The sequence below is a fragment of the Nuphar pumila genome, chromosome 10 (assembly GCF_984573655.1).
Source record: "Nuphar pumila chromosome 10, dmNupPumi1.hap1.1, whole genome shotgun sequence".
NCBI classification, from domain to species: Eukaryota; Viridiplantae; Streptophyta; class Magnoliopsida; order Nymphaeales; family Nymphaeaceae; genus Nuphar; species Nuphar pumila.
This window is the reverse complement of record NC_143258.1, coordinates 102,445,693-102,513,097: the sequence shown is the minus strand read 5'-3', so window position 1 is coordinate 102,513,097 and position 67,405 is coordinate 102,445,693. Positions and strand designations below refer to the sequence as shown.

General features: G+C 36.3%; 2 protein-coding genes across 2 annotated transcripts in view; both read left to right on the top strand.

The window, feature by feature from the left end:
• Positions 1-28,756: 28,756 nt before the first annotated feature.
• Positions 28,757-31,158, top strand: LOC149827669 (FCS-Like Zinc finger 8-like). The gene is made up of 3 exons (XM_090018205.1): positions 28,757-29,041; positions 29,143-29,894; positions 30,437-31,158. Exons 2-3 carry the CDS (start codon positions 29,164-29,166, stop codon positions 30,576-30,578), a joined length of 873 nt encoding a protein of 290 aa, XP_089874331.1. The 5' UTR covers positions 28,757-29,041; positions 29,143-29,163; the 3' UTR covers positions 30,579-31,158.
• A 26,724-nt stretch (positions 31,159-57,882) lies between these two features.
• The window catches only part of LOC149827668 (Major facilitator superfamily protein), a 14,097-nt gene continuing 4,574 nt past the window's right edge, over positions 57,883-67,405 (top strand). The window contains exons 1-6 of the mRNA XM_090019546.1: positions 57,883-58,200; positions 59,547-59,809; positions 62,991-63,055; positions 63,133-63,295; positions 65,793-65,941; positions 66,129-66,383. Coding sequence (XP_089875672.1) covers positions 57,921-58,200; positions 59,547-59,809; positions 62,991-63,055; positions 63,133-63,295; positions 65,793-65,941; positions 66,129-66,383 — 1,175 coding nt within the window. The 5' untranslated portion in view covers positions 57,883-57,920. The remainder of the gene's footprint in view (positions 58,201-59,546; positions 59,810-62,990; positions 63,056-63,132; positions 63,296-65,792; positions 65,942-66,128; positions 66,384-67,405) is intronic.

Below are 67,405 nucleotides of genomic sequence, written 5' to 3'. Positions count from 1 at the left end.
AGGACCAATCCTATTTGGATCCAATCCAAACCCTTGAGAGGGGTCTACTAGGGATGCCCCACCTTAAATAGATTCTAGAACTATTTTTTACCAAAATATATAGAATGATTATTTTTAATATGCATTCCAAAAATATAAAAATATGTCGAATATTTCATCAAATGTGCAAGTGTGTGCTGATGTGGAACTGAACCACCAAGAGTCTAAATTTAAACTAGACCTATATGTATTGTCAATGAAAGGGGTGGATATCGTTTTAAGTATGTGTTGGCTTCGTGGTCTTGGAAAGGTTGTGTGAAACTTTAAAAAAATGGAAATGCATTTCAAAAAGGGGAGAAAACCTATATGCTTGAAGGCGATTGGGCCACATAAGAAAGATGAAGTTTACTCCAGAGTCCTTAAAACTCTTTAGATCCACTCATGTTGCCCTCTTATGCATGACAAAGACAAAACCAATTGCTTTCAAGGAAACCATGAAACAAGTTTCTCCCGATATGTGTGTTGCTTGGCCAATTTGAGAATGTATTTCAAGAGCCTACTTCTCTTCCTCCACCAAGGTCTCAAGAACACCATATTACCTTAATTCTGGGTGCTTGACCTGTTAGTCTCAGGTTCTATAGGTATGCACATTCCCAAAAAGATGAAGTTAAGCATATAATTCAAGAAATATTGGAAAGTGGTATGATTCGGTCAATCTCCAGCCCATACTCTATTTTTGGTACATAAAAAGGACAATACATGAAGATTTTATGTAGATTATAGAGCATTAAATGTTGTGACCATGAAGGATAAACATCATATCTCGATTATAGATGAGTTGCTCAATGAATTGCATGGAGTTCACTTCTTTACAAAGATTGATTTGCATGACGGTTATCACCAAATCCGAATTGATGAAACTGATATTTTCAAAACAACATTATGGACCCATGATAGTCAATATGAGTTTCTAATAATGACTTTTGGCTTGACCAATGCCCTAGCCACACTCTAACGGGTAATGAATAAGTATTTAGACCAATACTCTACCAAATTGTCTAGGCATTTTTTTTATGACATTTTGGTTTATAGTCAAAATTCAGAAGATCATATGGAGCATGCGAGAACAATTTTAGGCATCTTAAAAGAGCATAAACTCTTTGCCAAAAAAAACAAGTGCAACTTTGGGAAACCAAGGATGTCTTACCTTGAGCACATCGTAGACCAATGTGGAATTAGTGTAGTTCTAGATAAGATAGATGCTATGGTCTCTTCGCTCAAGCCCAACACAATTATGACCCTTAGAGGGTTTATAGGAGATATCAGATATTATCGAAGGTTTGTTAGAAATTATGATATCATTGCAACTCCTATGACAACTATATTGAAGAACTTTTTTATTTGGTCCAAAGAAGCAAAATTGACCTTTGAAAAGCTCAAGCAAGCTATGTGTGAGGCTTCTGTCTTTTCCTTATCAGATTTCTTCAAGGTCTTCATCATGGAGACTGGCATATGCAACATAAAAATATGAGCCATTTTAATGCAAGATGGGCATCCCTTGGATTTTTTGAGCAAGAGTAATTCGAATTGTTCTAAGGCACTCTCAACTTATGAGAAGGACATGCTTGCTATTATGCTGGCTCTCAAAAAGTTGAGACTGTATTTGCTTGTAAGATTGTGGTCCACACAGACCATAAGAGTCTTAGGTACTACATGGATAAATGAATTTTTATCCCGGTCCAACCAAAAATGGGTTGCAAAGATGATAAAATATGACTTTGAACTCCAACACAATAAGAGACCCTGATAATCGTATTGTTGAAGCTCTTTCTCAGTGACTCAAAGATGTCAAATTAAATATTCTCTTTGTTGTAACATGTGAATAAGAGTAGCAAAACCTGACACGACCCGCCAACCCAACCCACCAACCCGCTTCTTAGGCGGGTTCGAGCTTGGCTTAAACGGGTTCGTGTCATAAACGGGTCGACCCGCCTAACTCATTTATTTAACGGGTCGGGTTGATGGGTTAGGTGGGTGGGTCAATCTGTTTACCCGAATCCGACCCGCCAACCTGCCCACCAACCCGTTTACCCGACCCGACTGCCAACCCGACCCGCCAACCCGTTTACCCGACCCAACCTATTTATTAAACGAGTTAACCGGGTCATGTCAGGTTATCCGTTTAATAAATGGGTTGGGTTCATGTTTGCCACAGCCGACCCGTTTAATAAACAGGTCGGGTTCGTGTTGAGGTATGCTGACCTGCCGACCCGACCCGATTTCTACCCCTACATGTGAAGACCTGTATGATACAAAAGAATAGTGATAAAATATAAAAGATAAGGAGATCCCTTAGAGAGGACTCAAGCAACCACCCCTACTAACAAGTGAAGGGTGACATAATCTTTTACAAATGGCAATATTTACTCTCAAGTGATGTGGAGATCATCCTAGATATCCTCTATTATTACCATTTTACCCATTGGACAGACATGAAGGGGTTTTCAAAACCCAACAATTGATCAAAGGTGAGTTCTACTGGCATAAGATGAAGAATCATGTAATGAAATTCGTGCGTGAATGCTTCCTATGACAAGTCAATAAAAATGAAGCAATCAAGCCAGTTATATATTTTCATCCATTGTCCATACCGAATCACACATGGTTTGATATATCTATGGATTTCATAGAAGCCTTACCTCCTTTCAACCGCAACAAAGCCATCTATATAGTCGTTGATAGATTGACTAAGTTTTTCCATTTCATGGTCTTCAAAAATATTCTACATAAACCGTATTTAAGACCTTTAAACAAAATGTCAGTAAACTCTATGGAATGTTCAAATCCATAGTTTGTGACTGAGACTCTTTATTCACCAGTCATTTCTGAAAAGAATAATTTAACTTACAAAAGCCAAGAACCATATATTTTGGATATGTGGTGGATTTCGTCAAATTATTGGGGACATCAGGAAGCACACAATTTTGCAAGAACAATACACTCATTTTTTGTTAATTAAATATCCTGGATCAAATATTGGACACAGAGAACTTCATTAATTTATATACATAATGGTCAATCTATAATGCGTAAGCCATGCTCAAACTTCAGATCACATTTTGAAGTGGTAAAATTTTTGATAGAATAATTGAATCTTCATGTGAAAAGCATGAGACATGGTTGAGAAAATAAATTATCACCACCATTTTTTCAGTTTTTTAAGTAGAGAAAATTTTCATATGTACAGTTGGAAAATAGTACAAAAATGTGCAAATTTCACATGAAAAGTTCACTCATTTTTTTTTGAAATAGCATGGAAAGATTCAATTTTCGCATTTGTGCAGAATTTTCTTCTTCCCTTTTTTCACTTTCAAATGTGATCTAAATCAACCAAAGGCAGAATCCTTTGAATCTCATTGCACTTAGCTGCGTTTAGATAAACTAGGACCCGATATAAGGTTTATTAGAGACAAAACCTTCATATAAATAGTTATCTATCAGTTGAACCTGGTTCTTTAGAGTTAGACCGGGATCCAGACCCATCAATCCAAGTGCAATTACTGCAAACTTTGCTTGATCTACTATTCTTAGAAACAAAAAGAAAGAGCATTTGGATGTGTACTTGTTGCTTTTCCTTGGCCTTTTACTCGCATTTCAAGATGAAAGGACAAAGAAATAGTGATCAAAAGTACCAATTTATATTGAAGAGCTAAAAGTTTCTTTAAATCATTCCTTTCTATTTCATTCAAATTTGAGAAGCATCTAAGCATCCGATAACTTTAAAGAAAAAAGAAAAATGTAATGAGTGGGCTGACAGATAAATTAGTAAATTTGGCTGTCCAACTTCATTTAGTTTATGCTGTATACTTTTTCTACCTATTGACTTTTTCATGATACAACATACCAGCTAAGAACCTAAGAGTAACTTGGGCATCATGAGAAACATGACTAAGTTCTTGAATCTTAGGGTCTAGTCTGCTACTAGTATAATGATTGGCCTTCATGAACTTGCTAACAACTTTCCTACGTGTGTTCACTAACTAATTCATATTTTATGTTATGCACAAACATGCCCAAATAGTATGAACTTCATTTGGTTTAGTTTTTTTGCAAATTGGTCTCTGCATGCCTTATAGCCCATTTGCAAAATAATCTCTGCCTTATGCCATTTTGCAAATCAGTCAAATTGGTCCTTCTGTTACCATGGTCAACCACTGACCATGGTTAACCGGTCACCAAATTGCCCTTCATCAAATAGTTGTCAGTGATTCAGCTTTTTGCAAATTTATCCTCATGAACCATAAATATGAGGCAGTTCATGATCTTGGTCATATTTCATATGATGCACAAACATGCCTATATATTATGCACCTGTCTTTTTCTTATTCTTCTTCTGGAAAGCATTATGCACCTGTGCAATCTTGTCAAAACAAGAAATCATGAAGCTTAGATTATTATTTCACTGAAATATGCAACCATGCTACCCATCCACATAATTACAAGTTTAAACTTCAGGTTTGGGGGTGTAATCTTGACACAAGGAAAGCCACAAGCACAGACAAAAAAAGTGGGGGCTTGTTACTCCTCCACTTTTTTGTATCTGGATAGTGACAAAAAATCCACAAGCGTAAAACTAATTTATTCTTTTGATATTCTGTCAATAAAAACATGGAAAAACACAAATTTGAATTTGTCATGAGAATTTGATTACCCTAATTTTACCGTTTTAAACTTTTGTCACTATGGTTTCAAACTTTGAGAGCTGTTGGCTATGATAGTGTGGCCCAACTATTCCAATCTATTCCATCATCTCTTCTCATTTAGAGCAAGAATATGTGAAAGAATGGCATAAGTACCCTGCTTTTTTCAATATCAAAGCTTGCAGTTTTCATTAAAGAATGGAATACTAAAGGTACTTTTAGTTTGAGTTTATCTCTTTTTAAAATTCCACTAATAGCCTTCAAGGTTTTATAATTCTAACAAAAGCTTAATTTGTGAAAAAATATTTTCTATGATATGTGCCTATAAAATAGATTATTTTTTCCCCAAAATAACTGGGAAAAAATCACCTTACTTACTGAGTGCATTGCTGTAAAACCTCAAGCACATCTACATGGTTGGATTTGCAAAAAAAAGTGTTGAAAATGCTCATATAAAAAAAAAGTGTTGAAAATTGTGATTTATAGCAAGAATTTGGAAGATTGTAGAAATGCTTTTTCTCTGTTTACAAGTTGATTTGAAAATGAAAATATTGTAATTTGAACAAAATGTGTTTCTTAAAATAGGAAAATGACCTCTCCTGATTTTCTAGCTTGAGGGATTTTTTTTTTCAAAATTAACTATAAATTATGTAAGTGATGGTTGCTGAAAAAAAAAAACACATGCACACACAAACACAGCAATTTTTTGTGCCTACATAATAGTAGTTTTTTTTTTTATTCCTCTTTTCTTGAGGTCCCCTGGCCACTGGGAAGCATACCCATGCCACCGGTGTGGCTTTCGAACTTGTGATGTCCCATCAACTTGGTGACATTGACAGGTCACCCCTATCGGATGAGCTGAGCACTTGTGGGCTCACATCACAATAAGGGTAGGGTTGGACAATGAGTGGGCCCGACCAACTTTATTGGACAGGCTGTGATCAAGTCTGAGCCATCAATTTACTGAGCCGGGCCAGGGTTGGATGCACCAGTCCATGGCTTGCATAACTAGGCCCGCTATGTGGGTCCTGCATATTTGGTATAAATGTTTTTTTTAAATAGGAAAAAAATATTTCTAATGCCATATCCTCATTAGTACCAAATATTTACCACACCCGCAAGTATGTAGACACATGTTTATTAAATATGGACTAAACCAGTTGTATTGGCCTGTGGCCCGGTCCATACCCATCCCTCTCAAGTGCGGGATGGGCCATGCTTAAATCATAGTGACAAATATCGCGAGAAATTGACTGAAAGTTTAAAACAGCAATTTCTAGTGAGATTTTCAAAATATCATGAGATTTATGAAAAGACATAAATACCGCAATTTAAACACAATATTTATGTTTTAAATGGTTATTTATCGTGAAAAATCATGTATTTTTATTTTTAAATATTTTTATTAATATTTTCTTATAAAAATATTTTTTAGTTTATTTTTTTTATTACCGAGATTTTGCCAAAAAAACACGAGATTTATGAAAAATTTTCAATTCCTCGCGAGATTTTGAAAAACAAAATTTGCCAAAATCAGTGTTGCATTTTATTGCAGAAAAAGGGCCTCAAAATCCAATGGGATCCCCCTCCTGTTTCTGCAGAAACCATTCCCGTAGGGTGGGCGGTGGTCCGATTTCGTTTTCGGGGAAGGACACTCCATACAGATTGTGGCACGGAGCATCCTTTCAGCGCTACACAAACACACCCTTAGAAACTATGACATCTATGTTTGTTTTTCCATCTTTCCTAGGACCACAAACAGATACTGTTTATCTTAATGGTCCTCTTGTTCCCTAATGTGTTATTTATGTGCATTACAGTAATGCATTTAATCATTTTGTATAATGCAATTAAGAAGGTTATGCTTCATATTCCTTGGCCCCCATGGAATCTCAATAGGGCTAGTAAACCTTTTATTGTTACAAGTTAACATCAACACGTCCCTTTATTTCATGGACAAACACCTAATTGAAAATCAGTTAGCATCTCCAAAGTATGAACATCAAGTGGAACATTTAAAGAAAATTCTGCATGAATTATTGGTGAGAGAAAAAAAAGAGAAGTTAAGTTCACTAATAGGACAAAAAGAAATGAGCAGTATTTGTCAGCTTAACCATCTTTTAGCAATAGGAGAGTCCAAAAAAGAAGAATGATAGGTATAGAACAAAATGTACATCCGCTAAATTAATGATTTTCATAATCATCACTTATGTTACATATTGAATTATAATTTTAGGTCATATTTGGATGGTAGGTGGTAAAACTTGGGTTTTAAGAAACCATAGTTTTGTTATTGTTTGGATGATCAAAAACCAGAAAATCCTAGTCTTGGTTGCTAAAAATTCACAAAAAGAAGAAAAAAAAAAACCATTTCGGCTAGTCACTGATGGAAAAACGTTTGAATGAAGCAAAATATTTTCAATCAATTTTTAGATTAGCCACCAGCCAAAAAAATGGCCTTAAATGGTACAACCTGACACGGGTGGTTCTAGCCGGCCAATTTTTGGCTGAAGGCCGGCCAGAAAATGATTTTTTATGGGCATAACTAAAATTTGCAAAAAGAAATGGTTCCTGATTTTTTTTCTGACTTATAGGTGGCCAAAAAACAACCAGACAAAGCTGTGGGAGGGGAAAGAGGAGGGTTTCAACATGAGTGGTTGAAGAGTGCACCCATGAAAAGCTTACTCTAGAGTAGGTTTTCTAAAACTAAATTTTGTGGTAGGTCCTCAAAATTAGGTTTTGGCAATCTAAATGGTTGTGAAACCAAGCTTAGGACTCATTTTACCAAAAACCTTATTAAAAATTAGATTTTTGGTGTCATCTAAATGGAGCCTTTGTAATGATCATCATTAAGAAAATAATTGCTACAGAATATGGTATTATACAATGTAGTATGAAGATAATGCAATATTCCCTACATGCCCATCCACCTGATTTTCACTTAATTTGAGGATATTTTTTATGATTTTTACTTGTTCACTAAAACATGATCCAGCGAAACTCAAAAGTTTCAATGAAACTTGATTTTTGCTAATGAAATTGATTTGCCTATACATTGCCGAAACTCAATTTATAAGACATACTTTTTTTTACAACTATTTTTCTTCCACTCTCCGTCACCATCATCACTACCACCACTTCTTTACCATTACCACCACCACCACCACCACCACCATTATCATTACCATCATCACCATTACCACTGCCACTATCACTATTGTTATCACCACAACTATCCTCACAATTGCCACCACCTCCGTCCACCACCACCACCATCATCATTGCCACCACCACTAGGTTTTTCTAGTCCTATAGTAACTAGGTTTCACTATCCTTCGTAATTGAGTTTCGTTATTTTATTGCAATGATGATAGATGGTGGTGGTGGTAACGGTAGTGGTGATAGATGGTGGAGAAGTAGTGGTGGTGATGATGGTTATGTTGAGTGAAAGAACAGAAGTATGTGAATCTTAGTTTCATTGGCAATTTTGAGCTTTGTTATTTTGATGTGTATGCAAATCTCAGTTTTACAGCAAAAGTCGAGTTATGCTTAAACTTTTGGGTTTTATTGCAATAAAATTCACCTATAGATCAAAATATTGAAACTCAATTTATAAGACTTATATCAAAATAGTAGATTAAAAGTAAAAGTGCCTTAGTTTCACAATTTTGACGGATAGGCGAATCTCAGTTTTGCTCACAATTTTGAGTTTTGCTATTTTTATATATAGTTGAATCTTAAAAGTCGTGTTTCATTGTAACTGTGATGACAATAGTGATGATGGTGGTGGTGACTGTAGAGAAATGGTGTGGTGATGTGGAGTAAAAGAACAAAAGTTAAAAAAAAATGTTAAGACTTATGAGTTTTGCTATCTTAACGCATAGGCATATCTAAATTTCACTAGCAAAAAATTGAATTTCATTGAAACTTTTGAGTTTCGGTAGATTAGATATTAGTAAAAGGATAAAATCATAAAAAATATCTCTAAATTCAGCAAAAATTAAGTGGATGGATAAGTGTGAAATAATGTCATATCTTCTTGCTATATTGTGAAATACCATTATCTCAAGGGTAGTTGGGTTATTTTTTGTATTTTCCATTACTCTATCAGTATTTAAAAGCTTACATGTGCCAATGTTCAATGAATTACTAAACCAATCAAGGAGGAAATGTATTCATCCTCCTAATAAAACCAAGGACAGGTAAAAGCTGACAAGACATTATTCAATTTTCAAGGGTAACACTTTCAACTATGGTATCTTAAACAACATCCAAAATTTATCCAAAATCTAGTTGATTTTTTGTAACGTTTGGTACAAGCAACGATATTGTTATGTGATGTTGACTCTAACCTCTCAAGGAGTATGGTTCAATCAGTAACATATTGTCCCCATCCCACTAAGCAATGGGGACCAAATAATAAGATACGAAACCAATTAATGCCTGACACATGTTTTAAGTGAATAATCCAATAATTGTCAAATGCATCCAATGAGAATTTGGCACATAGAAATAGGACATGAGTGAACTAATTGATGCCGGAGAAATGTCTAGATCAAAATATTGATGCCGGAGAAATGTCTAGATCAAAATAAAAGTGACCATACAATATTAGTTCACCCAATTGACATAACTTATCGATTAATGGGTTGGTGTGACTAAGTTGAATGATTTGTCACAAGACTAGCTTTTAAAGATAAGAAGAATGGGGGCCCACAGTTAAAGACCCCGTTAGAATTTAGAATTTGTCGTATTTGAGTTGAGAAAACTCAAGTGCCTATCCCTTTTGGAGATGTGGGTGTCCATATTAACCAGAATCGTTCAGTCAACATCAACTAAAAGGATAATAACTCAAAGCAGACACTCCATGATTTTATGTGCGTTTAAGTGCAAAGTGGAAGGTGCTCCCACTAAAGCATGAAATCCAATCAATTACATTGAGGCCCATGTGACCATAGCTTTAGAAGCTCATTTTTAGAAAAATTATGTGTCTTATGGGATTTTAGGTAAAGCAATTACTTTAATAATGTGTACAACAAAGATATCTCATTTGATTACCCCACAAGGGCTCAACTCATCTACCAGGGGCGACTTGTGACTGTCACAAAGTTTTGATGGGATGTCACAAGTTCGAAACTTATGAGTGACGACCTCAAGGGTTTTACCAACCATGTGCTGATTTTTTTTTGTTGGGGTTCATTCGATTACCAAAAAAAAGATGATATTATTTGATTATCATACAAAAGCTTCACACACCTAGTTAAGTGGTTTGGTTCAAGGTAAAGGACATCAACAAAGTTTGATACTTGGGGTGCACATTTGATTATGGTGTGCACATCCCTTGCCTGAAGGCGAAAACAGTAGGCTTTTTGATGGACAAAGAGTGTGGTTGAGGGTTTTAACTACTTGGAGGTGCATGGGCTATATTATAGGGCATCAATCTCTTCTCCCTGAATAGGGTGTTCAATATTATATGGGGTAATACATGAGTGTTAAATGGGATTTTCAGCTTTTTTGTTGTTTTTTTATGATTTCCACCCCATAAATGTACTGGACATGCTTGATTTACTAGGAATCTACTGGATTATGTGTTTTGATGAAAAAAATGATATTTGGAGCTTTGAAATTTTACAAAGATTTTGGACTGTTGATTTTTCGAACCTTATAAAACTCACCCATGCGTCAGAGCCTATCCCTATAAAATCAAGTACATAGATCACATCTGTATGATCAGAATTAAAAAAAAACTCAAAACCATTTAGCATGTTTCGTTTAAACATATTTCATTTAGCACGGATATATATATATATATATATAATGAAAATTGTGCTACCCTTTTTTTTTTAGGTCACATTAGGATCCTCCAAAAATTATAGTTTTACATGCTTTATGTTAGATCTGAACCATTAGATGTGTTTATCATTATTTATTCAATAAAAAATATGGTTTTGTTTAAGAAATTTTATGCTTAAATATGTACTTAAAAAAAATAAAAAAATCAATGGTTGATATTGTAATAAAGTTTAAAAGTAAAATATTCACATTTTTATATTTTATCACTTTGAAACAAAGCTTGCTTTTTAATAAACAAGCAATGATAAACACATCTAATCGTTCACATCTAACATAAAATATTTAAAACTATAATTTTTGGAGAGTCCTAACGTGACTTAATAAAAAAAGGGGCAGCACAATCCTCAATATATATATATATATATATATATATATATATATATATATATATATATATATATATATATATATATATATATATATATATATATATATATATATATATATATATATATATATATATATATATATATATATATATATATATATATATATATATATATATATATATATATCAGTTGAATGATAATCATCCCATCTTTTTATTTTTTTTATTTTTGTTCCTTTTGTTGGGCGAGGTAGAGTTGAATCAGAATAACTAGTTTTGATGTAACATCTTGTAAAAAGAATCCGAGTTGGCTGCCACTTTAAAGAAAACTCAATTAAGCAGGGGTTGTATGATTGAATTTTATCCAATAATTGAGATGGATGGTACCTCAAAAGCTTCTATCAGACACCACAAAACCAGCATTGTATTGGTATTGGGCCCAAACAGGTATGGGCCCTAATTTTGTCAAATCACCAGTACAACTTTGGGATGTGGAAAATTCTACCGTGCTTATCGTGTGATGGATCAGGTGATCCCCTCAAAAAAATGTCTATTCGATGCGGAGGGATGCATGCTAAAATAAGGTCCACATATGACATGATAACCCCACAATCCGTATTTCCTATAATGGTCCACTGCCAAATCAGGACAGAAACAAGAACACCATTTGTTCGGCAAAGCAACCAATATTAAGTCCTCATCATTTTCAAGAAAATTTGTGCAAAATAGAATTAGAGACTTCTCTCTCTCACACACATATATATACAGTAGAGGGTAGCTGCCTACTATAATTTATGAGTACTGGACTTTCTAAGGGTTCGTTTTAGTATTTTTCTAAAATCTGACTGTATAGATGTGTTCTACTAGTTTGATTTTATAGGAATCGACTCTTGAATCGTCCTATTTTCCACAAACAAGTAGGTTTGTATAAGGTTTAAAAATCGATAGTATAATATTTTTTGAAATATCATAAATAACCATTGCTTTAAAAACTCATGTTTTTTTTTATCAAAAAACATGATCCAAGTATCATTTCCTATTAAATCAATCATGCCTAACACAACTGTGGGGTCAGATTTGTGAGAAAAAAACCCCGAAAACTCCCTGTTCACTTGCGGTAGACTGTGGTAGGTACGAAACATAGTAGGCAGCTACTCTCTCTCTCTCTCTTTATATATATATATATATGAAAGGGCATGTGCAAGGTGCATCCAAGTGTGTTTAAAAAGGACATTTAGCGCATCCAAGTGTGTATAAAAGGACATTTAGTGGCGTTAAATATCTGGACAGGAAACAGGTCTTTAGCAGCGGTTGTGACTGTAAAGACATTTATAATGAAAAAAAATTATATGCACCTCTGATCATGCACGGGGTCACCCATCTCTCTCTCTCTCTCTCTCTCTCTCTCTCTCTATATATATATATATATATATATATATATATATATATATATATATATATATATATATATATATATATATATATATATATATATATATAGGAGAGAGAGATCTTTGAAATTCTTAAGGGTGAATATCCAACAGATATTCATGGTGCCGCTTTGGATCGCAAAGGATCCAATGATGCACACAAAAAAAAGACAAAAAATTATTTAACGGGGGTCATGACCACCACAAAATCCAATTTTGGTGGATGCACGGTGTGTGACCGCTTGTCCTTGTGTATGTGTGTGTAAAATTTATTTGCTACAATTATTTGTAAGTGCAATCCAATTGGGACCTCATGACGCAAGTTTTTTTTACTCAATCTACATTGTAAATGTGTTCATCATGGTCGATCTGTTAGGAAATAACCCTTCGACTGTGATTGTGGCTTTTCGATCAAGAAATGTATATGTTTTCATGGGTCCAAAACTTATCAAGCATTTACGGCCATCGATTTTTGTATGGCTGGAAAAACCTATTTACACATCCGAATCAGATGATCCAAATGTCGATCCTCACAAAGCAGACGATCCAGATCATATTTACAGGGTCAAGTTTACCAAAACAAACAAATGTAATATATATCGTCTCAATTTCATGAGCTTTGTTTCTGTATTCCTTCATGTAAAAAACGAAACCATGTTACCGCCAGTTCCTTCTTCAATAGAGGTAATACAAGTGCAACCTAAAGTTTCTTTCATTTTTAACTGCAGTGACATTATAAAGTTTTCAGTGGTTTTTTCCTATTTTCCTAACTTTTTCGGGTTCAGACTAAAGTCTCAGTTTTTGCCTTTCAGTCTGAATAAAAGTCATTATCAGAAAAGCAAGTTTCCTTTTATTTTGTTTCTTTTTTTTTTTTCAATATCTTTTCAATTGAGATATTCTGGCATCCCATGATTGATCTAAACCTGGACCATAAAAAGAATGGTTGGTGCCAATGAAATTCTTGAAGTTTTGGTTCCACTTAGCTTCCATGGGAAACTACTAAGGCCATTAAAGATGCACCAAGTCCTTTAGTCAAGTCCATAAGTTAGGGTTTGGCTTGATATGGATTTGTTCTGCCTTCAGTGACTGTTATCCTCCCCACCTTTCCACCTCTAGTGGGCCTATATTGAATGTATCAAGGAACCCTGTATGATGCCAGAGCCATACAATCAATACACTTCAGGGTCTTGCTGATGACTTGGCTATGGTGGCCCCCCACCTATCTTAACCAGGTCACTGATTGCTTTTAGTCCTATTTGTAAGAAATGAACAACCGCTACCATCATCAGTGACCGGGCACAATTAAATGGAAAGCTCAGTGGGGTCCACATAAGGTGACCCCTAAAGTCTCTACAGTGGTCTGCTCTCACACGGGACTTGTAACCACTGAATACTCACTGCTCGCAGACGTTCGTAGTTATAAGATATTAACTGCATAAGCTCAGGTTAATTGGTCCTTCCTAGAAGGACAAATCAGTTTTTAATAATATAACTGGAAATCAAGTATTTTTTTTAAATTTTTAATCGGATGGTGCATCGTCAATGATCCGATGGCAGCATAAGAGTTTACTGCTTAGGGCAAAAAAGTTTGAACTTTGAAGAGTTAAAGATCATCTTTTTTTGGGAACGAAGGACATTTTTTTTTTGCTTGAATAATCATTTCATGGCGAGAATGACAAAAAAGAGTACTTAAGTCTTTGCAATCATACCGAACTCCGATGCTCAGTGATGCTGACACACATGGGGATACGAGCTCCACGTGCTTATATACGTGATGCTCATTCGGACCCCAAACACGTACCTGCGTGTTCGGAGGGGGGGGATGAAACTGCCCCAGGTGCATAGAGACCTAATTGCTCTAAATTAGCCTGCCATACCTGGCTGTTCTGTAGCCTAAAACTCCGAGGGCTTAACCCTCGACCACCCTAGGGAGTCAGCAAGCTTCAGGCTCACACAGGGGGTGATGCCCATGGGGATTTTAATAATGTAAGATTTGATTCTTGTTTTTTTACAAGCAGGGTTTGGTGAACCCGTACTGGACCTGTTGCATCACAATTCCCACATAACTCGTACATAGGGAACTGTTTCCATATTGCCAACCTTCCACCCAAGGACGCCTTGGAGAACAAGAATGACCCCCTCCTTGATCCCTTGCATCCATAAGAGCATCCCATTTCCTTACTATGACTCCATAAGGGTTAAGATTCTCTTCGAGTCGCTTTCCAAGCTTGTTTGGCTAAGCATGCCCTATTCATCTCATCAAGTTTCTTGCTGACAAAACGGCCTTCCTCCCTGGGCTTTCATAACTGGTCCCATCCTATCAAAACAGAATGCTTCTGTTGCTCAGAATCCTGCCGAAGAAATCGTCGTATGATTTTCTCCATTTCCTTAAGCACCCAAGTCTGAACCCGAAAAGAACTCATCCAACAACTGGGAATGGTGACAATGATAGATTTTATAAGAGTGATGCACCCAACCAAGGAGATCATATTTCCATTCCATCCTTTAACCACTCTTTATCAAAACCGAAGTATTTCAATGAGTTATTCAGAAACGTCTGATCTACCTTATGATGGGCTTTTGCCAAGTCTGTTTTGAACACTACACCATCTCTAGTGAATCCACCAACTCATGAGCTATTAGGACATTGTCATGAATGTGTCACCCTTTCAGAAATGCTCTCTGATCGTGGCTTATGATTTTCTCAAAGATGTCACTTATTCTCGTAACCACGATCTTCATAATAAGTTTCACTCTTTCAGAAATGCGCTCTGATTGGGGCTAATGATTTTCTCAAAGATGTCACTTATTCTCGTAACCACGATCTTCATAATAAGTTTGTAGACTAGATTACATAAACTGATAGGTCTATATTGATTTAGCCGGTTGGCCCCTTCACTCTTGGGAATGAGCACTATGTGTGGTGCAATTGACCCTTCTTAAGAGATGTCTTTGGCCATAAAAATAAATCTATTGCTTTACACAGGTCCACTTTGACAACTTACCAAAAAGTTTGAAAGAATGCTCCCGTAAAGCCATTCGGTCCTGCGGCACTGTTTGGATCTAAATTGAAAAGTGCCTTATCGCATAGTTTCACAATCAACATCATGATATAAAACATGATATAAATCAAGATATACAGCAGTATAAGAATCATGATTAACATAGATCGAAACAAGAACAGAAAGCAAGCATGTCGGGCTCCGTATTACACCAAAATCCAAACAAAAGCAAATCGACAAATAGTTGCATAGAACACAATAAAAACAACGAAAGCATGTTAATATTATGTAAATGGCTAAGGCGTACCAAAGTACTCTCACATACTGTGCAAACAGGGTCCAGTGTCCTTCCCCCGGGATACAATAGCCTCGATGATCAGAACTGGTGCACTCTGACAGATCATCCTTCGAAGACAACCTCTACGAACCGATGTTGCAGAAAACCCTTTTCGGGATAACTCAGGAGAGAGAGAGAGAGAGAGAGAGAGAGAAAACACAAAGCCTTCCTCAGAATTATGCGTACAACACACCCGTAACCCCTGCCCCAACCGTGGTTTTATAGCATTTATATTGAGTTTATGGCGCTTTGTGGTTGTTGGACGGTTTTGAAGGCCTTTGATTGACAGTCAAAGGTGGGTGACCGTTCAAGAACTTTTTCGTCCTATTTTCAATCCGTCAGGATTATGGCCATTAATCTCATTTATCTCAAAACGTTTTGGCCTGACTAGTCTATAAATCTCTTCATTTTCTGTCTTTTGGATCATCAAAATTTCTGACTCTCCAATTTTCTCTTTTCTTTCTTCAGGGTTTGGCTTGTAGAGTTCATGTGTGGGAGAGGTCCTTTGTTCTTGCGAAGCAGTGACTCTCTTGAGGTTCAAGCCTAGTTGTATCTTGGGAACTCAGTCGTAACAAAACCCTTTTTTGCATCTTCGGAATTCCCAGAGTGGGGCGATTGAAGTTCTAAAGATATCAATCTTAAGAACGTGCCTCTAGGCTTGAGATCTCTTTTCTGAAATTCATTTTATCACAAGGTTGGGGTAACAATTTTAGAACTTCAATATGGCCTCTGGTTCGACATCCAACTCCATCAACCTGCTCAACCGTGACCTTGAAAAACTCGATCGATTTGATGAGTCAAACTTCAAGTTGTGGCAATCAAAGGTCTCTTTCTTGTTGTCTGAGTTGCATATCGACTATGTCCTCAGAAAGGCATGTTTCATTGTCGCTGCTGGAGAAGTTGAGACTAAAGAACAGAAGAAAGAGCGAGAGAAGTGGCATACTGACAACTACCGATGCAAAGGGCATATCCTGAATACTTTAGCCGATTATCTCTTTGACTTATATTCTCCATTGGAGTTGGCTAGAGAGTTGTGGAATACTCTCGAGATCAAGTACAATGCAGAAGATGCTGGTAACAAAAGGTTTATCGTAGATCAGTATGTTAATTTTTCTATTATTGATGATAAGCCTATACTTTCTCAAATTCATGAGATCATGCAGAAGATGCAAATTTTGGCTTATAAGATCAAAGGAGAAGGTATGTATCTTGATAATGACTTCCAAGTTATTGTCATCATTGAAAAACTACCAAATTCCTGGAAAGAATATAGGAATCACCTAAAACATAAAAATGAGAAAATCACTTTAGATGATCTTCTTAAGGACATCCGAATTGAGGAGGAGGCACGTCTTCGTGACAAAAAAATCGAGTTCTAAAGAGGGTTATCCTAAAGTGAATTTTGTTAGTAACAAGAGTAGCAAAATCATGAAAACCCAGAAAATCAAAAAGAATTTCGTGAAAAAGAAAAAATCAACTGATAAAAAGAAAATTAGTTGCTATGTTTATGGCAAGTTTGGCCATTTTGCTAGAGAATGCAGAGAAAGAAAGAGGACTGGTCCTAAGCCAAATGAGTCAGAGGAGAGGCTTGTCGTTGTAATCTCTAAAACCTTCATGATGGCTGCAAATAAGGACTGATACCTGGATACTAGAAGCACTGTTCATGTGGCTAACGACAGGAACTTGTTCAAGTCGTATGAAGTAGTGGGGGAGGGATGCAATCTCTTTATAGGAAACTCTTCTTCAACTAAAGTGCTGGGAAAAGGGAGTGTGAAAATTAAGTTCACCTCCAGGAAAATCCTAACACTTGAGAATGTTCACTATGCTCCAGAAGTTCGAAAAAATTTAATCTCTGCAGATCTACTGTCTCGAAATGGTTTTAAGATTGTTATTGAGTCTGAGATTGTAACTGTGACCAAAGGAAAAATCTTTATAAGAAAAGGGTTTGCCACTGGTGGTATGTTCAAGATGAGCATAAATGAAGCTATTACCTCTGTTTACATGGTTGACTCTTATTTTCTTTGGCATTCACGATTATGACATATAAATTCTCGTTGCATTCATAATATGAATAACTTTGGTCTTCTTCCTTGTCATGTTAGAATAAAACATAATCATAAGTGTGAGACATGCATTCAAACAAAACTAACTAGACTCTCATTTTCTAGTATAGAAAAGAATTATAAATTGCTTGAATTAATGCATTCTGATGTGTGTACGATGGATAATGTTTTGAGCCACGACGACAATAGGTACTTTATTACCTTTATATATGACTATTCAAAATTCTGTTATGTTTATTTGATGAAACATAAATCTGAAGCATTTTCAAAATTTCTCCTTTATTTTGCTGAAGTACAAAATAGATTTAAAATGAAGATTGTACATTTAAGAACAGATAGAGGAGGTGAATACTTAGGTGAAGAATTTGATAAATTATGTAGAGATAATGGTATTATCCATCAAACATCAGCTCCTAGAATTCCTGAACAAAATGGAGTAGTAGAAAGAAAAAACAGAACACTTGTAGAAATGATGAATGCTATGCTTCTTAATACGGGTTTACATTCCAATTTGTGGGGAGAGGCTATACTTACTGTTTGTTATATTCTTAATCAAGTTCCTTATTCTAAATCTGAAAAATCACCTTATGAATTGTGCTTTGGTAAGAAACCTAATCTTAGTTATTTTCATGTTTGGGGTTGTTTAGCATATGCTAAAATTCTAGAAAATAAAAGAAAGAAAGTTAAACCTAAAGCATTTAAATGTGCATTTGTTGGATATGCTGAACATAGTAAAGCATATAGATTTCTAGATATTGTTAATGATGTTATTGTTGAATCTAGAAACGCATCTTTCATAGAACATAAAAATGCATTTGATTCTCTTATTGATGGCAGTCGTATTATAGTAGATGAGCATCCTGTTAATGACATGATTGAATATTCTAATGATTGTGCTGTTGAACCAGAAATTGAAGTTAGGCACAGTAAACGCATTAGAAAACCAACCAATTTTGGTTTTGACTTTTATATATTTCTAATTGAGAATGATCTTGTGTCTTTTCAAGAGGCCATGTCTTCTCAAGATGCTGCCTTTTGGAGAGAAACTATTAATGATGAAATAAAATCAATTATGTCTAATAATATTTGAAAATAAGTGGATTTACCTATTGGTTGCAAAACTATTGGCTACAAATGGATTTTCAAAAAGAAATTAAAAGTTGGTGGTACAATTGATAAATTTAAAGCTCGTTTGGTTGCAAAAGGTTTTCAACAAAAAGAAGGTATTGATTATTTTGATACTTTTGTTCTTGTAACCAGAATATCTACTATTAGAATTATGATTGTCATGGCTGCCATATATAAGCTTCAAATCCATCAAATGGACATAAAAATGACCTTTTTGAATGGAGAATTAGATAAAAAGATATATATGGAGCAACCTGAAGGTTTTGTAGTACTAGGGCAAGAGCGCAAAGTTTACAAACTTGAGAAATCCTTATATAGATTAAAGCAAGCCCCTAAGCAATGGCATGAAAAATTTAATAGTTCTCTGGTACATAATGGTTTTAAAATTCATGATGCTGACAAATGTGTCTACAATAAAGTAGATAGTAGCTCAATTATTATTATCTGTTTATATGTTGATGATATGCTTATTTTGGGTAACAATAGTGAATGCATAAATCAAACAAAAAGATTTTTATCTTCCATGTTTTGTATGAAAGACTTGGGTGTTGCAGATGCTATTTTAGGAATCAAAATTGTAAGAAATAATAATGGCATTGTATTATGTCAATCACATTATATTGAGAAAATTCTTACAGAGTATGGATATTTTAATAGTTCACCAGCATGCACCCCATATGATCCAAATATGAAATTGACTCCTAATATTGGTGCAAGTGTTTAACAATTAAAATATGCCAGTGTTATAGGTAGCCTTATGTATGCAATGAACTGCACAAGGCCTGATATTGCCTATGCAATGAGTAAAGTGTGTTGATACACTAATAATCCTGGTCATCAACACTAGAATACAGTGAACATGATTCATAGATATCTTAAGCATACTTTAAACTATGGAATTCACTATATCGAGTTTCCTGCTATTATTGAGATATCTGACCGTTTGAAAGGTTTTAATAGCATTTATATTGAGTTTATGGCGCTTTGTGGCTGCTGGACGGTTTTGAAGGCCTTTGATTGACCGTCAAAGGTGGGTGACCGTTCAAGGACTTTTTCATCCTATTTTCAAACCGTCAGGATTATGGCCATTAATCTCATTTATCGCAAAACATTTTGGCCTGGCTAGTCTATAAATCTCTTCATTTTCCGTCTTTTGGATCATCAGAATTTCTGACTCTCCAGTTTTCTCCTTTCTTTCTTCACAGTTTGGCTTGCAGAGTTCATGTGTGGGAGATGTCATCTGTTCTTGCGAAGCAGTGACTCTCTTGAGGTTCAAGCCTAGTTGTATCCTGGGAACTCAGTCGTAACAAAACCCTTTTTCGCATTTTCGAAATTCCCGAAGTGGGGCGATTGAAGTTCTAAAGATAGCGATCTTAAGAACGTGCCTCTAGGCTTGAGATCTCTTTTCTAAAATCTATTTTATCAAAAGGTTGGGGTAACAATATATATATATATATAACACATATATATAGAGAGAGAGAGAGTAGAGCGTGCATGGGTTTTTCTGCTCTGTCGGTATTTTTCGCAGCTCTGACCTCATAAATGTGCTAGGCGTGTTCAATTTACTTGGAATCCATACCTGTATTTTTTATGTAAAAAATGATATTTTGAGCCTCAAAAATTTACAAAGATTTTGGATCATTGATTTTTCGAACCTTATAACAACCCACCCATGTGTCAGAACTGGACACTTCAAGAGCTGATCCTTATACAATTGAGTACATGTCTGTATGGTCAGAATTTAAAACTAAAACAAAAAAAATCCTAAAAAAACCACAAGCACGTATTGCAGGCACCTAATCTTCAAACACCTACCATCTACTCTCTCTCTCTCTCTCTCTCTCTCTCTCTCTCTCTCTATATATATATATATATATATATATATATATATATATATATATATATATATATATATATATGCGCGCTGTTACACTTCTCAAAATGCAAAATTTAACCTTTGGATCATGCTTAACATAGTTTTTTACTAAAAAATGACTCAAACATAATGTTTTATACCATCTGTAAACCACCTTCATCATCATGGTGAATTTTGAGTCATTTTTCACCACGTCAAAAATTGAATCTTGTGACATATTAAATATGATAAAACCTTCTAACCCAGTAAATAAGCCATTCCAAATCTATGAAGTTGGAAAATTATCTTTTTTCACATCACTCGATTATCTAAGTTGAACGACAAGGTGAATGATACGGCGAAAAAAGACGGTCTTCAAATGACTATGACAAAGCAAAACAGTGTGGCGGAACCTATAATTAATTCAGGTGCTACCTCAGATGGGAAAATGAGACTAAAATAGACGTCCAAACAAGCTCTTTGAAAGTCAAGTAATCTCAAGCCTAATCCTTAAAATAAAGGGAAAATGTAAAGTTTTTATTTCTTTAGAAAAAATCTTCTATTGGAGCAGGCCCCATGATAAATATATGTGTATGCTTACATCTAATATTTGGTAACCAGATCTATACAAACAAGAGTGTGTACCACCTTATCCAAAATATATATATACATATATATATAAAAGTGGTAGTTGCTTAATCCACAGTATATTAAACAAAACACATCAGCATTGACCATCCTTGGCGCACGTGTGATGGATGGTCTGCGTGCAAAAAATGTCAAAAATGACCCCAAAATGCACAAAAAACATGTTTTAGGCATGATGGATGCTCAGCAATAGTGTGCTTTCATTGATTAATCACCTACCACATATATATATATATGTGTGTGTGTGAGAGAGAGAGAGAGAGAGGATAATAAACTTTAGTTTTTTTTATTTCTAAATGTTATGTATATATATATATATATATATATATATATATATATATATATATATATATATATATATATATAATGGTTCCTCCTAACCGTCCATATCGTGAGGACATTGCTGATTTTTTATGTTTCAGGCCATGTCTAGCAAATCTAACCATATAGATGTATTTAACGTGAGGACCCATATCAACTCTTTGTTCCTAATTTTTTTGATAAAAAAAACATTATAATTTTATGAGCTTCAAAATTTATAAAAAAAAATTGAGCTATTGAATTTTGAATCCTATAAAATCCTGCTCCTCACATATCATAATAGAATGATTCAAAAGCCAATTTCTACTAAATTAACCATGTAAATCACATCTATAAGGCCAGATTTCAAAAAAATGTATCGCAAAAATTGAAACTGTCCACACATTCCTACAGTTAGTAGGTTGCCATCTCTCTCTCTCTCTCTCTCTCTCTCTCTCTCTCTCTCTCTCTCTATATATATATATATATATATATATATATATATATATATATATATATATATATATTGGGTCACCCGCAAGGCAAAAAACAGGCTCCCATAAGTTTTTCGACTAACATGGCAGGAAACTCGCCGTGAAACATTCTTTTAGCTAGCACCCTCTACACAAACAAGCAGGGAGCTGTGTAGAGGTAGGGTTTGTGATTAGGGCTTAGCCATTCGATACCCCCCTCTTTTATGCACTACATCGGCACTCTTTCTCGGTCACGAAATCATCTCTTTTTCAGTTTTCTATATCAAGTACCCCGAAATAATAAGTGTCTATGAGAGGGGGAGGGTTGTAACTTATGTGTGTGTCTTTAGGGTTTAGGCAGTAGCAATCATGGCACATAGGGAGAAATAAACAAAGCAATGCAAAGTAAAGGTAGCTCAAATGAAATTGACCAACACGCATTATTCTTTTATGATAACAGTGGTAGCATGAATCATAATCTTCATTTGGGGAACAAGTTATAGCTTTTTCAAGTTTTAAAATGACCAAAGTATCCTTTGATTTTTGTGGGTATTGATGCTCTATTAATCTTTGATGGCTTGGTCAAGGCTTGGCTACTTAAATTTCTTGTGGTCTAAGGTCAACAATTTTGTGGCACTAGGTGTACTTTGGGTGCCTAGGACCAAGTTTCAAGTGTTTTTGAACTTGGCTAGTATGAACCCAAGTTGGGACTATGACGCAAACCTACTTATTCAACTCAACATGAACACACACCAACTTGGTCAAAATTAGTTCTTAGCAATCCAAAAAAATAAGGAATGGGTCAAATGTGGACACAATCCTAGGTTAAACTAGATCAATACATCCCGATTCGATATGATTCCTAAACTTATGAGTCATTGAGGAAATCATGGTTGAGTCATCAATCTAATCTGAATTGTTGGATTACCTTGAATGACCAATTCATTCATGAATTAGCAAGGGTTGTCGCCGGCATCGACCCTTGTAGTTATGCATATTGGATGTTGATCGGTCCTTATATGGTTGATCAAGCTAGATTAACGCAAAATGACCATGTAAACCTGAGATCTAAGATTTGCATCCAAAATTGGATCCAATTAACAAGGGTCACCGCTTGTTCCGACGACTCCGATCTTTGCAGCTATGCTTTCAAGATGTTGATTGGCCCGCATATCGCAGATCAAGGTTTGGATCAGTGCAAGATAACCAAGTAACCCCCGTTTGGGTCATAGGGATGCAAACGGTTTGGATGTGTCCAATACTATATCTGATTAACCAGATGTTGGCTAAATGGATTTAGATTCGGATTCAGATGGTGACAAAGCTCATATCAGATCTTCTTTTTTACATGTAAACGGATTAGAGTATCCGTCAATTTGAAATATTTTGGTAGCAAAAAATCAGGTTCATTGACATCCCCATTGGGTCAGTTTAGGCCCAAAGTATTGAAACCTCTACCCAGTAAATCCAATTTACCTTCAGGTGTCAGCTAAACAAGATGACCATAATTCCATAAATGACAAGGAGGTCATTTTCAAAATATATAGGGGCATTTCAGAAAACAAAATTTATCTTTTATTGTCTGTCTGGGTGATGGATAGCAGCTCCCGTCTTTGAATACAACCATTATTAAAAAAAATTAAACTGAGACTTTGGGTCCCACTCTCGGCGCGCTCTGTCCAAATGCTTACACGTGTCTTCACAAGACTGGGTCTGACAAAGTCGAGGGGAGAATCTCTTTTCTGAGCCGTCGGATCTCCGATAAGGAGGGCGAGGAAGCCTCGATGGCCTACGCGCGGCGTGCCTCGGCATGCTCAAAGCGGTGAAAAAAGGAAAGAAATTTTTTACCTAGGGATCGTAAACAAGACCTCCTCCCCTTTCACTGTCGGAGACTAGGAGGTAGGGAGGGTTAAAAAAAAAGCTTAAAGAGGCCTTCACAACGGAAGTGGGACCCACGAGTAAGTTTTAACTTTTGTTTTTTACCTCGGCTTCTTGAAAGGACAGGGGTATGTGGAAATGACAGTGACGAAAATGCCCTCGAGATCCAAACTTTTCAAGTTGCGGGTCTGGTTCCGAACCGATCCTTATTTTATGTGATGAACTTGGTATATTTGGTACTTGGTTGCAAACATAGTGACAAAAGTTTTTATCGGCAATTTCTTGTTTTTCAAAAACCCCCGAGAAATTGAAAAAATTCCATAAATCTCGCTTTTCTTTCGGCAAAATCTAGGCAATAAAAAAAATAAACTAAAAAATATAAAAATTATTTTTTATAAGAAAATATTAATAAAAATTATTTAAAGATAAAATTGCATGATTTTTTGTGATAAATAGTCGTTTAAAATGTAAATATCGAGTTTAAGTCATGGTATTTTTGTGTTTTCATAAATCTCGCAAGATTTTCATAAATCTCGCAATATTTTGAAAATCTTGCAAGAATTTACCGTTTTAAACTTTCAGGCAATTTATCATGATATTATCGCAAGATTTTAGTAAATTTCGTGATATTTGTCACACTGGTTGCAAATTTACTCGATCCTGTCTTATGTGGTGAACTTGGTATATTTGCTACTTGGTTTCAAATTTACTCTCTCTCTCTCTCTCATTAGTCATTACACAAAGTTGAAGTTGAAGATGCAAATTTATTCTTTTGGCAAATTTACGTTGAGCTGCTTCAATTTTTTATTATTCGAGAGTCACTAACCTTTTTGAAGAAATTGCTCATGACCGCCTGAGTTACTTTTTTTTAATCACCCAACTGGGCCAACTCTAGTTAGTTCTTTGAAATAACACTTGTATTCGTTTCACTTTATATATATATATGAATGTCAAGGGGGAAATATTGGCTACACTCTAAAATATTGCACGAACTAAAACTCATAGGTGAGTTTATTTTGTCTATTTGGCCCGTTAAATGCATTCAACACGGTCCATTTACTAGGAAATGTGCTCTTATCGATAAGTTTCAATGTAAAAACATGATTTTCTTAATCATGAAATTTTGGCACATTGTAGGCCGTTTAATTATTAAGCCATTAAAATATATGATTATATAATCTTATTGGAAGTACATATTTTTTTTTACTAAACAAACCATATATGTCACACCCATAGGGCTTGATCCACACAAAAGTTAATCACATGTGACAAAATGAACTTATTTTACTAGAGGTTATGGTACAGTCAAGGGTAGCTTATGTTTTCCCTTTTTGTTGTTTCTCCTATTAAAAAAAAAGATAAATAAGAATTTTCCAGTAACTCACGAGTATCTTAGGAATTAGTTAAAAAGTCGGCCCCTAACTTAAATATTGGAAGACTGAAGAGGCTTAATGGATATTTTTCCTTACATTGGGGCCCACATGTAGATTACCCTAACTTAAAATATCTTTTATTATAACCTTATTTAATTCTTTTTTTTATAAGATTTGCTGGAATAAAGATCCGAATGGCTTTCACCTTTGTCATCGTGATGCCTCAATATACAACTTTCTGCAACCAAATATTTTGGTCATGAGGTGGAAAATACTACGGATGAATGTGGATCCGGGTGGGGATGGGGGACAAGGTCTTCACCTTAGCTCTTAGCTCTGTCTCAAAATTCTGCCCTACACCCTTGCATGGATTTTGATTTTAACCTCTCTACCCGCCTTCATCTCCGTTTCATGTCCTCTTGGCCGAGTGTGACCCATTTTCCCTCGGTCCACTGTCGTCTCTAAAGAAAGAAGAAAAGATTTACTAACAGAGATCGAGATGGGACAACGCGAGGCAAGGCAGGGTGGGGGAAAGCGTAAGTTCATCCCCGCGGGGCGAGATGGGGCAGGGCCCATTTCCCCGGTCCACTGCCATCCCTAGTGAAAAAAAGAACTTTTTTTTATATTAGGTTTGCCAATAAGTTGGTCAATTCTTTCAGTACTTTCTCCTTGTTACATATACACTGATGTGAGATATGATACTATTGACCAAACCACCTGTGTGCAAGGTTAAATATATGTTTTTTTTTAAATTAGTTCATGAAATAATTGCAAAAATTGTCTTTGCCTTCTACAATTTTGCAAATTGATTCCTTCCTTTTGCTAAACTCCTGCAAAGTCATCCTCACCTTCTAATAACTATTGTTAAATGCTTACTAAATGACAATTTTGCTCATATGATTTACTAAGGATCTTTTTCCAAAACACCAATAACTTATATTGATTTTAATTCATGGTCGTAGAACAATGATTTTATGTTAGCCTTCAAACCATAGTTACGGGAAGCGCATCTCTAAAAGGGGAAGCGCACTTCCGAAGCAGGAAGTACCACACTTTTGGGGGAAACCTGCTTCTCATTTGGGAAAATCACGATTTTTACTCACTTTTTCAAATTGCTTCATTTTAGCATCTTTTCATCTCTCATTTCTTACTCACTTTTCTCTTGTTTTTTTTTTATATTTTTATGTAATTATTTATTTTTAGCTTTTCACTCGTTGTCACTTCATTTCTTTTTTCACTTCTTACATGTTTCTACAGTTGCTTTCAAAATTAATCCCGCTGCACTCTTCATATTACTTTTTAACACTCGCTTCCTTGCTTCCGCTTCAGTCATCGCTTCCTGTATTGGTTTGGCTTGTTATTAATTATGCTTTAAACCATGACTACTATCTAATTATAGTTAATCTCATACCCTTTAAACTGAAGGGCCTCTTTGCACTAACGTCAAAGAAGGTAAGGACAGTTTTACAAATTGAGAGTAAGACAACTATTTAGCCAAAAACAATCGGTATATATGCTGCTTTATCCCTTGAAAATAAAAATGAAAATGTAACTTTCTAGATTATTAGGGCAATACTATTGTTGAAAATCAGATCTGGTGTTAGGCCCACACTCGATCCATGGTTTCGCGAACAGACTAAGATTTTTATTTTAATGACGAGAAACCCTTGCCGAGAAACCCTAACTTTTTTATTTTTGCTTAGATAGTTTGGTACTATTGTTTGTTGCATACATGACTTGGTTACTAGGGATGCCACTGGGTCAGATCCAGTATGGAACTTTTGCAAATTTTGGCTGTTTCAGATCCAAATCTCCATGTATTTAGTTGTCTCAGATCCAAACCGTTTGCATCCATGCTGGTTATATCCAACTTTTGTATTCATTAAGAATGGGAGCGGATCGGGTGCAATCACATTTCACACACACACAAAAAAATGCAATGCTCGGATTGACCGGGCAGCATGTGTCTGATACAGACCGTGGGCCACACTGATTTTAACTCGTGGGAACATTTCGGGAATCGCACCTGATCTCGCTCCAAAACCACGATATGAACATTATAGTGGTGAACCGGATCAGACCCGACTATGCAAGATCCGACCCGTTTGTAGCAAGGGAAATGCTAGCCATTTTACAAGATGATCAGGGGCTTAGATGTCATTTTGTATATGAGCCTCGCCAAACCCATCCGCTTCCGAGAAATGGATAAAAGTGATGGTGGTGGGGCCCGGTGGGTACTCGGAGAGGGGGCAGACGTGTGGGGCCCGCCACGAGGGAGAACACACCCCCCCCCCCCCCCAAGTGTTGAGCCTGCTGACGTGGCGAGAGTCTGAACGGTCCGTGAACTCTCCCACGTGGGTCCCATCTAACGGCACATCGTCTGAGGCTCAGAACGGCGTTAAGGATCCGTTTGGCGCGCAGTTAAACACCGCGCTCCCTGATCTCATTACCACTCCTAATAATTACTCGGCACCGTGTGGAGTACGATTTTGGGGTTTGACTTTTAAATGACGAAATTACCCTCACATGCTGTTCTTTATTTTGAATTACGAGGTTTCTTCTGGAAAGTTCTAGTAGCCACCAATGGAGGGTAGCTTGGATATTTACGGAGTCAAAAATGTCAGAACGTACGTTCTAAGATGCGCAGGTCTTTTTTCCGTCTTTGGTGGTAAACTCTTGAGGTTTTCGGTAAATTTGCCCTCTGGATTTAAATTAATCAGCTCTAGAACCCTCTCTTAGTAAAGGACTTCCGTCAAAGCGTCAAATCGTTTCCAGTTACTGTTTTTTCCCCACCAATAAAATTAAATTACCATGTTGCAAAGAGAGCTGCTGGTCTGGAGTGAGGGCATTTATGTAATATCAGCAGTGCTGGGGAGCTTCCGTTTCCGACTTGGGGATCAGGGTACCGTTCTGCATTTTGATTTGAGAAAAGGCATATCAGGCCCCAAATGTGACGTTAATATCCCTAATTCTCAATTCTGCCCTCATATTCTTTAAAAATGAAATACATTAGCAAGTTCCTACAATATAACGAGACATATATGTCTTTATCAAAAGTGGTAGGGGCGTATACGCCATTAAGGATAAGAAATGATCAATTTCACTTTCGCATTAATATTACCTTTTCCGTCCATGACCAAACGTTAGTGCCTAATTTGGTAAATTCGTTTCACAGTATAAATACGGTGCGGCTGAACCCAGGTTAACTATTGCACGGCACCTGGGGTTTTAACTCTACGGAGAGACGTACTTTTGGCGTCTACCTATTTTCTCTCTCTCTCTCTTTTTAAATTATCAAAATTTCTTTTACTTTTTGAAAAAAAGTAATTAAGAGAAAAAAGAAAATCAGAAAAAAATGGGAAAATGCGACTATATAAACCCCAGTAGCACCACCAGCCTCTCTAATGACGGTTTTACCGAGACCACCATCTCCCTGATTCTCATGCTCCTACCAATCCATGGCTGACTCCCCTTCCTGAAGAAAAACCACCCTTTCTCTCTTTGAAATGGTGGTCTCCTCATATCAGTCTTTCTCTCTCTAGAATGGTGGTTTCCTTATCACTGTCTTTCTAAAATGAAACTGATAGTATCAGTCATGTATCTCTTTGTGAGTACTCTAAAAATCCCACCTTCTCTGTAAAAAATGGTAGGTTTTGGGTTTTGTGGCAGGTTCTCTCAAGAACCAACCGCTAAGGTGAGCACCAAGTGGGTTCTCATGGTGGTTTTGGTTGTCTTGATGGTTTCTTACTGACCCAAGTTTTTTTCTTTTGTGGTTTGGTTTTCATGGATGGATAGGAGGGGTAGAGAGAGAAACTGATGTTGAAGAAGAGGTCTAGGGGTGTTGATGGTTGTAAGACCAATCTGATGTGTGAGAATGGGCATTCTGGTGTTGTGTTATCACCCAGTGGTAGGAAATATGGGAGGCCCACTTGCTCATCATTGAGCTCCCCTAGGTTGTTGTTCATAGGGCTTAACACAAAGGGGTTTCAGGAAGGTGAATCCATAATGAGCCCAACGTCCATTCTTGACAGCAAGCCATTCTCTGGGTTTGGGAACTACTTCTGGTCTGACAAGAGCTCTAAGTCACCTGAGCCAGTTGCTGAGTGTAAGCACCATCCATGGGTTGGTCTTGGTCTGGTTGATGCACTTGATCAGGAGATTAATGTGGAAAATGGGCTGTCTAAGCCAGAAAACAAGATGGTCCTGTTCGGTTCACATCTCAAGATTCAGACCCCCCCTCAAACGGAGTCCCCTGTTTCGGCGGCGATTTCCGCGGCGCCGGAGGCGTTTATTGGGTGCCTTACGCCGAGGGAGATGGAGCTTTCAGAGGACTATACCTGCGTGATCACGCACGGTCCGAATCCGAGGACCACTCATATCTATGGCGATCGTATAGTAGAGACCTGTACTGTTGAGCATCCTGCTAGCAGGAAGGAGTCGCCTGCGTTTGCCTGTCGCCGGGCGGCCTTCCCTTGGGATGATTTCCTGAGATTCTGCCATGCCTGCAAGAAAAAGCTCGGCGACAAAGATGATATCTTCATGTACAGGTCTTGTTTTAGATCGAATTGCGGTTGGTTGCATTTGTTATAGCTAAGACTTCTTGAAGTTGTTTATTGGGTAATTGTTTGAATTATAAGTTAGATTGGACGGGGATCATTGTGATCACTATTGAAACAGTGAGAAGGAGGTTACTGCTAGTATTGGGATTATGATATTGAAGTTTCAATCGTTCTGGACCGAGTTCCCTTTTCTTTAATTGATAAAAGAATGAGTTTCTTTTTGCTTTTTCTCCTTTATTGAAAAACTTTACTTTTTTGGTTTCTTTGTTTAACAAATTATTCTTTGACTTCATCAAGAATTGTGGGTTATGCCTTGTTTGAACCTGTAAGCTGTCTTTGTGATATTAGAAATATTGTTTCAATCTTTGGTTTCTCTTAAAATTGTTTGTTGCTAGGTAACTGTAATCTTTGACACCCATTCTCTACTTTTTTGTTTGTTTGTTTTCCTAATCTTTGTTTCTTAAATCGAAGTCCGTTTAGTTTTTTTATTAACAGCCCCTGATATTAGTTTTTTTTTTTCGTGATTTCAGAGGCGAGAAAGCGTTTTGCAGCAGCGAATGCCGATACCAAGAGATTCTTTTTGATGAGAAAATGGAGAAACATACATCCAATTCGTTCAAGTATCCTGTTCTGGCTCATCGTCGCGAGATCTTTGAAGCCGATTGCTTATGAGAGCAGCAGTTTTGTGGTTGGAACACTGTTCAATCTGTTTCCGAGGAGCTGTATGTGATTTCTAGCAGCCAGGGACAATCTACATGTAAATTCTTTTCGGTTCGTCACCCGATCTGAGCGAGTTTTTTGAACTTGGGGCTTGCATAAATAGTTTTCTTCGTCTTCGTCTTCCATGAACTGCAGTCATCATATAACATGCCAGCAACTTCAAATTCTGCATGCCAGTATCAGAATTCGGAAGTGAGAACTTGAGAGCAGGAGTTTCGTTCGTATGATACATACAAGACTTGATGTAATTTGCTCTCTGATTTCATCTGATGATGTTCAGTTGGAAGTGGTGTTTGGTGTCAATGGTGATTACAGTGGGTGCTGTTGTTTTCTTAACAGTTTTTGCTAGATGATGTATGAACTGTGAAATGAATTTTTTCCCCCTCTGTGGATGTGATGAAACCCAGTGTTTGCATTTTATGTAGTTCTTTATTTGAACTTTGTGTGCTGCTTTCATCCTATGAACTCATGATGTATGATTTCACAATGGTATTTAACAACTTGACGTGGAGTATTATTTCTTCTTAAATCATATTTTATGAGTATGGCTATGAATTCTCGTCATGGAGCTCCCCCTGAATACCTGTCCCTCTTTGTTCTTCTTGGCTTTGTGTAACACAATCTGTTGCTGTCCTATGCTGAATTCATCTATGGAATACAAAATTCTACATGGTGTAATTCTGTAGGAATGAAATCATGAGGGTTACTTGCAACTTGGAACATAAAAGATATAAACTCTATCACCCTATGTGCGTGTAGCCAATAAGGAAATCATATTATATATGAATGTCTTAATCCCTTATCTTAAAAGTAGATTCAGTACAGTTGAAAATTAGGCAAAGCCTAATATTGTAGGTCCTGGGCCCGTATTCACAATAATTTACTTATTACTGTTGTGATTGATATTATTATTTTTAGATGTTAAATCATAGAATTGAGAAACCAGGGATGCTCTGGTCGGCCATGTCCAACATAAGGCACTCGGCATAAACAGCTTATAAGTCCTGTCATACTTATCATGATCACATATAATGTGCTATGACAGTGATTTTTTGTTGCTTTTCATATAACAGGCAGGAGACTTCACTAATTGGCATTGAAATTTTCATACAAGAAGTTTGTTAAAAGCAACTACTAGTTTATATTTTAGTTGTACTACATTGCTGTTACTTGATTAGTATAAAATTGGCAATTAATGGCTAGTTGGTGTTAGAATCTAATTATTGTGAATGAAGATGATCTTTTTGATGACCTATAATTTGTCAGATTTCTAAGGGAATATATATATATATATATATATATATATATATATATGAAAATGAAAACCTAAAAATGGGTTTGGTGCTAAATGAAACATGCTGCTGGAATTCAGGTATTTTTTTCAAAATTTTGACCGATTGATTTTTTAGAAATGGACACTAGTATCATGCATTTTGGATGGAAAAAATGGTATTTGGAGCCTAAAAAAATTATAAAATGTAGGTTATTGATTTTTGAAAACTTATAAAAACATATCCATGAATGAGAATCAAATGCTCCAAATTCCTATGAAAACAAGCATATATATATATATATATATATATGATTCATTAGGGAAAGAACCCCCAAACAGCCTGACATGGGTGAATTTTCATTCACATTCAAAAAATGATTCCATTAAAGACCTCACTTATTTATTGGCAACACTCTTATCTAACTATGGATCAGATCTCCAATGCTTGACTAGCCACCTACCAGGACCTGTAGCATGCGATCTATAATCTAAGCCACATTAGACCTGGGGTCATAACACCCTATTATGATGTTTGCTACACCCACACCCAAGGAAAGCCACACCAGGAGTGAAGTGCTTCCCCATGTCATCTCCCTAAGGAGTGTGAAAAAGAGGCCTCGAGTTCCAGTAAGTGGACCAAATGACATAGGCTCAAACCTAAGAATTGGTATGGCCACTATCTTGGTTTTTCTCATGCCCCATGGGACCTTGCTGGTCCAATTTATATTGACAAATATTGCAAGATTTATTTATTTCTTACTAAAAAAAATTGGTAAAGTTGTGATAACTTAGAAACATCATGATTTTATGATTTAAAGGTCTCATCGTAGAAATATCATGATTTTATCATTTAAAGGTCTCATGATTTTGTTACAATATATAGGTTTTACAAAGTATGAAAACCTAAAAATTAATTTTGAAATTTTCCCAACAATTTATTGAGGATGCCAACAAGTAGGATTGGACAATGGGCCGGACAGCTTGTGGCTTGTGGCCCGGCCTGAATGGGTCGGGCCTAGGGTCTGGTCTTTAGTAGACAGTAGGCCTAAACCTGACCCGACAAAATCTTGGGTCAGGTCTGGCCAGGCCAGCCCGCAAGCTAACAAACTACTTGCTGGCCTCACACACACACACACACACATATATATATATATATATATATATATATATATATATATATAGTGAGAGAAAGAGAGAGAGAGAGAGAGATGGGTACCTGCTAAATAAAATATGCTAAATGGGGTTTTCTGTTCTTCCCATATTTTCTTTTGCAATTCTGACCCTATAATGTGTTGGGCATGGTCAATTTATGAACTCCCCTATCATGTAATTTCAATGAAAAAAATGATATTTGGAGCCTCAAATATTTGTAAACATTTTGGATAATTGATTTTTAGAAACGCTATAAAAACCCACCCATGTGTGGGAATCTAACACTTCAAGAGCTGATCCCTATAAAATCAATTACATAGATCACATCTGTATGACTAGAATTTAAAAATGAACAAAAAAAAAACCCTGAAAAACTCATTTAGCATGTTTCATTTAACACATACCCATTACTCTCTCTCTCTATATATATATATGTCTACATATATATACATATATATATATATATACAGTAATGACAAACTGCCAAAACATTGGATGCATGATCAAACGAATGCCCAACATTGATTTAAGTGTATTAGCTGGTCTTTGACCGCCACTAAAGATGTGGGCAGAAAACCAACCTTGCAAGCATCGCTAGAGGTCAGTTTTTTCATTCATGCACGTGCACCACTGATCGCACGCACGTCTGCCCTACTCTCTCTCTCTCTCTCTCTCTCTCTCTATATATATATATATATATATATATATATATATATATATATATATATATATATATATATATATATATATACTAACGAAGGAAAGGAACTAATGAGTACAAATCACTCTTTTCTTAAAAAAGACAATTTTTTGTAGATCATATGTTATTGATGTGATTAAAAAAGACAATGTTATAATTCAAATCTACATGGTTTGTTTAGTAGGAAACTTGTTTTGAACTGTGTGATTATGACAAGTAATTAGATTTTTAAAAGGGTTCAAAAATCTACAGCTCACCATGTACCAAAATTTCTTAACTCAAAAGATTATATTTTTACATCAGAAAACACGATCCAAGGCTTAATCCTTAGCAAACAAATCATGTTAAACTCATCTATGTGGTTAGATTGAATCAATACAACTTGCACTTATGATTTTTAGCTTATTAGTAGCAAATATTTACCCTATATATATATACTGAAATCGGGTCAAGTTTGTGATTAAAAAAAATGAATGCATCTTGGATCCCATCTATTCTTTTGCATTTTTAAAATTTTCATGAGAAGAATCTATAAATTAAAGAAAACAAACGAGAAAGGTTGTGAATATACGATGACTTGCAAGCCAACCCGATTCAATCCGAATTAGGCCCATGGGAATTGGGCTTAATCCCGACCCAGTTGGTCAAAAGATCAGGCTTGACTAGGCGCAGCCCATCCACTAAACTAGCTGGGCCAGCCCGGCCCACCCATTGTCCAGACTTAGCAACTAGTAGGGGTTAACTGCTTGGACTGTGTTCAGGTTGTCCTCATGTGGCAAGATAATATAGTTTTGTTTAGGGGTTAACAAGTAGGGATCAACTGCTTGGACTGGAAAACCCACCCATGCGTTCCTTAAAACCCTTTTTTCGTTAGGTCTCCTTAAGCTCCTTTAAAAAATGATAGTTTTAGGTATTTTTTCTCACGTCTAATACCCTATATGTGATCTATATATAGGTTTTGTTTAGTGGGAACCGACTTTTGGATCGCTAAAATCTGACCCGTATACAGGTTTTTTTGGTGATCCAAAATCAATGGCTATGAAGACACCAGTTTTTCTCGGCTCAAAAAAACATGTTTTTTTGTCATAAAACATAATTCAATTAAATCGAGCATGCTAAACACATCTAATAGTTCAGATCTATCACAAAACACTTAAAACCTATGGGGGCAAAATAGAATGAGAAATGGGGCCTAATATGTTAAGTTCTTATAAATATGTATAAACCTACAAAATGGGGCACCGTGCTAAATGAAACATGATATTCTATTTTCAGTGTTTTTTTCCAAATTCTGATCTCATAAATGTGTTCAGCATAATTGATTTCTTAAAAAGTGACACTTGAATCATGCATTTTGGATTGAGAATATAGTATTTAAGGCCTAATAAAATATGGTAGGCCATTGATTTTTGAATCCTTATAAAAACATATCCATACATCAGAATCAAATGCACCAAGAAGTGATTCCTATAAAAATAAAGTATAAATCATATCTGTACTTTTGAAAAAATCACTGAAAATCCAATATCATGTTTCATTTAACACCTTGCTCATTTTGTCGGTTTTCATTATATATATATATATATATATATATATATATATATATATATATATATATATATATATATATTAAAGTGAAAAAAATATTTGGTACTAATGAAGATATGAAACTAACGAGCTAAAAATCATATGAACAAGTTGTATATATATATATGCAATAAACTAATAAAAGTGTGCTGGTCTTCTGCCCCTGGCAACATATGCAAGCAATTAGTAAACTATGTTTAAAGAAATCAATTTTTTTGTCTTGCCGGTTGGTTGGAAACTTGAATCCTACATCACAACGAGAGTGGTATGCTGATTAGGTTTTCTAAGCTATATAATTAAGAGAATCATTACTTTTAGCCAGTTGGATAAATACATTGAACATAGCAGATGCCAACTTAAAAGTGTCTTGAATCTTTCTTGACCCAGATTGGGAGTGGAGACCCGATCGGGTTGAATGGATCCATTGAATTTATTTTGATATTGGAATATTTTTATATTTAAATTTAATTTAGATATTAGATTTATCCTAGTTCCACATTAACATTAATCTAATTTTTTTTTTATGATGATGAAGAACCTGCCTAGGGGTGGCAATCGGGTCGGGTTGGAGGGTCAGCATACCTCAACATGAACCCGACCCGTTTATTAAACGGGTCGGCTGTGGCAAACACGAACCTGACCCATTTATTAAATGGGTAACCCTACACGACATGGTTAACCTGTTTAATAAATGGGTCGAGGTCGGGTAAACGGGTTGGAGGGTCAGGTTCGGGTAAACAGGTTGGCAGGCGGGTTGGGGTCAGGTAAACGGGTTGGCGGGCGGGTTGGCAGGTTGGGTTCGGGTAAACGGGTTGACCCACCCGCCTAACCTGTTTATTAAACGGGTCAGACAGGTTGACGGGTTGGCATACCCCTAACATGAACCCGACCCGTTTAATAAACGGGTTAGGCGGGTCGACCCATTTACGACATGAACCCGTTTAAGCCAAACTCCAACCAGGCTAATATGCGGGTTGGCAGGTCGTGTCAGATTTTGCCACCCCTAAACCTGCCTCCCATATAGTAAATCCTGGTTAAGTGGCTTAGTCCGCAAAGCGGCAAAGGACACCCACTAGGCAAGCCACTGGTACGATTCCAAGGAGAAATGATCCTGAGAGGGATGGTGTTCCACCGTTTTCTCAAGAATTGGTGGTATGTCTATGGTGACACATGCGGACACGTGGACACTGAAACCAACATATACAGTAAATAGTTTACTATTATTTTAATATATTTAATTATTTGTAGTTTTATTTCAATAAAAATGCATTTTAATATTAAAATACCAAAAATGTAGTTTTTTATTGATTAAATTTTTTAAAAAAACTGTCTCGTGTCCTATTTTCCAATAAAAAAAATCGATCGAGTTGGATCCATGTCAAGTGTCCTTGCGTCTTTGTGACATAGTTTATAGGTAGTGATTGTAGATAGGGGTGTCAACAAGTTGAACCTAGGTCGGGCCGTAGTGGGTCTGGACCTGGATCTGAGTTGTTGGTATTGGGACCGGACATGGGTCCAACCAGACATACCATAGGGAAAACTATACGAGGTCCTATAAGAATTACATAAACTAGACATGTGCCATATAGGGGTGTCAATGGGTCCGGTTTGGTTTGGACCCAGGTGGAACCAGACTTGGATCAGATTTTTGGGTATAGTATCGAGTCTGGACCCGGGTCTAATTGGGTTTATTATAAGAGAAACCATGCCCAGATCTGATAAGAACTACATGAACCCGGTAAAATAATATTTTTTTATCATTTTTATATTGAAAAAATGAGGGTCTTAAATGTAACTCAGGTCCGATCTGAGTCTGGTATAAAATTTCACAAACTATACCCAAGTCCATGTATTAATTGGACCTTCGGGTCTGAACTTGGGTCATAATCGGGTGTTCTTATTTGTCATCATACCTGGACCATATAAGGTTTGGTCTGGGTAAACCCAACCCGTTGACACCCCTACTTATAGGGTTTGGATATGGTGATAAATAATAAGACCTGATTATGACTGGGTCAGGACCCGAAGGTCCGATTAATACATGGACCCGAGTATAGTTTATGAAATTTTATACCAGACCCGACCCCGACCCGAGTTTTGATTAAGACATGCAATTTTTTAATATAAAAATGAAAAAAAATTACCAGGTCTGGTTCATGTAGTTCTTATCTGGTCCAGGTATGGTTTTTCTTATAGTGAACCCGATTAGACCCAAGTCTGGACCTGATACCATACTAAAAAACCAAATCCAAGTCTGGTACCTCCTGGGTCCGAACCAAACCTGTTGACACCCCTAGTGCCATACCTAATAAAACAATATACTGCATGTTTTTTACATTGAAAATTTGCAGTTCTTAATTGAAACTAGGGTCACACCCTGCTTTGGTATGAAGTTCAATAAACCATACTCACCCCCGGCTCGCATACTATTCGGTACCCTTTGAGTCTAACCTGAGTTCTTAACTAGACCTCTTTTTTCATCACTAACCCGACCGGGTTCGGTATAGGTCAGGTCCTAGCCAAAGCTGATCCCTTGACACTCCTAATTGTAGAGACTTTTACAGGAGAATGAGGTTGGATAGATTAAGTGTAATTATTTGCTTTATTTTTTTGCTAATTTCTAAGGCCTTATGCAACCACTCCATACCTTATGTTCACAAGTAACACCTAGGGATGTATCGGATGTGGCCAATATCAAATCCGAGCATGAGTGCCAGCGGGTCTGGGGAGAAGGTGTTGACCCCTTCGTCCCATGTTTGACTCCCACCCAGGTGCTTTTAATAGGTGGGTTCTGTAAGGGCTTGGGTGTCAGTGGAGTTTACCTCACAGGAGGTGGGCCCAAACAGGCTGAACACATACATTTTTTTTTACTGGAAGAAACCGCGCCAGGCAGAGTCCTAGCCCCGCTGGCTCAGCTTGCTGTACTTACGGTCTTTGTCCATGTCAGCATCATACTCCGAGGGCTTACCCCTCGACATCAGGGAGTCACCTAGCTTCAACTTATGCAAGGGGTGATGCCCATGAGATTTGAACCTAAACTGCCCGTCAAACGGTCTAGGCCCCATCCCACTACGCCAAACCCCTTGGGTCTAGGCAGAAGAGATACATGGGCCCAACTTGATCAATAAGTTTATAGTAGGGTTGGTAAACAACCCCAACAGACTTAATACAGGCTGTTCAGGCTAGGCTTGTTTACAACCAGGATTTGTTCAAGCTCAGCTCAGCTCATCTAGCTCGTGCATGCCTGACCATTCTTTTAGGTACAAGCTCAAGCCAGACGAGCTGAACATGAGCTGGCTTGATTTTTTTTAAAAAAATCCGTTTAAACATAGTGAGAATCGAACTCATGATCTTTCGTTTAGGTGAATATCCGTTCAACCAGTTGAGGTTGATTAATTTTTCTTACGAGTGAGAGTAGGGATGCAAATGAACTGGATCCAGTATGCCACTTTGATAGTTTTTTATTGTTCTGACCGGATCTGGATCCGATCTGTTTGTGTCCGTATGTATAAGTGAGCGTTAGGCGAGCAGAACGGGATGGAGATGCAAGTGATTAGGTTTTTTCATCAGCCCTAGTTTGTAGCAATGGTTTTTCAGCTAGATGGTACCTACAGCCGACCATATATACTATATATGTATACTCAGGATCAGTTTCACCAGAATATTTCTTTTCATTTTTTTTCACAACAGTTCTAATAAAATTAAGAGTAAGGATCAGGTGCAATGTGATTACACTAAAAAAACAAAATAAAAGGTGCACCTTTTTTAGGCCCAGACCGAGTATGGTCAAAAGGTTTAAATAATAATAATAATAATATGGAAAACAGAGGGTTCACGATGACTACTATAAAAACAAAGGGTTGAACCTGGGGAAGCAGGTTATATGTTCCCCCCCGGAACACGCAGGTGTGTGTGTTCTTCGGTCTGAATGAGCACCACGTATGTAAGCATGTGGGGCTCATTTCCCCGTGTGTGTCAGCATTACTTAGCATTGGAGTCTGGTGCATTTACAAAAGACTTAAATACCCTTTTCGCCATTAACACCATAAAACAACATTTAGAGTAAAAGACAAAAATGTCCTCTCACCAGAAAGAGTTAAAATCATCATTGTTTTCGCCCTAAGGAGTACACTCCTCTGCTCTGCTTTAACAGAAGCTCCTCGCAATATGTCACCCTAAACGTTCTAGATCACCCTTTGGCGACGCACCATCTGCTGTAACAGGAGCTCCGATTGACGACACACCCTTTGCCGTCGTCTGCTGCCGTCGGAGCACCCTTTGTTGTCGCCTGCTATCGTCGGAGCACCCTTTGCCATCATCTGTTGCCGCCAAAGCACCCTTTGTCATCGTCGTCGTTTATTATCATCGGAGTACCCTTTGTCGTCGTCTGTTCGTGAGAAATAGTTAAACTATCAGAAAAATCAGTATTTTGTCTATTGTTCATCATGATACGAGGGTGCAAACGTCGAATTGAGTAGACAAAGAATAACAATCTAGATCAGAGATAATGATGGCAACGTCAAACCGAGTAGAGTGATGATTTACAATAAAAATCAGATAAAAGAGTAGTGATTTACAGTAGAAATCAAATAAAAAAGTAGCGATTTATAGTAGAAATCAAATAAAAGAGTAGCGATTTACAGTAAAAATCAGATCAAAGAGTAGCAATTTACAGTGAAAATCAAATCAGAGAGTAGCGATTTACAGTAAAAATTAGATCAAAGAGTAGTGATTTACAGTGAAAATCAAATCAGAGAATAACGATTTACAGTAGAAATCAGATCAGAGAATAGCGATTTACAGTAGAAATCAAATCAGAGAGTAGCGATTTACAGTACAAATCAGATAAGAGAGTAGCGATTTACAGTACAAATCAAATAAGAGAGTAGCGATTTACAGTAAAAATCAGATTAGAGAGTTACAATTTACAATAAAAATCAAATAAGAGAGTAGCGATTTACAATAGAAATCAAATCAGAAAGTGGCAATTTACAGAAATCAAATCAGAGAGTAACAATTTACAGTAGAAATCAGATAAAAGAGTAGCGATTTATAGCAGAAATCAAATAAGAGAATAGCGATTTACAGTATAAATCAGATAAGAGAATAGTGATTTACAGTAGAAATCAAATCAGAGAATAGCGATTTACAGTACAAATCAGATAAGAGAGTAACGATTTACAATAGAAATCAAACAAGAGAATAGCAATTTACAATAAAAATCTGATTTGTACTGTAAATCGCTATTCTCCGATTTGATTTCTACTGTAAATCGCTATTCTCTTATCTGATTTCTACTGTAAATCGCTACTCTTTTATCTGATTTCTACTATAAATCGATACTCTCAGATTTGATTTATATTGTAAATCGTTACTCTCTGATTTGATTTTTACTATAAATCGCTACTTTCTTAGCTAATTTCTACTGTAAATCGCTCTTTTCAACAGAGAGAATAAAGAAAACCATGACCGCTCAAAGAGAAATCTTATTACTCTTTTCAACAGTTACAAGAGAGAAAGAAAAGAAAGAATTTATACAAGGCAAGGGCGACAACCCTAAACCTAAACAAGTTAGGTCTGATTCATAAGAACCCGCGCCGCGGGGAGCCCCCGGACCCCCTTCCTGCAAGGGCAAAAATACTATGAATCAGGCTCCACAACTCATCAGGCAGGAACGAGAAGGCGACCATGTGTTGTAACACAAGCTAAAAACAAAGGCGAAACGTGCAAATCTATTTACGGGGAGTGAGAGGACATTTTCATTCAACACATATCTATCTTACGAGAGGATATTTTCGTCAAAAGCATATTTACCTTTTTTATATGTTATTTTATTATAAAGTCATCGTGGGCAACATTGGCATATGAATTATCACGGGTCCCAAGATATTCTTTCGTACACACAGAAACACACGAATTTGTGTTTCGAGGAGAACACACACCACCCTCCCTGAACCTGGCCACTTAGCACCACCCCTTCCACCGACTACAGGGTTACCAGCTTCACGGGAACATCCACCACTTGAGCTCTTTAGAGGAAGACCGGTAAGAAATCGAAGACATAAGGGGTGTTGCAGTCGGCTGTGTGGGTTGTGGTAGACCCTGTTATAATCACTTCAAGGTTGGGCAAACGTCAAAAGCACTGCCCATAATCAATGGTGGACAAGAACAACCTTTGGGACCTATCAAGATGCATCATGCAATTTGTGGGTTGTGGCTCAACAAGGCAGATGTGCAGTCGGTTTGAATGAGGGACATGAGAGAGGGATAACATAAGCTACACCTCTATCTAGGAGAGGTATATGAATATGCATCAATATTTTTGTGCCTTTCATGCTACAGTAGTGGCAGCCCAGAGATAAGTTGGAGAATGAGCAGCAATACTTTTAGTTGCACCAGCATAGGAAGAGGTTCCTTCGGACTTCGAGGATGAAGAGTAACCCATGTACACCCCAAGTGGTTCTGTAACATATATAGTGGTGTGTTCTTTTGTTTTCTTTTTTGATGTTAATGTGCAATAAAGGGTGATCTATAACTTTGTTTGTTATTATGATTTCTGAGTTGTATTGCAAAAGAACCTTTGAAAGAAAAATATTATTTGGTTTGTCGATTTTGTTGTCTTGATGTATTGCATTTATAAAAATAAAATAATAGTTTTGTGATGGATGTGTTTTGCTTAAATATTATGGAATAAATGCTTAATATATATGCACGCGTAAGCTTATACATATTATAAATATAGTATGAGGACCCAACAAGGCACATCTTACCAGTCTAGGGACTCTTAAATAAGCAGGAGCCGAGCTACACCCTCACATACGGGACGAGTTGGGGATGCCCCAACAACAAGAGGTACTGTAAGTCCCAACATACCGGTTAGCCCTCAAGTTTCTAGGAGCGTGTCCCACCATAGTGTTGGATTCGAGGGTGAAGGAGTACCACTAGCATTGTAGGAACGAGAGCATGCTAGTATAGAGAGTGGCGTGCCACCAGGGTATACTGTTGCTAGAATTTTATACGAGTTGTTACAAAATTTGAGACAACAAAGTCAGAATCAGATGGTGACGAAGAGTAGTTCTTGGGCTGAAAAGTTAAAGAATGTGAAGGTATCGACGTTTGATGGAACTCCCAGTGGAAGGTGGCAGAGAAGTGGAGAATGCAAGCAGAGAAGGCATTGGACATAGTTCAATGCCTAGAAGATAAAAAAGCATGGGACGCTACATTCAACGTGGTCGGAGAGTTTATCCCTTGGACTATTTTTAAGAACAAGTTTTACCGATAAATTTTCTCTAGAATAGGGGGGATGAAGAAAGAAGAGGAATTCTGGAGAGTTGAGACAAGAGAGTATGAGTGTGGTGGCCTATATCGCTAAGTTTAACTCCTTGTTCGGATTTTCTAAGGCTTTAGTTGTTACGACAATGAAGCCATACATGATACTTCAAGTACAAGGTTTTGATGATGAGCAAGTAGAATCAACTGCATTTCAGCTAAGGCTATGAAGAAATTGAAGAATTCAGTGAAGAATCCTTGAAGACTAGTGTGCAAATGTTTAATTCATTAAAAAGTCTTAGATTCTTGTAAGAGCCTTACTTAGAGTGCATATTTAGGTTGCATTTCATCTTAAAAGTCTTTAGAAAAACTTTTCTAAAAGAAACTTTTTTGAAAATCTTTTTAGAAAACTCTTTTCTTAAATTTTCATGTTTATTAGTCGACTAATCCTTTCGCGCTATATTTTCTAAAAAGTCATTCGTGTCAAATTAGTCGACCGAAGGTTTTATCAGTCGACTGGACAGAATGTCTGCTTTCTGGAAAATTAGCAGCAGTCGACTAATGGTTTTTCAGTCGACTGAACAGAACATGTGTTTTCTGTAAAATTTAGCAGCAGTCGACTAATGCTTTTTATCAGTCGACCGAACAAAATGTTGGTTTTTCAGAAGTTTTTAGCAGCAGTCGACTAAAAGGTTTTTAAGTCTACTGATGATATTATCAGTCGACTAACTTTTCTCAAGTCGACTAAGTTTCAAAAGTTCAGATTTTCAAACGGCTCGATTAACAGATCAGTCGACCGACGATAACTATCAGTCTACTAATAACTAACTATTAGTCGACTAACTGATGTTTCAGTCGACTAATTTTGCCGTTTTCCTGAAACTTCAAAAAGACGTGTCTTTTCATTTTTCAAATGTTTTGATCGTTCAAAATGGACAGTTTTGGCACCCTTTCATACTCTCAACGTATGGAATCTTTTAACTATAAATATGAGTGCATTCTACACTCAAAAACATGAAATTCAATAGAATTATATTGAATTACTTCTTGCTTTTCACTCCTATTCATTCAAGTATTTGTTTTCTCACTCACGTTATATTTTCACTTCAGTTTTTCACTCAAATCACTCTGAGAGATAGTGAATTCGTGAGTAGAGTGTTTCAACAACCTCAAAAGCCAATTGCATTTCATTTGCATTCAAAATGAAGGCTCATAGGTTGTATTGTAAGTTGTTATTTCTTTTGTATAAAAAGAAGGACTCCTTGGTGTAAAGGAGTTGTTTGCTTTCAGTGGGATTGTTACTGAAAGTGAGACCGGTTATGGTCTGTGTGATCTTGTAGTTTACAAGGTTGATAGTGGAAAATCTCAAGCGGGTTTTTCTTGGGGACTGGATGTAGGTCGGGTTTGACCGAACCAGGATAAAATCTTGTGTTCTTTGTGTGTTTGCTTTGAGATTTGCAAAATCATTCAATATTCCGCAGAAATTTTTAAAAGCACTATTCACCTCCCCCCCTCTAGTGCTCGTTGCCTCGATCCTAGTGCACTTTCATTAGTATCTTCGAAAAAACAAAAATGCAAGTTGTATGAGCGAGGACTGAGGCCTGAGATTCTGAAGTTAGTTGTACCATTACAAATAAGGAAATACGACAAGCTGGTGGAGATAGTGTCCCACTATGAGTTTTGAGATACACGTACAATGAAAGAGAAGACAAAGGAGAAATCAAAGCGGTTTCAATGGGGACAACTTAGTTCAATTTCCCGAAGTTTCTTTAAGGGCAAGCAAAACAATAGAAAGTTTCAAAAGTCACAAGGATAAAATGGTGGAAAAAACAACAATATGCAACAGGTTAGAAGGCTTGATCAACAGGAGGCGAAGAGGCTTCGACACCAGGGGCTAGCGCCTAGGGACAATGGCAACTATAGAACATGTGGTCTCAAGCATGAAGGATGTTGGGAAGATAAAAATGTTTGATGCTATAACTGCGGATGGATTGGGCTCATCACCAGGAAGTGCCCCCAACCAACTCAAGGAGACAAAGCAAAATCCAAAGACAAACTAGTTGCTCCAGGCCGAGTGTATGCGATAACTCTTCAGGAAGCTCTTGTCAGCCCGAATGTTATAAAAGGTACTCTACTTATTTCTAGCATTGGTGCACATGTACTTTTTAATTCAAGAATAACACATAGTTTCACTACCCCCACTTATGCTACACAATTACCTATTTCACCTACACTGCTAGACGTATACTACCAGATAGCTATACCAGTAGAAAAAATCACTTATGTTAATATGACTTGTAAAGGATGTGTAGTACACATAGGAGAACGTTTGTTGATAGTAGATCTTCTGCTATTAGACTTTAATAGAGTAGACATTATCTTGGGCATGGATTGATTGTCTAACCATCATACTACCATCGAGTGTCAGAGAAAGAGTGCCACTTTTCAATAGCCTAAAACCCCATTGTTCACCTTTTAAGGCATTAGAAAGCTCACAAAATCGACAATCATTTCTTATCTTCAGGCCAACATATACCTACAAAAGGATTGCCTTGGGTATTTGATGTATATGAAGACAAAGATTGAGGATAATCTTATGATTGCATAGGTGGAAATCATACAAAAATTTGTTGATATTTTTTCAGATGAACTACCAGGTCTTCTACCAGAAAGAAAGGTTGACTTCCAGATTGATTTAGTTTCTAGTACTACACTCATCTCTATCGCACCTTATCGGATGAGACCTGCATAACTAAAAGAACTCAAGGATCAACTGTAAGAGTTGCTAGATGTTGGAATCAAGTACTACACTTCCCATCTCAAATGCATAAACGCCCATCCCAACATTGAGATACCAAACAGACCCTTAGTGTGTTGGAATCAGGACATATAGAGGAATTTGTTTGTCATGTTTTCATGGCTAAACACTTAGCACAAAAAATGAGGTCTCACAAACCATTTTTGGGAGGGGTAGTTTGGAAATTTTATAAAATAAAAGAAATGTTGGTTTGGTAAATTAAGTGAGTCTTTGTGTACTGAATAGATTTGACTATTTTTATGAGAGACTAGACTTCAAGGTGGGTTCAATTCTTATATTCGAGGTAAGAAAACATTTACAAATAACTTTCTAGATAATAAAATACAAGCTTTGTTTATAAATGCATCTTGTTATGTGTAGGTTTAATGTTTTCTTGCGTGTTAACAATATATGTATGATTGTTTCATGCATGTGAATAGATTGACCTAATGCATACTTAGGAAACTATATTATATCTAAACTTTGAGGCTTTCAAAAAGATGCATATGGATTGTGGTATATATTATATGTTTATCCGAGTACTTTGTCATTTCATGAAAATGTGAGTAGGTGATATGATTCATGACATGAATATGGAGTTTCAAATTTCTAAGAACATGGGTTTATTCTAGGAATGGCATGCTTGTACCTTGAGAGGGGTATCATCATGTCATGACATGATTAATTATGATGTATTTCTGTAATGAATTATTATCCCTAGACTTGATATTGTCTCAATGTGATTATATGCTGAAAACTAGTTAGTGAATGTACACTTAAAATGATATAATACACTAACACTGAGAAAAGAAAGGAAAGGAAAGGAAAGAAATAATACATCTAGGGTAACAATATAGAGAGAGATAATAACTCTATCAGGAAGGACATGGTCTAGGGCTTTATTAGAGGTGTGTATACCTCATTTGTACTTGAGATTTTAAAAAATTCCTAGGTAACTCTTATGGGTAAAAATATTGCTTATTGGATGTAGGATATAATATGAACCACAAACTTTAGAGACAGGTATAGCTCCTCGGGCACCTTGAGGCAGGTATAGCTTCGCGAGCTCTTTAGCTAGATACCGATAGGCATATTAGGTTCTTCGGTTTGCAATCGATGAGCAAAGCTACAACAATTAAAAGTTCACAGTCTGAACCGATTTGAAATATATTGTTTGTGGATTGGTTCATATGTTTAGTCAACACCATAGACTTTTGAGTTGTCTATATGGGTTTCTATGCGTAAGAGGCTATTTTTGAAATAGCTAAATAGTGTAGAGGATGATATAAGAACATGTATACTCTAAAAATAAGGAATGGTCTCCAAAAAGATAAAAAAATGGTAAAAGATAGATAAAATGTATAAACAACATGTGTGATAGTTAAAGAACAAAACTCAGAATAGGAACTTGGAACTCACTGCAGTTGTAACGGTTGTATACCTTATATTTGTGAATAGAACCTTACAAAGTTTTAGACTCACCCCCTCTTGATTATAATTGTATGATCAGAAAGCATTGCAGAAAGGAGGACGTGATTCTATGGACTCATACTTGGCTACTGGTAATCTTAAAGTACCTTGCAGTACTTTGTTTTTATTTCTACATTTTTCTATTATGGTTGTGTATTTTGAATACTTTAGCTTTGATGGACATGGATGGTTTGATATTAATGCAAATTTGAATGGATTTGTCAGTTATGATGAATTCTATATTCATTTAAGGATTGACGAGATCATATTTATGACATATGTATAAAAAAAATGGGCTCAATTTTGAGGTTGTTTTGGTGATTTCTCTCTAGGAAGTGACATCTATGAACTTAGGCTCAAGAGGTCCTAATTCAGGTTGTTACAGTACATGAGAAGGAGGAAACATTGAATGGTAGCCAGTGAAGGGTCTTTGGTCCTTGTCTTGGGATTGCTCCACCCTACTTTAGCATGCAACCCTCCCAAAATATCTATTGGCTGCAACTTCATGGCTCAATGGATTGTGCTTACTCTTCATGAAGTAAGGTCGATCAGGGTTGTGGTAGGTGACAACAAAAGAGTGGTGTTGTGAAGAATCTGGTGGCCATGGGGTGTTGCAGGTCACGATGGGCATCATCAATGGATGATCTAGGGACTAAGTGGCCCACAAAACATGTCTAGTCAGCGATGTTGGCATTTGTGTGAACCATGGCACACATATGCGTAATGGCCAAGATGGCCTCATGCATGCATCATCCAATGTTTTACAAAACTTACCATTTTGAAAATTAACCACATGTTTTGGAAATAAATTTGCATGTTTTACAGTTTTGGAATCCCATGAAAAACAAGCTGGAAGATGAGTCATTGAGTAGGTTGTTTGTGTTTCATCATGGCTGATCTATATAAGGCAGTTGGGGCAACGTTGAGAGCCATATAAAAAATCAAGCAGAATATTGATTGCCAATTCGATATAGCCATTGCAGATTCAAGGTTCTATGATGCTCTAAACATCCTATCCAATTGCTTTGTCTGTAATTTCTTCATACCTGGGACCATCATTGGTATCAGAGCACGGTGTTGAACATGTTCTTTTACGACTGGGTGCAGACATAATCACTTGACATCATACACTTTCAAAGAGCATCGCTCAATGTCGACTCATGGTTCTCTGCACCGATGATAAATATGTTTTTCGACATTTCTGCGCACATGACACCAAATCAAGCAACCTACACACAAAAGAAAAACAAATTTTTTGGATTAGCGTTTATAGGTAAGTGGTTTTCATTTTTTTGGCTTGTTTTTCTCCTGATGAGATCCGGTCGGTGTAGGCCGGATCAGGGGTCGGATAGGGAGGAACATAATACTTCCTCTCTCTCTTTATTTTTTGAACCTGATCGTCAGATTCATCATAGGGTCATATAACCCTACAAGATTAATTAACTAATTAAAAATCGACAAGGAACACAATGTTAACATTTATGCAAGATGACTTAATTAGGTCTTTGAAGATTATAAGACTGCAAAGAAATTATGCAAGCTACAAAAGACAAATATGATACCAGGTCTGAAACTCATATTCAATTGCTTCTTGAACATTATAACTCTCTCAAAATGAAAGGACATAACATAGTTGAACATGTTAATAAGATGTTTGTCATGGCTAAGTATTTAGTTGTAGCTAGTAACACCATCTCAGATAGGATGCAGATCTCCATTATATTAAACAATCTTCTTTCTTCTTGGAAAATGGTGGCAACCACACTTAGACTGAATCTTGTTCTTGTTAGCTTACTGGACCTACAATTAAAATTAGCATTGAAACAAGAACATATGAAGAGAGAATCCAAGACTGGACTTTTCATGGCTCGTGATTCAAGAGAATTTAGTCGCAGACCATACAATAAAAATAAGGAAAATTTCTAAAAATTCTCTCGTAAGAATAAGTTCCAAAATAACAAATGTAACAAACATAGACCCAAAACACAAACATTCAAAGCCCATAAACCTTAGCAGACACCTATCATGAATGGAAACTACTTTAAATATGAAAAGCTGGGACATTTCAAAGCCATGATCAAACTAATCATGGAGGTATATCCAAAAAGGAAATATGTTGTGTCATCATAGAATGCTTCATTGCTAATGGAGATCTTGAAGGATGGTAGATTGACTTGGAATCTACAAAATATATCTTCAAATCTAAGAATGGAATGATTGACATGAAAGATTGCAGCCTTGGGGAACACAAAATGTACATAGGTAACAATACCTATTGTGATGTAATAGGTATTGGAACTTATAAGCTCCCCACTGCTAATGCAAATGTTTTATTATTTGATGTGTTTTTTGTGCCCTCTATGAGGCATAATATTTTTTGTGTGCTTGTTCTAGTGAAAAAGGGTTATGATGTGTGTTTTCGATTGAAATGAGTAACCATAGAAAAGCACGTACATGTCATATTCACTGGAACCTTTACACTTGAATGCGGATTTTTTATGGTTGATCCCATTAATAAAAAATCATTTGCATCTTCCTTTTACGCTGAGTGTGCACTAGCAGTTGATTAATATTAATGGCATCTTAGATTGGGACATATAAGAAAAAACAAAATGTTGAGACTAATCATAATGGGTTTTCTTCTTGACTTAATAAGTGTAAAGTTTAACACTTATGAGTCATGCCTTTTAGGAAAAATGTGTAGATAGCCTTTTCTAAAAGATCAAAGAGAAATTGAATTGCTTAGATCATACACTCAAATATATGTAGACTTTTGAATATTGAAATACATAGATGAATGAGATATTTCATAACCTTTATAGATGATTTGTTTAGGTTTAGATATATTTATTTTATATCTAGAAAATGGAAGCTTTAGACAAGTTCATTGAATACAAAAAGTTGAAAACGTATTAGGTAGAAACATTAAAATATTAAGAACTGATAAAAGAGGTGAATATAACTCAAATGAATTTAAGGGTTTTTGTATTCATCACGAAATACAAAGACAAACCATTATGTCTTACACTCCTCAACAAAATGGTATTGCTTAAAGATGTAACTTTTAGACATGACCTGGTCTATGATGGCTCACACCTCACTTCTAAAAACTTTTTTGGTTGAAGCACTTAGTATAACTATGTATATTCTTACTAGGGTTCCAACCAAAGCCTTAGAAGTAACCCCTTATGAGTTATAGACCTATAGACAAACATACATAAATTATTTTAAAGTATGCAGTTGTGGCCTATGTAGATGTACCTAATCAGTTAAGAAGAAACTTAGATGACAAGAGTATTAAATGCAATTTTATAAGTTATTCAAATAAATCAAAAGGATATAGGTTTTATCATAAAGATAAATGATTAATAAAAAATAAAGGTGTGGTCTTTTTAGATGATCTAAAAGAATTAGAAACTCCATCAAACACAGAATATTTTTTTGTAGTATCGAATGAACCCGAACCATCAAATGCATCAGAATCTAATGAATTGGAACCCACAACTGAGAAGCCAACACATCCCATGTTGAGCGGTCAAAAGAGGTCTAGAGCTCCTCCAAATTATTTAGATGATTACTATATTTATCTCATTGAGAAAATAGATAAATGTTTATCCATTGATTTGATAGATGATCCATTGAGTTATTCAGAAGCTATTAACTCTTTTGAATCAAAAAAATGGATAGAAGTCATGAATGATGACATAAAATCCATCAAGAAGAATAATGTTTGGGAATTGACAGACTTACCAGCAGATAGAAAGACAATAGGATGTAAATGAATATTGAGAAAGAAATTCAAGGTAGACAAATCTATTGACAAATACAAAGCTAGATTAGTCGCTACAAAATTTTTTCAAATAGAAGAAATTGACTATTCTGATACATTTTCTTCTATTGCAAGATTTGTTTCAATAAGAATTTTATTTGCATTAGTGGCACATTTTGATTTATAACTTATCCAGATGGATGTGAAGACTAAAGCCACACAAATTTGTTCATTATAGGGGTGGACATTAGGTTGGCCCGCTAACGGACCAGGCTGTTGACCAGGCTGGCATGGTCAATGGCCTGGCCTGTTTACTAACGGGTCAGGTTTTGACCTGATTCTTAATGGGCTCGAATTTAAAGTGAAACCCATGGCCCAACCCAATGGGCCAATCTGAAGTGGGCCAAGCCCGGCCTGACTCAGCCTGGCTCAATCTTAAAATAAATAAATGCTTGAGTGAAATCATAGGTTAATAAAAGAATAGCAAGTTCCCATTCAACTAATTCCTAATTAGTGTAACTAATTAGGTAAATAATAATAATTAACAAATTGCAAGTTCTCATATAACAAATTAGGTAAATAGTAATAGTTATCCAAGTTACTATGTAATAGTTAATTTTTTAAAAATTATATTATTAAAAATTAATAAATAACTCAGGCTCATTGAGCCAGTCTGATAGCCCGCAGGTCGGGTCGACTTGGCTCATTGGACTGTTGGGCCGATAGTCCACCCCTAGTTCATTAAGGAGAGCCTAATGTGCCCTCTTTAATTGATCCAGTGCTTTTTTGCGTGGAGAATTGAAAGAAATCATTTGCATGCATCGACCTCAAGGATTTATCATTCATGGACAAGAAAACAAGGTATATAAGTTAAAAAAATCCTTATCTGACAAACAGTCTTCATGGTTATGGTACCTAACTTTTTAATACAATTTGGGTACAAAATGAATAACTATAACCACTGTATATACATTTTGAATAGTGAAAGTAAATTTACCATCTTACCACTTTATGTAAACGATATCTTGGTAGCCGAAAATGATATCTATATGATTAATAAAACCAAGTCTTGGTTAAGTACTCATTTGGAGATGAAAGATATGTGAAATGCATCTTATATATTGGGCATTCAAATTATTAGAAATTGAGCATTTAAGATATTGTGTCTAAGTAAAAAAAGATATCCTTACTCAGTTCTTAAAAGATATAGAATGAAAAATTATAAACCGTAAACAAATCCAATTGCTAAGAGTACTAAATTAAGCAAACATGACTCTCTAAAAGAAGGACAAGAAAAACTTAATGTGCCATATGCTCAAGTTGTAGGAAGTTTGATGTATGCAATGATGGTTACTAAATGAGATATTTGTTTTTATATGGGTCTAATTAGTAGATTTCAAAGTAACCCTGGCTGGTCCTATTGGCAAGCCGTTAAAAGAATATTAAAGTATATTAACAGGACTAAGGAATTAAAATTATGTTACCAAGGGGATAAGCTTGAACTTATAGGGTATTCTGATGCTGACTTTGCTAGTAGCAGAGATGACAGCAAGTCAACTTCTGAAAATATTTTTCTCTTTGGAGGATGTGTCATTTCTTGGATGAGTAAAAAGCAAAGTTATATATCGCCCAATATTCACAAGTGGTCCAATGTGTTGCCTATGGTATAGCAGCAATGAATATCGTTTAGATAAGCCACTTCATAAAGGACTTAAAGCTGCACCACACATTTATTGTGACAATAAAGTTGCAATTGCTTTGATTAATAATGGAATAAATAGTTCCAAGGGCAAACACATTGAAATAAAATATCATTATATCCAAGATATGGTACGGAAGGGTGAGTTGACAGTGAACTACCTTTCATTGAAGACATGTTGCCATTCTTTAACAAAAGATATTACTACAAGTACTTTTACCAAATATATCAGCCTAATGGGACTTAGACAAATATGATAATAATCATGATGATATGATTAACCTTGTGATGGGACATAAACCTAAATGTGGTTATGAATGCAGAGCCACTATAGTCATTACAGTCACCATGAGTGAAAGCTTTCCCAAATCATGGTTTATTCATTCGGCCCTCATGCTAAGTGGGAGATGTTGGCATATGTGTGAACCATGACACACATATGCATAATGACCAAGATGGCCTCATGCATGCACATCATCCAATGTTTTACAAAACTTACCATTTTTAAAATTAACCACACGTTTTGGAAATAAATTTGCATGTTTTACAGTTTTGGAACCCCATGCATCTCATGCAAAGATGAGCCGTTGAGTAGGTTGTTTAGGTTTCAACAACGCTGATCTATGTAAGGCAGTTGGGACAACGTTGAGAGCCATCCCAAAAATCAAGCAAAATATTGTTTGTCAAATTTGATCTAGCCCTTGCAGATTCAAGGTCCTAGGACACCCTAAACAACATATCCAATTGCTTTGTCTGCAATTTCTTCGTACCTGGGACCATTGGGCGGCCAAGCACACCACCAATATGAGAAATCTTTTGGGTAGCCATAAGATATGTCATCGACTGCTCCGTATGTTATGTTGCTCATGATTTTAATTCTAATAAGGTCGTTCATTTGAATCATCCTTCCCAAGGAAATGAGGTAAAGATCCTGAGCTTTGATACCAAACTGATGTAGCGAATCAAGAAGAACATTCTTGAAACCTACAAATTTGATACCCGAAGTGAAGGCTACACTAGATTATCTAGGTATATCTAAGAAAAACTGGAAATCAAAAGCAAAAGCAGAAAATAACTAGAAGTAACAAAGAAATTCAATAGAACTATAAATATCTCTGTAATCCCACTCTCCATGACAAATAGATCTCCTCCATTTAAAGATGTCCTAATTCTGATAAAAATAAACTATCTATTAAGATTAGCATCTAAAAAGATAAAACTTATTCTAAAATTGTGTATCATGTACAAGATCCAAATATAAGAATATCTAAAATAGCAAACAAAAAATTCAAAATACAAATGGGTCCTTATGAACCCTGTTTTTCTGCTTCTCCTGCATCACTTTCTAATTATGATGAACTTTTAAACTCAGACACACTTTCTAATTCTGAATATGATCAGATATATAGATACAAAAGACAAAAAACAAAACAAAACAAGATGCCAGATGGATAGCCTTCGATCTGCATCACTAATCCAATTAATGTCACAAATCATAGTATTTGGGATTTTCTCTTTGAAGGAAAATCTTACCAGCTAAAACTTATAGTTTTCAGAAAAATCTCAAGAATGTATCAAATTAAAAATAGTGTTCAGAAAATACAAAGAAAAATATAATTTTTTTAACAAAATAAAGTGATTTTTGTCACATCATTGTTATATGATCATGCACTGCATTAACTTCCATGAAAATTATCCAAACTTTTCCTTTTCCGTACACCATTCCATAGGAATTCTCAACCGATGCTGTTAAATTTCACCATCATTGGAGTTTATTCACATATCACTAAAATGCTTAATGATACTTAGGAGAACTTTAGTATCATTATTAAATGTTTATTATTTGTTAGACTCGAGAATGAAGAGATATTGATCTTGATTGAAAAGAATAATAAAGAATAGACAAGGATGAAGCCCACAAGGGCTCCCCATAAGTGGGTTGGCTTAAAATATTCAAGTTGAAGTTCGAGGCTGAATCAGGTGCAATCACATTGTACATTTGTGATATGCCCCTGCACCTGCGCACCCTCCATCTTTCTCATACAGCCTGTCAACTGTGGGGCCCAACAGAAGATGGTGGGTGTTCAGGTGCAGCAGCACATTTAAAATGTGAAATGTGATTGCACCTGATCTATTTGTACAAAAGGGATCCACTGTAGGGCACACTTACACGGTTTGCCTTATGCTTTTAGAGGTCAACTGCTCAATCTTGATCTCACTTCAGCATATTAAGTTTAGAAATTTTTTCTGACTAAAGAGTGTACTCTATAGCTACAGAAGACAGAGCCGGACCTTTGTTCAATTAGAATGGTTGAACTCGCTCCCGTATTTTACTAGATTTGGAAGAGGTTGTAACTGTAAATTGGTCTTCAGAGACTAAATGATCTGTGTGTACCCTAATTATATTTATGGATGGCAGGGGCATGACAGTCACAGGGACCATATCCAATTGAATCCTTTTAAATGATAGCTTCCAACTCTACCCATTACTACTTTATGGATCCCCTTGACTGTAACCAGGAATTGCCATTCACCCTGATTCACTGGGTTCTAAGCTCTCTCTCTATCTATCTATCTATCTATCTATCTATCTATATATATATATATATATATATATATATATATATATATATATATATATATATATATATATATATATATATATATATATATATATTCGGGCAATATTGGTTTCCTTGTATTGGAACTGAGTTGTTTGAATATTTTATTTAGAATTTCAGTTGGAGCTTGTATTATGCTTGGTCTGATAGACCGAGTAGTGTTATGGAGCATGTAATTCATGGCATGTGTGTTGTGATGCTCGATATGGGTTTTAGTGCGATGATGTATATAGTCGTGCTTTTGTTCATGCATGTCAGTTATGTATATATAAATATGTGATTGGTGCTATGGAGCACATAATTCATTGTATGTGATGTGATGTTCGGTGTAGGTTTTAGGGCAATGATGCATAGGGTTGTGCTTTGTGCTGAGGGAACTCCTAGAGATCAGGGGTTGACTCTTCTATATTGTAAGTCGACTCATGTAAATCAAGGGTTGACTCTTTTGTGTTGAGAGTCTCCTCCTACTGAGGAGTAAATTCCCCCGTGTGAGGGTTGACTCCTATAATGATAGAGTTGACTCATGGAGGGGCAATATTGGTTTCCTCGTGTTGGAACTGAGATGTTTGGCTATTTTATCAAAAATTATAGTTGGAGCTTGTGTTGTGCTTGGTCTGATAAACCAACTAGTGTTATGGAGCACATAATTCATGGTATGCTCGGTATGGGTTTTAGTACGGTGATACATATGGTTGTGCTTTTGTACACACATACACACACACACATATATATATATATATATAGGAATGAAAACCTACCCACTAAAAAACATGACAAACCTACCCACCACACATTTTATTGAATTTTTGATATTTTTTTCAAAATTTTGATTGTAAAGATGTGATCTATATGCTTGTTTCTATAGGAATTAGTTCTTGAAGCATTTGATTTTGATGCATGGATAGGTTTTTATAAGTTTCAAAAATAAAGAACATGCAATTTTCATAAATTTTTGAGACTCCAAATGCCATTTTTTTATCCAAAATTCATTATCTAAGTGTCAATTTATAGTAAATCAATCATGTTGAACATATCTTGTACAATGAAAATTTTTATTGAGAAGGTTTGTGAGGGTTTTCATTGGGAAACTTTTCATTCCCATATATATATATATATATATATATATGTATATATATAAGAGAGAGAGAGAGAGAGAGAGAGAGAGAGATGGGTAGGTGTGAAATTGATACATGCTAAATGGGTTTTTCTGCCCTCTGATATTTTTTTTCGCAATTTTGACCCCATAAATGTGTTGGGCATGGTTGATTTATGAGGAATCCACACATGAATCATGTGTTTTTGATGAAAAAATGATATTTGGAGCCTCAAAAATTTATAAAGATTTTGAACCATTGATTTTTCAAACCTTATAAAAACCCATCTTTGTGTTGAAATCGAACACTTCAAGAGCTTATCTCTATAAAATTAAGTACATAGATCAGATCTCTAGGGTTAGAATTTAAAAATAAAATGAAAAGTCTGAAAAACTCATTTCTACCCATATATATATATATATATATATATATATATATATATATATATATATATATATATATATATATATATATATATATGCTACCACATTTTGAGCCTAATGTCAGCCTACCATCAGTCAATAGGTATTTTTGGATTATTTTTTACAAATTTGACACTTCAAATGTGTTTGACATAGTTGACTTGCTAAGAATGACATTTGGATCATGTTTTTTCGATAAAAATATGATTTTTAAGTATTAAATATTTTTTAAAAATTATACACCATCAATTTTTAAATCTTATAAAAACCTACCTACTTATCAGAATCGGTTATCCAAAAGTTCATTCTTATAAAATCAAGCATGTAGATCACATTTGTATGGTTAGATTTTAGAAAAAATAATAAAACCCTTCAAAATCCTGGTAAACTGGTGGTAAGCTAGAAAAGTGGTAGGCAGTTACCACCTAATATATATATATATATATATATATATATATATATATATATATATATATATATATATATATATATATATATATATAGAGAGAGAGAGAGAGAGAGAGAGAGAGAGAGAGGACGTGTATGGTTTCGTGGAGTCCGTGCCCTTTCTCATGAAAGACGTTTCCCTTTTATGAGAATGAAATAACCCTGGCTGGACAAAGAACGCAAGAAACTTAAAGCTTTCTCATAATTTATTTGAAAAAAATTGTCACACTCCATGAGGTTCAACATCTTTTTGTAAAGAAACTTATCTAATAACACACTTTACAAAAATATAAATGTGTCAGTGAATTTTAGAGGTCCTGAGAGAAAAGTGAAGGCCTGACACTTTACAAGATATAGACCGAAATCAGGTCATACCCGGACCATTAGGGGATGTTTGAATCCCGGTCCGTTCTCATCCGCGTGCCCTACGTGGATCCTAGTGCCCATGCAAACGCGGGATGCGCAGACGGGGATCGTTTATTTGGTGTCCGCAGCTGCTCCGTGCCTCCCACGGAACAATGGCAGATAGACACTCTCGGACAAAAAAAAATTGTAAAAAAATTGTTTTTTGGGGATACCCAGCACTCACGAGCATCCATCCAAGATAGTAAACTCCGTGCCTCCAGCGGTATTTTGCGTGGACAGGGCAGGACAGTGGGAACCCGTCCCGCGATTCAAACACTCTCTTAATGATCCAAAGCCATATGAAGGCAGATCAGGTGCCACGTCATCGTACAAATATTTTATGAAAGTTTCAGGGCGTGGGTCCCACATAGAGTTGTGGGGCCCAAAAAACTTTGTCGTTGGAGAAAGTGCCGAGCAGTGAACTTATACTTCTCCACTTAAAACTGGCAGCTTATCACAAGCCATCTTCTTGGTTGGGCAACCTAATTTTAAGGTTGTTTTAGTAAATTCACTAGAATTATTTATTTCCTTTACCCAACGCTCCTGCATTGTGGGTTGGACGATCAACAAAGACCCCAACTTCGCTAACATGCGGACAGCACTCCCCGAATCGGCGTCCCCTCTCTCTCGCTTTTCCTCCCGACCGCCCTCGCGTTTCCGCGTTTCCCATCGGTTCCCGGGCCAGATTCGGAGGCGCCCACCCCGGAGGACGCTCAGGGAATGCCATTCCGGAGATCCGGGAGCGAAGATGCCGGCGATCAGCGCCTCTTTTCGGCCGGGGAGCGACGAATCGGACGACACCCTTTTGGAGGCGATCGCACATTCCGACGGTCCCGACCGAGAAACGCTTCTAGGGGAGTCGAGAAATTGTGGGTCACGAATTTTTTTCCCGTAATTTCGTTTCTGAATTCTTTGTGGTGGTGGTTTGAGATTTTGATCTCGTGGTTCTTGACTTCTTTCATTGGGTGGTGATGATAAATCTTTGATTTTTTATGATTATCGTGACATTTTTCTTTTGCTGAGAAAATCCTGAGAATGATCATGTCTTGAATTATCCAGATATCTAAAGTTTAGCATGCTCGTGATGGATTAATTAACAATTAAACTTGAATTTGTTGTTGGAGATAGTAGTTTTTATGGTTGGGAATCGTGAGATGCTACCTGTATATAAGTTTTTTGTTGGGTGGGAGTAGGATTGCTGTTTTAGTGGCAAATTTGGTTCAAAATCAAAGGGTGTTAGGATCCTGGTGGTTTAAGGACTTAACTTTACACACCTTATTCACCCTAGGGCCTTTTGGTGTGTCGGTTAGGCACCTAACAGATGTCATGAGTTCGATATCTGAGGTGCGTCCCTTGCCCTAAAGCCAATGCATCAAGCTCCCTGGTGAGCAGAGGGGGCAGCCGAAGGGTTTTAACCGCTTGGGGATGGGGCATATGGCAGAGTGTCAATGAATTCCTCTGGGCCCCACTACCTAAACTGGGGTTTAACAACAACAACAACAACTACGCCTTCATCCCAAAACAATTGGGGTCAGCGATATGAACCAAAAAAGAAAATCATTCAGGGTCTTCCACATGAATAAACTGGGGTTTCACTAAATATAAAAAAATTTGGTTCAGGTTTAACTACTTGTAACACATGCATGTATTGGTATACGTCTGGATCCTTAAAGATATAACTGCATAGATGTGATAGACATATCTTGCATATTTACTCATCACCTAATAGAAACGTTGCATGTATAGATGTTTGCCAAGCATAATGAAGAAATAAAAAATTGTAAAGTGACCGAAGTTTGAGCTCTAGATAGACAAGATTGGAGAAATAAGACTCATAAAGCCGACCCCATGTAGTTGGGATAAGGCTTGATGATGATGCTTATGCACGAAGCATACACATAATTTGTGTTAGGATCCTGGCAGTTTAAGGACTTGACTTTAAGCACCTTAATCATCCTAGGGCTTTTTGGTGTATTGGTTAGGCACCTAACATTTGGTATCAAAGCAACCTTGTGTGTGTGTGTGTGCACGCACCTGTCTAACCGTGTTTGTCGAGCCATTTGCATATGTTTACATGCACAACCCACCTCAACTATGATTGTTAAAATTTAAAGAAAATAAGTAATGACATGAGTCTCTTGAAATTGTTGTATGTCAAACTTTGTACTTGTGATTTTTTTAATATGCTAATTAGTTCAGCTCCATTTCCATTCAGGTTCTCAATCATCAAGACACCAACAAATACCAGGCAATGAGAAATTGAGAAGAAGAGATGATGAAGGGAAACCCCGTTCTCATAGTTCAAATTTTCTTCCCAGAAGCATGTCCTTTATGAGGAATATAAAATGCTTTGGGGTAGAGATGTCTCCAGACACTGTTGCAGTTGCTATGGTTTATTTTGTCCAAGGAGTTTTAGGTCTTTCTAGGCTTGCTGTGAGCTTTTACTTTAAGGATGAGCTTCATCTTGATCCGGCAGAGGTAAGATCCATGTATCAACTTGCTAACTAGTTTGCAGCCTATAAACAATTAAAATGAAGTTCAATTTGGATATTAAGTGATACCTTTTTGTGTAGTCATGCAGATCAATGCATTTTCGGAAACTTAGTTTTGCCCGTTGTTATGTGAGAAAAAGACTTAGTCTTGTCCTCAGAATGTCCATACCCATCATATTTGAGAAATTAGTTCATGAATTTTAAAGCTATGAGTGATTGGATGGTTAGTAAAACTAGTGATTTATCAGGTAGATCGTGGATGTGTCCTACACCATCTTATATTTAGAGCAAGGATGTTTTTGACGGAAGCCATGATTGCTATAAAATTTGAAGGGCATATCAATTTTGGAGAGGGAAACTCCATACTTATCTGAAGATTCTGAACTGTAGGAGCTTGTGAACTTGCTTCTTCCATGAAAGTTTGTCTGTATAGACTGTGGTCTTTAGAATTTAGTTATTTGCATATTTCATAACCATAATTCACTAGATTAGGGGAAATTAGACGCTTTGGTTGACATTAAACAATACACATCTTGTTTGCCTCAGTTAATTCAGGAAGTTACTTTTTTATTGATTTTTGTTGGAGATATAGTTTGTGGTGAACTTATTAGTGTGTAATGAAACTAGAAAGAGAGTACAAGTTGGTGCCTCTTTTGGGCATACAAGAACACAAGAACATTCACAATCAATACCACTTATGGGGTCAATACAAAACACAATCACACAAGCCATGCAGGGACTAAAACAAAAGTAAAAAATATAAATGTTATTGAGGATAAATGCTTGGGAAAGCATTAACAATACAAGGGGGGAAACACCCCTATTTATACACACTTAAAGGGTTCATATAGTCATTGGGGTATCCCCAACGGCTACAAATAGAGCCTTTAGGGAGATCCCAACGAGTCTTTGGGCATTTTACAATAATGCCCACAACAAAAATATAAAATACAAAAAGTAAAAAAATAGGAATAAAAGGATAAAAGACTGTTGTGCTCCTAATGGCCACATCCTATTACATAGCAGTGAAAAGATAGAAATACCCCTAATGGCTATTACCTGTTACAACATTATAAAATATATATATATATATACATATTTATATGTATATATATATATGTACATATTTATATATAAGTATATATAGCTAGATATATATACTTATATGTACATATTTTAACACTCTCCCTCAAACTTATGGTGTAATCACCGAAAGTTTGTCAAGTAAGAAGTGAGATTGGGGAGAAGAAAACACTTTTGTTAAGAAATCAGTTAGCTGAAACTCCAATGCTACATATGACAGGATGATAGTCTTTCTAAGATATTCTTCACAAATATAGTGACAATTCATCTCATTATGTTTGGTGCGTTCATGAAATGTATGATTGCCGTCGAGGTAGATGACACTTTTATTATCACAACATAAGGTGACTACATATACACCCCCACGTCTTCTAGCAGTATTCATAACCACACGAGTTCAGATGTCGTGGTAGCCACGACGCGATACTCAACTTCAATTGGTGATAGAGATACTTTTTGTTGCTTCTTGCATTTTCAGGATACCAAAGAGTCGCCTATAAACACAAAAAAACCCATAGTTGAGTGTCTATCATTGAAATCTCCTCTCTAATCAGAGTCAGTATAAACAATTAATTCAAGTTGGGAGGAAGAAGATAACAGAAGTCCTTTAGAAACAAAATTTTGTAAATTTCTAATAATCTACGTAACAACACTCATGTGCACAGTTGTAGAAGAATGTTGGAACTGGCTCCTTGTATGCAATGCATGAAAAATGCCACTCAAAAGTCTGTGTTAATTATCGAGGATATGCACTCATAAGTCGAGGATCTCCATCTATATAAGGTTATCCAAATCGATGACCAGAACGCAAACCGTGTTCGTCCTATTAAGGTACTACTTCTCAATTAAGTTTTTCTGTATACCCTCAACCTAAATAGAACCTATGAGATCCGGCACCATCATTTAACACTCAATATGGGTTATACAAACACAATTTGATTATATTGAGTCATCTATTTCATAGATACCCAGTTCCTTTACTCTGGTCCATGACTTGTAGCTTGTGATCTAGCATACTAGATCATGCTTCTCCAGGGAGTCTGTCTCCATATTGAGTGCTGTTGACCTGTGACTCTTAGCTATAAATGAAAAAAATCCACTTTAGAGTTGTGAAAGTTGAATAGAAAAGGACAGTACTACACTAGTTTTAGTTCTGGAGGTATGAAATTGTTATATATAGTAAGAATCCTATCCTATAATACCAAGTTCTCTTGGTTCAGTGCAGACAACTGCTTGTGACAATGCTCTAGTGACCTAGGCCACCACTATCTATGCCTTGACCTTTTTTTTGTGTGTTTTGTTTTGAAGAAGTATACCTTGATCTTTTTTAACCAAGTCGCCTACACCCTGTTGAAGAAATTATGAGAAATTAATGGGTCCACTTGAACCGTGGTTACCAGATGCTTGTTTTTAGGTCATGATTATAGGGTTACGGGCCTCTGGTGCACTAGTTCCCCATATCTAGCAATCGCAAACTTGAAAATTCTATGTTTTAATCGGGATTGTACTTATTCATGATTTAGAAATTTCAATAAAACACTATGAATCTCAATCATAGCTTACATGCATACGCACTACCCGAGTGTTAATGGACTAATGGGTCTCTATGTAACTAGCAAGTCAATGGCCTTGGCGATGACCTAAACCTTGTTTTTGTAGCCATCTGGATGTCATCAAACTTGTACCCCTTTAAGAGTGTCCTATTTTTTACTGGAAGTTCTTCATTTCTGACCAAGTATGATTAACGTCACTAGTGTATATCAGTGTTGATGAGTGTAGTTTGGTGATCTTTCACTCAGCCAAGAGGCATTTATGTTCCAGAGGACTAGTGATTGCTCTCATCATTTTTCTTTCCCCTCCAATAAATGGTTGCTTTCTAAGTGTCCCCTATGAGTTATATGTTTGCTTTGGGCATTAATTTGCATACTAGAAATTGATTCTGTGGAGATCTTTGTGAACTCCATGTTACTTTATTTAACCAGTAGAACTTGTTATACAATGTACAGTACTTTTGGATAACACTGTTGCATTGAAGTATACTAGGAACTGTATACAGACTAATGATTTCCATCTGGTTAATTTAGACAGCAGTGATATCTGGTTTATCAGCTTTACCATGGCTTATAAAGCCACTTTATGGGTTTATCAGGTCAGTAGTCTTTATTCTTTGTCAAGAAAAGTTGGTCTTGCTTTGCATATCTTGTCTAACGGTCTAAAACTTTGCAGTGACTCCTTCCCACTTTTTGGTTACCGAAGAAGATCATACCTTGTTCTTTCTGGGTTTCTGGGAGCTCTTTCGTGGAGTATGATGGCCACCTTCGTGAACAGCAAGTACAGTGCTGCTTTCTGTATTCTTGTTGGATCTCTTTCAGTTGCTTTTTCTGATGTTGTAAGTATTTGCAGTTTTCATGTTTATGTTAACTACAGTCTTCACTTCTCATTTGATAACTTCAACAGTTTTTATGATTGTTTCTTTTGTTCTAATTATGTCTTTTAGTTGCCTTTCTGTGTGTTTCCTACTACTAATAGTTAGCCTCCTATAGAATAGCAATAGCATATTGTTAGCAGTTTGGAGTGAGCTGCAACAGTGCAACAGCAACTTGCTGTTGCACTTGAAATTGTATTATGCTTCAATTCTGATATGTGATACCAAGTGGGCATAGGATGTTTGTAAATCTATGTCATGAAAAATGTTAGCTGAGGCATGGTGTAGGGGTGAATGATGAACCAGGAACTCTAGTATATGTTACCATATTGACATGGAACTTATGTCACGTGGATACGGCTGTGGATATGGGGATATGACTGTTTTATGAAGTTTTCAATATGACTAGTATATAAAGAGACACAATACGCGAGCCAAAATGGAGTATCCATGTGACATACATACCATGGGACCTTTTAGATAGACGTTGTCACTTGTGAACGGCACAGAGTTACCGGAAGCTTCTTAGGTAGGTGGGAAGCTCGCTTCCCGGAAACTCGCTTCGGAAGCGCGATACTCCTCGCTTCTGAAACTTCATGGGAAGCTCGATTCTCCCACGCTTCTTCTGTGCTTCTCATACACATGGTCTATGCATATTATATACTTTTCTCACATTTTTTTTCATCTTTTTCATGTATTTTCTGTCACGCTTTCACTCACTTTCCATGTACTTTCTTTAAATTGGTAACCATCATTGTTAGATTTTAAAAAAATTTAACACTTTTACAAAAAAATCATGAAATATAAGAATGATCAATTTTATTTTAGTTTTATTTGTTTCTTGTTTGATTCCATATTGCTTCATTTTTTATTCATATTTCGCTTTTAAATTGAAACTTCGCTTCCCGCTTCGTATAAATTTTAAAATGCCTCGCTTCTGCTTCCCGTAGCGTTTCCCGCTTCCTAGTTTGGCAACCTTGGAACGGCATCCGTTGTGGCCTAGGCTTGGGGTTAGCGAAATAAACCAAGTAGCTTGAGCTCAGCTCATACTTATTTGATCAAAAAGGTTGAGCTTGAGCATTAAGGGCAAAGATAACACATTTGACCTCCAATCTGGCATAATGAATGAGCAAGATCAAGTGAGTGTGACTGGATAGGCTTGGCAGCCTTGTTGGGCATATTACAAACTTAATTAGTGCATCCAAAGGGGCCAAAACCACGGATAATAGCAGAATGATTAGATTTCTCAAATCTCGACACTATTCATGCCCTTATCCTAAAAAACAGAAGAAAATCCATATAAAATCCAATATAATTCCGATAGTCCGCATTCATGATTCAATAAATCTCTAAAATCAAGATCTTCTTTATTCCTACCTCAGATGACCCAAATCTGATGGACCGTACTAGCATGATGATGTCACCCTCCTCTTTCACGCACCTAATGCAGACCTCAGGTAACCGATGAATGGAGACTCCAATCTCTTCTAAGCTCGTTCTTGTTCTCTCGTTTGATTTAGATATGACTCTGATACCTTATCAAAGCCAAACAAGAAGGGAAGAAGAAGATGAAGAGTGCATAGAGAGAGAAATCTTCGAGCATGGGTATACAAAGAAGAAAGAGTGAGATAAGGAGCACAAAGAGGGAGATGAAGAAGAATAATTCATTACAAAGACAATAGAGAGCATACAACTTAAAGGATTGACCCCCTTTATGGTTACACTACGGGACAAAAACTGGACTTTCTAACCTCTTGCTAAAATACAAAATGCCCCTCATTAAATAATCTATGTACACAAGGAAATAGGGTAGCACCGAAGTAACATCACATATGGTACAACAGCATATGACATTTCTCAACAAGAAAGAACCACAAAGGAAATCTTTATTCACTTCTAAAAGTAAAGAATGATACAACATATGGGGGTTGACCCATTGTTGCCAGTTGAGGAAGCGGGAGTGGGAAGCGATATGGGAAGCGGGAGCGAGAAGCGAGGCACTTTCAAAATTTTAGGAAGCGGGAAGCGTGGGTAATTATGTGCTTGTTAACTATTACATAAAATGACCAAACCATCAAAAGCATGCTTTTTATAGTCTAGCTGATTGTGCTCGATCCATGAATCATTTTGCTCCAGAGTCCTCATATTGGATTTCTTTTGTTTCCCTACAAGAATGATTTGTGCAATGGCATATTATCCTTGATTGTGGCTATACTCGACATGGTTATTTCAACTTTTATTCTTCATCTTGAAACACAACCTGTGATGATATTTGGAAAACCTTTTTTTAATTCATATAGCATGCACTAAAAGAATCTGTGTTAAAGTTGTGTGGGAAAAAAGAAAAATATGAAAATACTAATCTAGCATGCTTTTAGTATAGGTCTTGCAGAGAAATTGTTATATTTTTGCTTCTTACAAACTATCAGCTTGATTCCTGAATCCAAAGAGTATGTTGCAGGTTGTAGATTCCATGGTTGTGGAAAGAGCTCGTGGTGAGACCCAGAGCACAGCTGGATCCTTACAATCTCTATGTTGGGGCTCTTCTGCTTTTGGTGGTATCATAAGTGCCTATTTTAGTGGTTCATTGGTGGACACTTATGGCACAAGGCATGCCTGATGATCTCATATTCCTTAAATCTACCAGGGTGACACCTTGTCATTCCTGGCACATTGTTGTGATAATTTTTTCTCTTTTTGTCTTCAAAAAAGTGTTAAATACTTCAATTGATGCCATATAGGAGCTTCTTGTAATTTTCTGTTTGTTTAAAGCTTCTATCTCGATGCCAAATTTCAGGTTTGTTTTTGGTGTCACTGCTTTCCTTCCCTTGATGACATCTGCAGTTGCCATTCTTGTCAAAGAACAGGCTGTGCAGGACCCAATAAGTGGGCATGATTTTTCTGTGAAGAACAACAGCTTTCTTCAGAGCTCCAAACAGCAAATCATTCAGTTATGGAATACTGTCAAGCAGCCCAACATATTTTTGCCCACTTTATTTATATTCTTATGGCAGGCCACACCACAGTCTGATTCGGCAATGTTCTTCTTTACGTAAGTTTCTTATTGTTTGTGGTTTATTTTTGTTGCTCCAGATGTCGTGCCATAATAGTTACCTTTGGTGTTCTATTACTAAATTTACTATAGGCTGGTTGATTTTTTTTCTATATAATGATGTTATTCTGTCATCCTTCTGCATCACATAGATAATATATTGTATGCTACCAATTAGGACTGGAGACAAGATCAGGCTAGCAGTTTTGAGGTTGTTCTTGGACCCTTAAGGGCATGTCAACCCTTGGGGGATGAGGCCTCAGCAGTCCTAGCACTGAAATCAGTCACAAATATCAGCCTTTTATTGAAAATCTTGTGATTTTAAAAAACTGATATAATCTTAAAAAAAGATTTTTCAAAATGTCGCTTATTTTGAAAATATCATGTTTTTATCATGATATTTTCATATTATAAATGTAATATTTATATTTTAATGTTTTCTATTTTTATATATTCTATTAAAAATATAAAACATTAAAATATAAATATTACATTTATAATATGAAAATATCGTGATAAAAACATGATATTTTCAAAATAAGCGACATTTTGAAAAAATCTTTTATATATTCTATTATATTTCATGTGGAAGACCCAGAATGATTTTCTTTTTTGGTTCATATCGCCGACCCCAATTGTTTTGGGATGAAGGCATAGTTGTTGTTGTTGTTGTTGTATATATTCTGTTATATATTTTAAAATTTAAATATAGCTTTTTTTACGAGAAAACAATTCTTTTTTAGTTTATCACAAGATTTTCCTTTGTCAAGAAAATCCATAATAAGATTTGGGGCTATGATTGAAATATTGGGCTTACTGCCTAGGTGGGACTACTCAACCTAGTCAGTACCAAAAAAAGAAAACAATCAAAAACTAAAAAATCAATAAATTCTTAAAATTAATGGATAATACATATTCAACACAAGCCCCGAAGGGGTTTGGCATAGTGGGATGGGGCCTAGGCTGCTAGGCAAGTTGTCTAGGTCAGAGTTGACAGTCGAAAAAGCGGGAGCGGGAAGCGA

Bases quoted from the DNA above. Each gene is read 5' to 3' on its own strand.
- LOC149827669 (XM_090018205.1), top strand. From the start codon at position 29,164: ATGTTGAAGAAGAGGTCTAGGGGTGTTGATGGTTGTAAGACCAATCTG. The intron at 29,895-30,436 runs GTCTTGTTTTAG...TCGTGATTTCAG, and splicing joins GATGATATCTTCATGTACAG to AGGCGAGAAAGCGTTTTGCA.